This window comes from Nestor notabilis, unplaced genomic scaffold, assembly GCF_000696875.1.
Source record: "Nestor notabilis isolate BGI_N333 unplaced genomic scaffold, ASM69687v1 scaffold9849, whole genome shotgun sequence".
Classification (NCBI taxonomy): Eukaryota; Metazoa; Chordata; class Aves; order Psittaciformes; family Psittacidae; genus Nestor; species Nestor notabilis.
This window is the reverse complement of record NW_009945039.1, coordinates 302-58,732: the sequence shown is the minus strand read 5'-3', so window position 1 is coordinate 58,732 and position 58,431 is coordinate 302. Positions and strand designations below refer to the sequence as shown.

At 40.2% G+C, this 58,431-nt stretch overlaps 2 protein-coding genes across 2 annotated transcripts; one reads left to right on the top strand and one right to left on the bottom strand.

The window, feature by feature from the left end:
- Positions 1 to 32,271: 32,271 nt before the first annotated feature.
- ACSL5 (acyl-CoA synthetase long-chain family member 5) lies at positions 32,272 to 43,659 on the top strand. The gene is made up of 20 exons (XM_010022699.1): positions 32,272 to 32,456; positions 32,995 to 33,103; positions 33,768 to 33,832; positions 33,912 to 34,013; positions 34,343 to 34,442; positions 35,650 to 35,828; positions 36,515 to 36,547; positions 36,790 to 36,841; positions 37,405 to 37,478; positions 37,930 to 38,007; positions 38,176 to 38,310; positions 38,792 to 38,926; positions 39,003 to 39,098; positions 39,448 to 39,520; positions 40,435 to 40,523; positions 40,604 to 40,720; positions 41,154 to 41,297; positions 42,297 to 42,398; positions 42,778 to 42,849; positions 43,244 to 43,659. The coding sequence occupies exons 1-20, from the start codon at positions 32,301 to 32,303 to the stop codon at positions 43,382 to 43,384; spliced, it is 2,052 nt and encodes a 683-aa protein (XP_010021001.1). The 5' UTR covers positions 32,272 to 32,300; the 3' UTR covers positions 43,385 to 43,659.
- A 4,300-nt stretch (positions 43,660 to 47,959) lies between these two features.
- On the bottom strand, positions 47,960 to 56,806 carry ZDHHC6 (zinc finger, DHHC-type containing 6; the record flags this gene model as incomplete). The annotated part of the gene is made up of 9 exons (XM_010022701.1): positions 47,960 to 48,548; positions 50,061 to 50,104; positions 50,193 to 50,338; positions 50,724 to 50,765; positions 51,085 to 51,252; positions 52,706 to 52,759; positions 53,343 to 53,504; positions 54,494 to 54,653; positions 56,715 to 56,806. Coding segments are annotated over 9 exons (972 nt in total), but the record flags the coding sequence as incomplete, so codon positions are not given.
- Between the last annotated feature and the right edge of the window lie 1,625 nt (positions 56,807 to 58,431).

Genomic DNA, 58,431 nt, shown 5'->3' with positions numbered 1-58,431 from the left:
AGGGAAAGAAAGGTTAGTTACAGGGGATGCAGATAGTCTCTTTAGAACCCACCATTTGTTTTCCCACAGATTACGGTTTGGTTTTGTCCCAGTTCTTCCTCCTGTTTGGATGACCTCTAATGAGGCATGAGTTTTTTACTTGCTTTCCTTCTCGCAGTTTGGCATTGCAATGCTGAAGCACAAGGCCACTGAGTTCTTGGCAAGAAGTAGGACAGAAATGAACCCACAGAGGCGTCAAGATGATAACAACACAGGTTGCGGCACAACATTGCTAGTAGAGTGACACACATTTACACAATATTTTATTCATTAAATACAGGTCACTTCTCACTTGCAGGTGGTAAACACCATTAACCTGGGTGGCCTTTGTTTGACAGTCACGGCAGATGCCAATAAGGATTAAGAAGGTCCAACAAAAATTGCCAATGAAAGAGAGTGAGTCAGATCCAACACAAAATCTCAGAAGTACCACCCAGCGAGCAAGCTGTTACTTTCCATCCTTGACACTCTATATGTAGTGTCCCCAAACAAGTAGTGCCGTTGCACTGTGATTCCTTTCACTCCTGACCTGGTCACCCCAGGTCAGTAGTGAAAAAGAAGGAGCATATTCTGGGACCGTCAAGTCAGAATTAATTACAGTCAAGCATTATACCTCATACCTTGTGCTGGGATTCCACAGTTTCAAACTTAAACTTCAGAATGAATCCTCAGTAGCTGGTTAACTACAGGACATGCAACTGATTCAGCTGCAGACATGCAAGACTAGGTCTGACCTGATATGCCCAACTCATGCATCTCCTGGTAGCTCAGCCCTGAAAGGAGTAAAGCCACACCATGGGTGCAAGCCTTTCTGCAGGGGGATCTCGACTCAGTAGCACAAGCAGGTAAACGTTGTATATGCTGCCAGAATTGGCAATGTGTTACACAATGTAAACACAGGCAACATCTCAGAGAGAGATAGCATGTATAGAAACTCATCATCTTAATCCTAATTTAAATACCAACTTCATCTCTTTATTCTGCAAATCCATGACATTTAGATTAAATGTCCCAGTCAGGGACAAGGAAAAACTCTACTTATCTCAGAATAGTATCATAAGAGCAGTGACTCGTTACATACAAAACACATCCTAGAAGTACACAGCCTGCATTAGGAGTGAACCTCCTCACCCCCTTCTGAATATCAAATCTTTCCAAGTTACCTCCATCCAAAGGACACCTGTCGCTCACATGTGCAGAAGACAAAATAGCTATTGATTGATTAGATCCCATAGCCCTTTCAAGTAGCATATCACTGTGGCCCAGCAAAGGTCAAGTCCAGTGGCTTCAGAGAAATAAATGATAATTCTTGTAGCCAGACAGCCAGGCACTCAAGGGGGAGACTAGTGTCCAGAGCTCTGCCAGAAGCTGCATTGCACCCTGAAGCAAAGAGATCAGCCTGTTTTCCAATACACTCTTCTTCACTTTGTTGTTACAAAGCAAATGTGGTATCCACCTAATGTTTCAGCCTGCTCTTTAAATGCAATCACATTGGACATCTTCCAGTTCTAAATTCTAAGAGAAATGCTGTTAAATTCCCGTATACAAAGCCCACCTGCAATGCAAACAGCTGCTCTGTGCTGCAACCCATCAGCCTTCGAGACTGCTTCCCACATTGAGCAGCCTGTGCCTCCTTTCATGCTAAATTTTCTTTGCATGTTGTTTCATCCACATTAACACCCTCTTCCCACAGACTGTCTCTCTCTGAACACTTAGGCACTGTGACAGAAAGCATCACTGGAAGGGATCCCATCCTGTTGCAAGACAGTCTGCTTGTCTGCTTACACTCACTTGCTCTAACTGGAAAATAACATCAACGTTTTTCTTCTGGGAACAAATGCAGCAACATACACCAATATGTCTAAGACACAGACATTCATGATGTATATCATACTGACCCTATTTTAAAAAGACAATTAAGCCACAATAGGTAGCACAGACTTGTCAGTAACATGGCCCTGAAATAATGTTTTGAGACAATCTTGCATGTTTCAACTGCATTCAGCTTTTCCATAAGCAGAATCAGCAGAGTCCTAATGATGCAGTACTGTATGATGGGAAATGAGGCATGTAGTTCCTATTCCTCAGTGGGCACTAAAGCAGAGATCTGTCACTAAAGCAGCGGTCTTATCACCATGAAATGTTTGCACAGCACTATAAATTTACATGATGATTAATAAGCCCTGATAAGAGCATGCTGAGCACTTCTCATGCAAGAAAACTTGCATTTATTTTATCTGTGTTGGAAAGAGAAATTCCATATGCACAGAAAATCAAGACAACAAATTTACCTGTTCTGATACACTATTTATTATGTACCTGATGACCCACAATAGCAAATCATAAGCACCCCCAGCAACAGTTAAAACTCAAAGGTTAATCATCTGGAGACATGTGTGCCACCATGCCTCAGTGGGCAGCAACCCTTACCCTCTGGTGTACCCAGACCTCCACCCCAGCTCACGACCCACCAGAGTCAGGCTGTTTACCTGGGTGAAGGCCAATAAATGCAGTTTCAGCCTCTCTCTGGCTATATGGCCTATCTCAAAAGTAATCACAGCACTCAGGAATTTCACAGACATAACAGTGAGTTCTTCAGTGTGGTTGATACCACTGTGGACGGGTAGGATGCTAGCCACCACAGAAGCATCACCAGTGGTTTCTATCTTTAGCAACCATAAAGAGTGCAACTGTTTTACTGCATATCCTAGATGTGGGATGTAGAGTGCAAATAAACCTGAACTTTCAATCTCACAGTGACTGTTTTCCAAAAGGTAAAGTGGGGGGAATAAACCCAAAAATATTGTGCAGTTACTGTATCAATAGTCCTTCACCAGACTAAACTGAAATTTTATTCAGGATTTTATCCTAAGAGAGATCTTAAGCCACTTCACAACTTTCTTTTTGGCAGTTGGGGAAACAAGTTTCCTCCCCATACCCATTAACAGATATGAAAATGCTTTTGCTACTAACTTGCCTACTGAGTTATTCTAGCAGAGGTTCCCCTCCAAAGCCAGCAGAGGAGTTACATCAAAAACGCTTGCAAATCCATGACTGTTTGCTCTATAGGTTCCTGACTGGCTTTTGTTTCTTAATTTCCAGCATGTCAGAGGGACACTTTGGTTTTATACAGTGTCAGTCAAAAAACCCAGCCAACACTGATGACAAAAGTTCATCTATCTTCCTTTTCTCTGCCACCAACTGCACCAGTCTCTCCAAACAATCAACATATTTTTCCAGTTTGCTCACCATGTTGTCCAAGATCCAAATGTGCCTACTGGGGCATATACAACCAGGTCACGTTTATCATCTGGTGCAAAGCGACACAGCATATAGTGAATAGTTTCAGATTCCATCAGTTTTCTCCCAGTGGCTGGATTTCACGGCAAGGGAGGGAATGACTTGTCTGTTCCATATTCCAGGTGTTTCCACGCAGTGCTATAGTCTGATCTTCCCTGGATTCTCCTGCCTCCTCTCTGAAGAATCTACATGCACTGCTAATTACTTAATCATTTCTCATACTTAGTTTAAAGGGGTGTTTTGCTGAGGGAAGAAATGATTTTGAAATAATACTCATTTTGAACGAAAACAATTTTCCCACCTGTCCTAATTTAACACTGGCCTCACTGGAGCAGAATAAAGATTCATCTCATTCAAAGGCTTCCTTCTGCCAGTAACCACCACCAGCAGCTGCTTACAGTGCAAGAGCAACAGAACAGGTACACTGTGAATCTCAGGGTGCTCTGTAGGTCCTCTATTGTAACCTACAGCTGTCTTGCAAGACACTAAGCTGTAGGCTTGCACTGTGGCCAAATCCTATCATAGATTATTACATAACAAAATACTGAGATATTGAAAGGAAAACAGTGCAATTACCTAAGAGAAGAAGCTGCAGATAAGGGATACCAGGGGTATGTACTGCTTAGTTAGCACAATTCAAAGGATAATGCACTTACATATATTTTACCTTTTTTGCTTTTTTTGAGGCTTTTTAGATATAACAAGATTAATGCGACCAATTTTGCTTCAAGAAGAGATTAGACAAACATTTGAAATGAGTATGGAGAATACTGACCACAGATACAGAAAATAAGCTGGAAGCACTCCAACATCCATGACACCTGAAGCAACCACAGTCTGCAGTAAAAATAAAGGGCACTAGCTTACTAATTATTTAATTTTTTACTATTTTTGTAATTACCATGACATCTGGTTTCAACTGGATATTAATCATGTTCATTTCCTGCTCTAAACCACCAAACCTTGTCGTTGTGGGCTGTTTAGCAGCTGCTATTTCGCTTCTCTACACCAGCTCCATTTGAGCAATGAACAAACAACTGCACATTTCACACAGTCAGAAAGAGTGGTCATGGTTGATGAAATAGAGAAGAAACTACTAAGGAATTTTGCTGAGATGCTTGAAAATTTGTGCATGGTGGGAGTTGTGGGGGACCTTGGAGGGGTGCATGTGGCTAGGTTTTTTGGTAATAGGGTTTACAATCAGTGACAGGATCTCCATCTAGCATTAGAAATCAAACAAAGGAATTACTAGTAAGCTTAAGCAAATTCTGTAATCTTGTAGAATATTTATCAAATACGCACTTCCAAAAAAGCCACAGGCTTATCTCAGTGTTGATGCCTAAATCCAGCCAAGTGATACTTAAGAACAGACCCAGCTCACAGAATCAGACCTGATTTGGCTGTACAAAGCCAGTACAGAGAACAAGTAGGAAACTCAAATGCTAGGAAGGATATAACAATGCTAAAAGGCTGCTGTAAAAGTTTGTCTGAGGAATAGGAATTTAAATTAAATGTCCTTTAGCCTAAGACAGATCAAGAAAAGACAGGAGGAAGAAAAATGGAAGAGTTGTGAGGAAAGGCTCTAGAAAAAGTGAACTTTACACCCTGATAACTAGAACTGACCACGAACAAAGAGCAAACTGGTTCAGGTAACCACAGGGTTAATCTAATCAGATTGGGCATTATGCCTGTTCGACAACAGGATGACAATTCTCTTGCTATAGTTCTGCTGTTGCAGGTCTCTTATTTATACACAGACATTAAAAGCAACACTATGCCTCAGGGCATTGTAACTCAGACACTGAGCATAAAATATCCATGCCCAGGTCTCCATCCCAAGAGTGAAATAAGATCTTAATTCCTTTGTAATTGTCACCTGAAGGCTGGGCATAATTTTCCAAGAGGTTGCCCAAGAGTTACTGGCTTTTCTTAACAATGTCAGGATTAAGAGTTTCTTCTATCAATCATTTCTAGGTACAAGGAAATGGAACAACACAACACAAATAGTGCAGCAGCACACTCTCAGCAAAAGAGCAGCCATGAAACTACTTTGATGAGTGCTCGGGCAGCCTGCGAGGTGTGGTGTTACCTGGGATCTGCTGCCGCTGCCATCCTCACCCTGGCTTTCACAGAGAGGTTTTCAGTGGAGGGGCTTAAAACCTCTGAAAATCAGCCTGAAGGATTGCCTGGCGATGATTGTGAAGCTGGAATCGAGGACATCTTTGACAAGATTGACTAATTTTAATCTTGATCACAAACCTACATGCCCTGAATTTCAGGGCTCATTATTAACTGAGCAGAGTTCAACTTTATTTTGGTGACCAACTCTGGAAGACACTAACTTTAACTAAAGGCTTAATCCTTCTAAGCCGTAGATCCCACCTCCCGCACACACTCCTTTCTTGCACCCACCTTTTTAATGTGACTGTGCACACATTAAACTGCAATTTTAAAGGTAAAAGAACCAAAGTCTGACAATATTCATCTCAAAGTCCACAAAGTTGTCTGCCTTTAGGAGGAAAGCCATCAAGCCAGGTGACAGAAGCAACGTATTTTGTTGGGCTGCAGGCAGATGTAGACAGCTATTTAAGTATCCATTTCTACTATGCTTTTTCTTTCATTTTTACTTTATAGATTGCAGGGGTGACATGCCAAACTGCTCTGTCCTCTAAAGCTCACTGCAAATTGTTGAAAATTGAATGTTTTCTTCCCCACAGAAATTTCAGAAGTGGAAGACAATCTACAAATAAAAGGATTTTTTTTCTTTTTTGTTTTTTTTTTGGGGGGGGGGGAGGTGGAAGAATATCAGAAACTGTTAAAATATAGTTTCTTCATGGAAAATCATCTTTATTTGAGTGAATAATACTGATATGGAAATTTTCACCTATGAAGTACATTTTTCTGAAGCATGCTCCTCTCTCCCAGTTAATCAATGTACACTAACCCAGGAGAATCCCTAGGAAAAGCAGGTATTTAACACATTATAGTAGTGGACAAGAGTCAGTCAGTCTCAGCTGCTTTCCACTTTTGCTGCATGTTGAGCTGGATGTTCCCCCATTAGTTTCTCCCATTTTCCTTCCAGAAATTAATCAAATCTTCAGAGCAAGAGGATTCCAAACTGCACATTTTACCCTCCTCAGATTGTTCAGGTTCAATAAGGGTAACCTGTTAACTACAGACCCCCAAAGGACTGATATTTTACTGGAAGAGGGGTTTTATATATAAATATATGATGGTAACAGCAGGATTCCAAGGCTGTCTGGGAAAGAATTGCTGCTGAATGAGTTCAGGCTCCAGTTATACCAAAGCTCTTCCACAGGCTATTTCATAGACCACAGAGCTACTTTCCTGACTGTGTATCTCAAACATGGCACTTTCCAGGCTGGTGAAGAAACGGCCACACTTCTTTTTCCATCAACTGCCACCCTCTTGTGAGAAAGGCCTTGTGGTATTTACCGGGGGTGATATGGCTGAAGCACTTGTGCTCCCTGAAGACACTTCAGCTCCCAGCAAAGCCCAGAGAAGGCATTAAAGCAGCTTTCAGGACAATACTTGCTTTCCTGACCCATATATTGGCTTTTTTCTTAGTCCTTAGGAACAAAAAAGGATTTTAGTGGGACTTGGGACAGATGGTGGAATAATCACTTTTCAAAGGTGCATTGTGCTTGTGCATGTCCAAAAGAAACAAAGCATATCCCAAGGGAGGCAAGCACCAAAAGCAGACTGCTTAGGATGTACAGCTCCTGTTCTCATGCCATATCTCCTCTCTGCTCAGCAGCCTAAGTGGGGTTTTTTTTCTTTCTCTAGAGCAACTGGGATAATGAGCTTGGTCAAGACTTGACATGCATGCTCCTATCCCCAGTGTGGGACTAAATCAGGGCACTCTTCACTGACTACTGTAGATCTGCTGAGTCTTCAAGCAAGCTTTGTAATTCAACTGAAAAGACCCAGGACAGATAGATTCCTGTTGAATTTCCTCTGCTTATCAGTGGAGGGAAGGACAACAGACATTCAAAACTTGTTTTCCTAGCCTGCCAGGTAGGGGACAGCCCGGATGTTGGCTGATGAACTGTCTGAACCACACAGGACTGGCACCAAGCCAGTAATCAGTGATGCTGCTGCAGCTGGTCAGATTGTAAGATCATTGTGCCTTACTCAGCTTCCGCTGCCTGCCTAACCCAGCAACCTCACAATGACCTGGAGTTGAAAGGCAAAACAAAAGGTTATTCTGAGAAGTGTTTAAGGTAACCGGGCCATTTTGTGAGAACTGCCTGGATCTGATTTGGAGGTACTGATCTCACCCTCTTTTAGGGACAGTTGAAAACAGGACATTTTGCTACCACCTCAAAATACAGCTATAGCTGGTGTGTGCTCACAGGTCCTGCAACCATGCCTCCAGCTGCAATCTGTGATGAGAAGCAGCCTGTTGGTTCATTCCAAATGTATGCAACCAGGAAAATCACCTCACTGCAAAAATACAACAGGATTTCATTGCAGCTTCAGATTCACAGTAAATGCTCTTTGACCTCAGACATCCTTCTCACCATGGAGATTGGAATTCCTTAGTCCCTGGGGACTGAAAACCACACACAGGTGCCTCAGATGCACTTTGGTTGGAGACAAACTTATTCAGGTATACAGATAAGGGGAAATCACAAACTGGGAAAAGGAAGAGGTTGAAAGAATATCATATTAGGCAAGTGCTGTAAGCACGGAGCATAGTATCAAACCTCTTCCTCTGAAGAAAGGGAGCTGTGAAAGGGCTGTCCATTCAAGTCTTTCCTAGCCTTCTTCCAAAAAATCTAAATACTTAGTAGATTCCCCAGGAAAGCCGAGGATGACCAGGAACACATATTCACACATGGCTTGAAGAACACTGCTGCTCTCAATGCATCTTCCAGGAACATGCCCTGAAAACAAGAAACAATGCTCCTCCTCTGGCATGCAATTCGTAACTCCAGCACTTATCCAATCAATCCCCTGGAAAAGGCTAGAAATTAAGGTCAGCTCACTGCTGGGTTGTGAGAACTTTAATTCACTATTTATTTGCTGATTGTCTCCTATTGACCAACAAGAATGTAACACAAAAACTTACATTAGACTTACTGCGTTGCTGCTGACCTTAAACTGCTAGACAACAAAGACAAGTTTCCCTTTCAGCAGATCTGTTTAACTTCTAGCATAACTGCTGACATCTGAAGAGCTGCAGATTAAAACAGTGACTGCAAGGGCAAAGGGGAAGTAAAGGTGCACATACAGTCATTTCCCTTTGTCACAGAATAAACAGAGCTACTGATCAGTACTAATATTCCATGAACTGAATTTGTCACCACACAGCAAACACCTATGTACAGAATTTAACAGGAGATGTGTTCCTGGAAATCCCTCTGTAATTGAGTAGTTAAAAATGTATTGCTTGCTGAATATCAGTTAGCTAATGGTTGGTTAAAGATCTTGTGGTGATGGAAAATCAAGTGCTTTGCAGCAGCTGGAAACTGCCACCAATATTTTACCCATTAATAGTCCTGAAATTAAACTGCCTGGAGGCAATACAAGAAAAGACTGCCTTTTAGGCAAGAGGATCGCCAGCCACAAGCTTCTCTTTGCTGTACAGAAGCAATGAAATTCATCCAGAATATCAAACCAAATCTACCAAGTGATAGAAAAATCCCTGTGAAAAGCATTTCCTTGAGCAATGGTGGGTAGCAATCTAAACCAGCACAGCAGCATCTGCAAACAAGATGTCAGCGACAACTAAAGATAAGAAACAACTTCATTCTCTCATCTTCCAAAAATAAATATTTTACCACAAACTTGTAAATATTTATTAAAACAGATTTGTTTGTTTGTTTTCTGGCAATGTTGTGTTAAAAGCCCAGAACTTCATCAATGTCTTGGAACGTGGCAGCTTCCAGTTATGCAAGACCACATTTTCCCATTTCTTAAAAGTGAAAGATGGTGTTTCTCTCTCTTTCAGAACTGTGGGACTTCCCAAGAAAACAAAAACTCACTTCCCCGTTTTTTTCTAAATTTCTGAAATAGTTAGAAATTTCCAGTGAGGAAAAGCAACATTAACAAGTACAAAGTTCCCCTCCCCACCACTGCTCCCAGTTTTTATGCCCAGATTTAGTGTAAATACCTAGCAAAGTCCAGCACCTGAGAGTCTAGGAGCAGGTGCTGCCTCTAGAGCTTTCCCAAGGAAGAGACATATTTTTCTATCGCTTTGGTGTCTGGAGAGTGCAGGGAGACCACCTCACTGCAGTGGGCATTAACTAATGATGGTAAGCAAGGATGGTTTGAGCCCTACACAGAGGCGAGTCACAGTTGGCAGCAGAACGGTGTGTCCTGGAAAAGCCCAGGATCAGAGCAGACTCTGTTCCGTAGGTGAACACTTTTCCCTTCCCCCCAGGGAAGAGCAAAATGCTTAATCTACAGTGAGTAGAGCAAAGTCCTCCTTCTGCACAGCCAGGATGCACCAGCAAGGGGGATATCAGCATGTGTTATCAGCATGGTCCTGGGGCCAAGTACAATGCCAGCAAGAAGTCTGTCAAAAGATTACTTATTTGTGTGTAATTTACCTAGCTAGACTCAGTGGTCTGTGCTCGGGCTGTCTATTGCTGCAATATGCCTTTCTAAGGTAACATGACAGAATATAATATATATGTATTTTTAAAACGATATAACAATGAGTTTGGAAGCTACATAAGAGGCAGACCTTCAGTGATCACAGCTTCCATAAATCATGCACTTGCAAGGTGCACATAGCAGATTCCTAAAGAGCTTAGGTACAGACTGAAGTGGTCTGAGTACAGACATCCTAATTCCAGCAACTGGATCAGAAATCCATTTAGACCCAGAGTTTTGCTCTGTGTGGATGAATCACATTTTTAAGCTACTGGTCTCTGTGTCAGCATTAGACACACAGTAATGCTTGCTGAGTGTTTTGACTTGTGCTGTGCTAGTGAAGTGTGTAACATAATAAAGCCCATAAAATAAATTGCAAAGAGGATAGTTGCAGTTTTAGTCACAATAGCAGTTTTCAATATGTTTCAATATTCAAATTCAATATTCAATTTCAACACTAGCAGCACAGTACCTGAGCTGCATTCTAGCATGGAGAGTAATATTCCTTATTTATAAAGCCTCACACACTTTTTGCAAGAGCTACAAAGAAATATAAACTATCCTTTAAACAGCTAACTGTAAAGATGGAATCCATGCAGTTTTGGATATGCTGTAGTCATTGGTAACCACATATATCCTCAAAAACTGACGGCCTTTGACCAAGTGTTTATTACACAATTGAATATTAACCATAACAAACTAGGAAGCATTTATTTACTGTTAAAACCCAAATTTGAACTAAGGAAATAATCTCCACTTGCAACACTATCCCATTTCTATATCCCATAGTGTAAGAGACAAGTGCTGTGCAGTACATTCCGTTCTTATCTCAGCACAGCACTTCCTTACCGTCATAGGCAAGAAAAGCCAACAGTAAAATTCTGATAAAGCCAAGCTGATTTGTACTTAATTTTGCTCCCTTAATGCACTCCTAACATGTTCACTGATACAACTACTTTCTCATTTTGAAATCAAGAACAAATAGATGCTTTCCTTACCATGATGGTTTCAGGTGTTTTTTCACACCGTACCTGTAAAGCTCTAGAAAAAGCTATAGTTATGCTGTTTTCCCAGATCTTTAACCTACATATACTTGTCTAACTTCCTCTATCAACACATTGCTGTTCTTTATATTACTGGAATGCCTAGATCAAAGACCAAATTTCAACATTTTTGGCCTTATATTCACAGTGGAAGAGACTGTATTGAAACTGAAGAGCTTGCAGGATAGAGGATGCAGCAATTGACAATGATTAAAAACAGGACAAACAGAAGTAACTATATGGGATCATGGGTTACATAAGTAATTCTTATGCAATCAGCATCAATTTTTTTTCTTATGATGTTTCTCTGTATCAAGAGTTAAATCCCGTAATTCAAAGGGAATTAACAAGTTTTGCACCTAGGTAGTCTTTGATTAAAAATAATAATAATAAAAAGAAAATCATTTGGCTTGAGAGAAGAATGTCAGTAAGACATAATAAAAAGCAAGCAAGATGAAAGCTAACCACTCTTCCACAGAAACATGTCAATGCTGTTTGCACAAACCCTGTGACAACACAGAGAACTGCATATTATTGCCTACAACCTCAGCAGGAGCCCAGCAACATAGACATGAACAGGAATAGCTGCATTGGCTGCTCCTGGGCATTCTCTACCTGGGCTTATTAGACAGGCTCATTAAAAGACTGAAGCAAGATCCCTTGGAGCATAGACCCACAGCCCACAGTTTGTTAAAGAATTGCAATCTCTGCAGCATCAGGCAACTGCTCAACCTTCAGGCCATGAAAACTGGGGAGGAATTGAGATGGACTTCCCCCAGCCTCCAGCAGAAATCCACGTAACTGGCAGTCACCGTCTTAAGGCGACTGGAACTGACAATCACAAGGGATGAAAAACTTATTTACTTCTTCAATATTAAACTCTATTTTAACTCTGGGCAAGGAAAGTCTATCAGGAAAGTTTCAATGTCTGAAAACCACATGGAAACTCTACTGTAAAAGTGGCTTTGTTGAGAAAATCCTTTTCCAAATCATTGCAATTTAATGGGAAAAACCCATCTCAGACTGAAATTCTTCTTCACCATATAGATCTATAGCAAATCTATACCATTCGCTATAGATCTTGGAAGCCACTAACAGACTAGAAAACCAGTTGGTAGGCAGTGTCCCATTCAAACAGTGTTTTCAGGTTTGTAAGCTTGTGAGTAGGCTGGCTAAATCACTGAGGTGAATGCACTGTATAAAAACAAGTTATTATGTGAGGGTGTAGCTGTCACAGTATAAAAGATGGTTGAGTAAGCAGATGGAATGGTAAAGAGCAAGAAGTTGACAACAGTGCTAAGGAGATCACACAAGCAACAACTGATATTCTACTGAAAGAGGTGAGTCACTTAAGAAAAAACCCTAAATTAAACAAATGTTGCTTGCTTTGTCCACTTCCTGGGCAAAGGTGCTTCGCTGGTGTTAGCAACTCCCTGTTGCCAGAGAGTTAAGACTTCAGTGATACTGCTGATCTCTTCTCTCCCTTGTGACATGATGCGTGTTTTGGTCTTTCACAGTAAGCTCATTAAAAGATGTTAGGAGAGTTTTACATACGAGGAGCATCTTCTTTAGAATATCTAGTTCCATGTACCAGTCTTTAACAGCTACTATATATTCACTTGTTCTATGCATCTGTACTTTGGGCTGGAGATGGGAAAAAGAAGAAATTTAAGTTCTTTTATGACAACTATTTTATACATGGAAGCCTGTGAGATAATAAATCGTTGTATACTGGTATGTATTTTTGAAGAGCATGTGGACTTACTGCAAGACTGGAAGTAAATAAGACTGAAACCCACAAATTATAAAGGAACAGCAACAGCATGGATGCTAATGTTTTCTGAATAATGAAGTACTGAGGAATATAAACTACACTAATGACTACATAGACCTAAGTGAAGCTTTGATACACCTTCCCCGACAAACATCACAGGTTTGGAGTTTGTTTTTATTTTTTCTGCTTTTTTGTTATTGTTTTGGGGTTTGTTTTTAAAAAAGTCAAACTTGGATTGAAAAATTTGGAGATAAAGAGAATGCAAATGAGATGGAGCCCAGCTGGGTGTTACAGAAGTGTTTCCTAATATAGCTTCTTACAAAAACTTAATCCAAAAGATATGATTTTAAAGCATCACTTTAGAATGAAACAGAAGAGAAGGAAAACAAAGGAAGACTCATTGTTTCCAGCACTTGGAATCTCCAGAGCCCCTGAGTTCTCCTCCAGCTTTGTTAAGAGGCTGAAGTCTTTGAATATGGGACCATCTCCTTACATTTGGTCAACAAGCTGGATCTGGATATATTACTCCAATAGCAAATAGTTAATGATATTACTTGCACCAAAGATATTACAACAATACGTGGGTGTGTAAAATGAAGAATGGTACATGACTGTGTATCAGGAGGAAGTCTCGCAATGACCTGCACTCCACATCATGGGTTGAAACATGAGTAAGCTTCAGGTCTCAGCATCCAGAAGAGAACAACAAAGGGTGTTACCATAGAACAAGTCTTTTCTGTGGAGTATGCACAGCATATGGAGTAGATACCGCTTACTATGTTCGAGCAGCTTTTAGTCTTTACAAAGTAACTGCACAGATTAATACCGTCCACATGTTCTTCTGTTACTCAGAATTGTCTGCCAAATATTCATATAATTAATGACCCGTTTCTCACTGATTATGCTGATTTGACATTTATAGAATTGATAGCATTCATTGCATGCTCCTGCACTAGGAGAGACAGATTACATTATACGATACAGACATGGGCCCTGCCTGGATGCTGTAATTGCCTCAAGGAGAGTTTTGAGTTGGCACTTGCCAGTTACAAACAGAGATGTGATGTGGTAGTATTTTCTAGCATTTGCCTTCCTATTGCATACTTCTACCAGGAAGCATCTTCTTTGGATTGCTACAGAGTGAGTCAAAATTCTGTGATTGCAGTCATAGAGAATTCACTTAAAGCCTCTCAGAGAAGCTCAAAGCAGAGTGCTGGGGCAAACCATACTATGGCAGGTGTTCTGTCTGAAAGGTTAAGAAAGGAAGAGGCTGTGTGCCAAAGAGGCAACACTCAGGAGCTCCAAGTGGCCTCAAAGGCATTATCGTCCCATGGTAAAGAGATAAATCTTGGCAGTGCACACATAGCTGCCTCAGGCTTACAAGGCAGCATGAGCTAGTGCCTGAAGTGCCATCCCAGGATGTACAAGACTGGGGCTGAAGACACAATTTGCTTCTGACTAGTTAAAGTATTTCTCGGGTTGGTATCATCTGTGGCAAATCGTATTGCAAAACACCCAAGCTAAGCTGGGAAGTGCCAAGACATTGTGCTTCAGCATTTCAGAAAAAAATAATGCAATTCTGTTCAGCTTAAACTGGCCTCTTGCTTTTTAAGGTTTGATAGATCCTCAAAGCAAAACTCAGTCAGCTTTCTGAAACTGCTAGAGAAGGAAACCCAAACAACCCTTCCCAACCAGCTCTAACACTGGTATCTTCTAGAAAGTAATTTGTAGGACATAGCCTGAACCCAAATCAGCTCCTTGTAAGAGAAAATGATAGAGCTGACTGCAAAAAGCCTTTGACATCAACCACAGAGGGCTCAAGAGCTCAGTATAGCTGAAGAGCACTACTTGCCTGGGTTTGCCATTAGGTGCTTTCCCTTCTGCCATTTGTTCTAATTAATAGACAAACGAGCTCCTTTCCCTCCCACTTCCTAACAGAAGATACCAACTTCATAGCACAAGCAATATGCTTCAAGATCTGGCACAGGCACAAAGCAACCCACATCAAAGGCAGGTCTCACCACAAGCAGGTAAGTTAGAGGAGCACCGTGTTAACACTGTGTTAACTAACACAGAAAGCTTACACGGATGCAGCGACCTTCAACTTCCTCCCTACCCCAAATTTCCCATCTTCCTGTCACAAAGTTTCATGAAATGTCAGTAACTACCAACAGGAGCGTGGGTGCATCACCAGAATTTCAGTGTTTTTTACTGAGGGAGAGAGTATTTGAGTATCATGCTCCAAGATGCATGAACTGCAACAACCTCTGAGCTCAGAGGCAGAAGAAACATTTCAGAGGGGATAGAGCTCTCTGAGAAAATCCTCCTGGCTCCTCACAGCAATAGTTTTCCCCTAATGCATTCTTGCAGAAAAGCCTGGAGAAAGAGCACAGTATTTTTGCATCTACTGGAAAGCTGCAGCCAAACTGGGTCTTACCGAGGATGACAGAGGCAAGTCTGAGCCAAATACTAAACAAAACCTTCCCCCATGCCAGCAGTCCCCACTGAAATTGGAAAGACATTAGTCCAAGCATTATTCTCAAACAAAAGAACCCCAGAATCACAGGATTGGGGCGGGGGGGAAGAAAAAGAAAAGCCACCACAGAAACACATAATCCACCTCAGCTGCTTTTGAACAATCTGGTCCTCTGAACCTGACAAGTAAAGGCATTAAGAGACTTCTTGGCACCACAAACACAATCAGCATAAAGAAAAGCCAGGATAAAGTTACCTAAGGATGACTGGTCTGAAATGACAGCTGACTCAATCTGGATAGTGGAGCCCAGCTGCTGGCTGCCATGTGGGTAGGAAGTGTTCCAAGGTGCTTGAAATGCCACAGCAAGCCTGAAGGTGTCTAGTACATTAACCAAAGCATTGGCAAGGCTCAGCCAGAGCAAGAGCTGTTGCAGCACTTGTAACAGACAGGAGTCTTCCTTGGTACTGAAGGGCACACTCAGACCATGCTGTCACCAAGTGGCAGTATCTGAACCTCATACACTACAGTTCCCTCTTATTTCTCTTTTTATTCAGCTGGCTCCAACTTCTCTGCCTGTCACCAGATTTTAAGTAAATAATCCTAATTAATCAGATCATCTTTAATTGTTCCAGTGGAATCCTGAGTTTGGATTCAATATGTATTGCAACTCAGGGCAGGTCAGATTTTACAGCTTGTCATGTATTGTTTATCACATTTCAATTGGAAAGAAACAAATGGGTATATGGGATGCAGTATAACAGTAATTGAGAGATGAAGCAAGTACCACTAGCAGCAAAGTGTGAGCTTGCCTCAGTGTTACTGTTGTTCATCTCTCTCCATCTAAGCCAGAAGTTGGATCATTTACAATACAGGCAGGGTGGAAGTTCTTTTCCTGGACAGAAAAGCCTGGCAGGTGATGGGGAAGAAGGCAAGCAGGACTAGGTTTGGTTTATTTGCTTGGGGTGCTTTTGTTTGTTTGCTTTTCAAATATTTCCCTTGTTTCTCCAGTGAGAACTGAATGAACACATGCAGCCTTGTGAAACAATAAACCTGCTCCTCTGCTCAGTGCACCATCAGACACAATATGCATTTAATGCAGGATAGGTGGTTTAATTTGCTTTGAAACTGAGTAGAACCACAATAGCTGAAGAAGTTCCAAATTCTCCAGCAACCTAGGTGAAGAAATACCAGCAAAAGATCAGAAGAAGTCGCGGATGGCACTTGGTACCCTCCATGTTGCTCAGGGTACCAGCAGTGCCCTGCAGAAAGGGGCTATCACTGGTTGCACCAAACATCTACTAGCATTTTTTTCTGCCCAAATCATTTTGTTTGACCTTCAAACTTTTACACAATCAAGACCTCACAGGTAGTCCAATACAACTGGTGACAAAGGTCATGAAACTACAAAGGCAGAGTAGGCTGCTTGACAGTTTACAACCAGCATGAATGTTTTCTGTTCTCTTGCATTCTGTTTATTCTCTAAATTTTTAACACTTTCTGTAATTTTTCTTCTTTTTAACAAAGTTTTCAGCACGCATAGTCTTCATTGGCTATTGGGAACAGACCCAGAATGGTTTACTGCTACAGTGCCTGAGTCCCATTGTATCTTGTTCACGTGAAACACCCCACATGCTCTGAAACAGATGTAACCTGAATAATCTATGTTTGAGCTTGCCCTGAATAGGCAGCTGACAGGACATGGTCATCTGCCCCAGCCATGGCCTGAAATCTTCTAAGAAAAGTTTACAACACAATTAGTAGGTCCTTTCCAAATCATCAGGGGATGGGACACAGGTCTTGATGTAACTCAGCAGTATATCTTAGCGGATTGCTGCATAAGATCTAGTATCAATCAAAGGAATAGGTGATAGCAATTCAAAGCACAAGGTCATAAAAGGTGTAGAATTTGATGTGATGCATTTTGTCTGGAATTCATTCTCCATTAAAATTACTGCAAGGTGAGCTGCAAGTTCAGGTCTTCTAATCCACCCTATACCCAAAACAGAATCAATTACACCTTACATCAGCTCTGCTTACATCCTCTTACATCAGCTTACATCCTCTGCTCCCAACCTAACTCAAGAAAAATCCTTGATCTTGTAATATATTTATTGCAGACTCCTCTCTATCTGTAGCAAATTAAATCTGGGAAACATGCTAGCTTAAAACACAGGAGAAACCCCACTGAACACAATGGAAAACCAAGTGAAATGTCTGTGCTTAAGTACTCACCCTGTCAAGTCTGTTTAGTGATTTTTCAGGTCTTCCCACAGGCTAAAGTACCTTTAGAGAATTCTACTTGATGTAGCTAAACAAAAAAGCAACAAATAAATCCCTTTTGCAAATGTACTGCAGTGACTGCAGCGTAAATGCCATTAGATATGCCTGTTACACGCCCGTATATCATACACTGATTAATTTGGTACACAAAGTCATCTATTCACCTCATTCCAAACCCTTACTACACATGGTGCAGGAGTTATAACTTAGCTACCGGAAGTACTGATTGCCTAAATCTGAATATCACTATCTTTTTTCCTCAATGTATTTCCCTGAACTGCAACAAACACCTACTTATTATTAGTCAAGCAAATGGCATTTTTCCAAGGTCAGTAGCTTCAGCTGGCACAAAATTGGAATTGACAATCCTTTACCTGCACATGGGGTATTGAAACAACCTCAATCGCAGTCCCTAAATTTCTGAACCTACTTATAGATGCCAAACCACAAGTGCCTTTATCAGTAATAAGCAACTTCAACAAGAGAGACTTAATTACAATCTAAATTCACAGTTTAAAGCAATGTCTCTCTTTGTGATCTTGAACTACGGTGATGCCTAAAGCCTTCTAAGACTTAGCTCCAGTGGTCTTTTCCAATTGATTTCTAAAGAAATATGTACAATTACTTTGGAAATTAAAGACTGTGCCAGTACTCACCAGACAGCATCGTTCTTTGGCATTTTAAATCTATGCATCTAATGAAGTCCATGGAATTAAATCACAAAAGCATCAGACACTTTACCTCACAACAAGCCACAGCCTGATTCTTTAGTTGAGACAAAACTGACTCAGCCAAGGCGTGAGCTGAAGAAAAGACTTCAGAACATTATAGGCATTCTGCATTGCTCCTGTAACAATGTATAAGCAAAAGATCTACTGTGTTTTAAAGACTTGTTGTTAAAAGCAAGCTCTGTGTGGCATTATCTCTAGTCTGAAAGGAAAAAAAGATCCCCTATATTATAATGTTTCTATACTAGAGATGGACCCTAACAACACAAGAAGGACTATAACAGACAAATTAGCAAACCAATGTATTTATTACTCTAGCATCAAAAGCATGGTGTTTTAAAATTAAAAAAAAATATCATTGCTGTCTCTTTTGTTCAACAAAATTACTCAGGATTGACACTGAGAAATCAAAACCTCATGGCTATCTATACTGTAAATAGAATTTGGTTGTTTCAACAAAAGTGTAACCACCTAAACAAATTACAGTACTGTGACAACACCTAGAAGTGGTCTTTAAACTTTCTTCATCTAAATATTACACGTCAGATATTGCTTACTTTGAACATTAGCTTTCTTCTCTTTTATTAGTCCGTAGATCCAAAGTCTAAAGTCACCAAGACAGATTTGCTCCATTTTTACTTCCAGTTTGAATGGTCAATAGTCAAAGTCTGTTCATAAATTGCCGTGTCTGCTTCTCTTGGCCACATTTTATCCTGGCAGCAGAGGAGGTTAAGTACAGCAAAATGTTCAGGTAAATGTGTAGGCAGAAAACCAGAGCCCAACTATGAAAACTACTGAATGAATGAATTGAAAGATTCAGTTTTTAGTCATGTTTCAGGATTGGATTTGAAAGTCTGGATTTGATGCAGAAGCCAAGCTCTGCATGTCAAAAAAACAACAAAATTGTGTTGAGCTTCAAAATGTCAGCAGACCCTCAACTTTGGTAAGCAGTTCTCATTTTCATCAGGAGTTAAAAATCATGAGCTTCTGTAAGCTGAATCAGTGATCGTGTGTATCCATCGTGTCTGCCCACTTCATGTTTGAGCAGCCCCCATTGTCATTAACCTTTAGAGATGGAAAAGGCCTGATAATTTAATCTGTTCACAAACTTTCCACAGAGCCTTGCTGTCAAATCCATGCAGCCAGGCAGCATGTGTGCTGGATGGCCTCCAGAGCTGACATTCAGTGTATGTCATTCCGTGCTTTTGAGATAGGAATGGGTCTACTTTGAGATTACACAGAGACAGCTTCATTAACTTTTCATCTATGATTCTTATCAGATGGAACAGAATTTATCAATGCCACATATTTTTTTGTATAACAGTTCAGAACAACAAATCTTTTGGGGACAAATTCTGATCCCAAATACACCAAGGTGAATCCATAGGATCACATATTTTTCAGTCAAAATCAGTAGAAATAGCTGTCAGTTGTTATGCTCAGTCAGCAAGTCAAGATATCAATCAGACACTTTTAGTTCCTTCAAAGTAACTGGTGACAATTCATACTTGTGTCTATGTAATATCTACAGTTATTTTAAAAGTCTGTTTTGTCTGGTTTTAAAACAATAGACCCTGGGACACATCACTTGAGCTCTGCTTGAAGAGAGAATGCAAGATCATCAATGGTAACATGGAAGCAGCAAGTTCAGTCAGATACTTCAGTTTTGTGCAATAGCTGTACCATTCAACAAATTAAGTGTACAGCTGCTCTTGAGCACCACAAATCACCTGCAAATATTCAAACATGTGCAGTGTCATTATTTGATCAACAGTTTTACACACATCCATCCTTTTTACATAAATGCTTTAACATAGTAAGAATGACTTATAATATCCTGGCACCAAACTTAACTACTGTTAGGGCAGTTATTGAGGCTGAAGGGTTAGTTCTTTTCATGTTTATCACCCAACAGCCTATTGCATTTCAGTAGATTTCACAAGACCAATAAAAAAAGGCTTCTTATATGTTCCCAAGAAGTGATTAAACTCCAGCTTTATGTGGTAATGACCTTTAGCTCCACTCTTTACAGCTCACACTGGTTGCACCACCTCAGCAAGAATCACTTTTAATCAGCATTCAGGGATACCCCGCAGCTGTATGTTCACTGGCAGGTATCTAAAACATGCCTGTGAATCCTGCTGTCAGTAATGGAGATGGAAGAAAAATGGAAAAACACTCCTTTCAAATTTTTTCTCCCTTTTGGTGCATATCCTTCATCTTTTGAGTGTCGAGTGAATTGAACACAAGGCAAATGATTAAACTGCTAGCACGATATTTGAAAATGTTCATGTGACTAGTGATGCTTTAGGTAAGAACAAAAAATGGATCTAAACAGGGAAGGCAAACTACTGAGCTTTCTATCACCTATGAAAACTAGCAAGAGAAAATTTGAATTATCACATGCTTAAAAACCACATGCATGCAGACATTTCACAATACTTTGACTATATTTTGAGCCATAACCTGTTCAGAGATTTCAAAAATTACTATCTTGATACAATCCATACAGAGAGCTCTGTGTCATTTGTCATCTCTTTTCTTCATAATTTGGTCTTGAGGGGAAAAAAAATACTATCATTTTCATTAACTGAAAGCTTTTTTTCCAATCTTACGATTGACTCACAACTTACGTGAGTAGGTCTGCCTTGAGTTCCTCTTTTTCAGAACTGGGACATAGGTCACGTCCACAGCTGATCTAGGCTATCGTGTCATTGCTCATGTGGTTTTGTCACTGAGATCACAAACTACAGCATCAATCATTCAGGAACAATAAAGAACACAGGTAATACACACAGACAAGCCTGCAGTGTAGACCATAATCCCACATGTCTTCTAGGGCTTATGAACATGTTTTCTCACACCTGCTTTCAAAACAAGCTGAAAAAGGTCACCCACCATTAACACAACTTTTGATCAAGAGCCCAACCTACCAGACTCAGAGATGACACACTCACTGCTCAGAGTTGTTTAGGATTCCCAGAATGGTTTTTAATGGTGAACTATCAGTAGTCTTCATTCATCAGGAAACAACTATATAGTTGAAAGGTGACAAACCACCACTTGGATAAACTTGCTGTTTAAAGGAGGTAAAAAACCATGTACTTTATGTACCAGGGAGAAAGGGTGGAGAAGGAGTAGCAGTTATAGCTTTACGTGTACAGTTATCTCAAGTAATTGGCTTTGTTTCCACCTCCAGTGACTGCTGTCCTTTCCCCCCCATATTGGTATACAAGGTGCATCTAGGAGCCTAAACTATAGTCACTGTGTTAGTCACTCTAACTCTTTTAAGGTGGTGAAGCAATGTCCACTTACTAATAATTAGTAGTTTATCAGGTCCCTGTTCCACGTATGTATTGCGTACCTTGTAACAGCATTGACTGCTTTGTTTCCCATATGCAAGATGCACCACAGACTGGAGCCAAGAGACTTGCACACCAGTATCATCTCTTTACTCCAAGTTTGGATCTGTCACACTTTTTCTTTCATCCTCCTCAAACTGGTATTTACTAAAAACTTAGATAAGATGGCAATCAGAAGGTCTAGGAAGATAATGAGTGTTGCCACAGGTGCTTCCACTTTTATTCATGTCTGCTGATACAGGCAGGTTCCCTCACCCCAATCAAGAATACTTAAGATCATAAGTGAAAAGTGTTAATATTGGTTTACTCTTCAAATATCATACAGGAGTCAAATTCCAGCATCAGTCAAACCAGGCCTGGATCAACAAAAGCTTCATGATCTTGACCTGTCCTGACAGTATTAAGTGAGTACTGAAAGGACTTTGGTATTGAGCCTTATCTCTTGGATCATGAGGAGCAAACTTCTTCCAAAGATCACATCCACAGCCTTTGGAAGTGGAGCCAAGAACCTCTATCTGCCAGCCCAGCCTACATATCTCACCTCACAGCTGAGTCGTTCTCAAGCAGCCTTAGACACAGCAGCCCTGTTTCATTTCATAGATGAAGACAAAAAAGTAACCAACCCTCACTTAAATCAACACAAGAAATCCCTGATGAAGCAGGCTTAGCCTACTTGCCAGTCCAGCAAGTGCACCAACACCCTTTTCACACCTTCAGGAGGAAAAGTACATCCCAACTGCACTGAGAGCCCCTACCATAAAGGAGCAGGCTACTTCACAACCACTTGAGCTGCAAAGGAAACCCAAGACACAGTGGCTGGATGTGATTGAGGAGAGCCCCCTACACAAAGCAGTAGAGAAAAATATCAGAACACATTTGCTTGCTCAAAGTGTAAACTAAGAGGCACCTTTTCTCGATGGAACAAGACTTACTCAGTGCCTCATGCATAGTCTGAGTAAATGAGAGTCCTATTAAAAGCTCAAGTGTGCAGCTTTTGCAGGGCTGGGGTTAGCTTTCAAAATGCACTGCTCTCTTCTAAAGCTATTGCGCAAGAGTCGTGTGTTTAAACACACATTTCTAACCTGCCAAAATTGCTCTTTATATTTGATCAGGAATAATTTAATTTTTTTTTTTTTTAACCTTTGAACCTGTTGCAATGCAGGTTCAAAGGTTACCTGGGTGCAGTGTTGCCTGTTTATTAAAGCCACACACTGATGATTTGGGGCTTAGTCCTGCCACAGGAGCTGGGGAAGCACCAACCCTTGAACACCCACTTGGAGTTGTAAAGCAGTGAAGGAAGTGAGCTGTACCAGCCCCTCCACCACCCTCCTCCAGCGCTGAAGGAAGGTAAGCAAATCTTTCCTGATCAGAGCCCGTGTTTCCCAAGTACTAGACTTCCTGCTCTGGCAAAGAAGTACTGCAAGTGGGATAATAGCCTTAATCTGCTGCAATGCCTGGAACCAATGCACTCTCCTAGTCAGACTGCGTGCTGCTAAAGGCAACAACTGTGTAACTGGCTGCATGTTACTAAAGAAGCAAGTCTGGACTCAGGGGTGGCCTACAGAGAAATCACAGCCTAAATCAGAGCAGCCACCTGAACGCTGCCTGTTGCTACTGAATGGCTGGGACTAGAAACTTGACTATGTCCAGGCTGAAGCTGTTTTCTTATCAGTTTGTTAGTTATGTCTGTTTGAAGATACAGTGCCCACAGTGCCAGTGCCAGGCTCCCATTCAGACTCATACCTAAAAAAAGGTCCAGAAACAGTAGAATCATTTGGTTCCACAGCATTGTGGGTAGGCTTTGAAATCTTGTCAGTAAGAATTTGTTATATGCTAGATCACTTACAGAAGCTTACTGGTAACATTTACTGCTTCCAATAGGACCTTAATCCCTACCTGTGAACACAGAAGCTGGCTATAATGCCTTTCTTAATATTGTAAAAGCACAGATCTTAGAGTATGGCACACCAGATTGCTGCCATCGCCTTGGTGCAACTGCTTGGTGCAGCTATAGAGATGGAGCCTCCTCCAAGCTCTTGCTTGTGTACAGAGCTACAGCTGTAACAAGAGAGAGGAGACAAACATTAACCAGAAGTCAAGCTGCAAGTAAGAGAACTGGCACAAAGCAGACTGCTCTTCCAAATCCTGAGCCCATTGTCCTGTCGATACTACCTTCTCTGAGAAGATTATTTATATCCCTGTGTAGTTACTCTGCTTTACAAAAGCCAGAAGTCTGCCCTTGAAAAGTGTAGCAGAGCATAAAGAATAATTATTTTCATAGCATTAAGAAAACAAACTGGAATTAAAAAATCCTTCAAATAAAGTGAGCCAGCACTTCCCACGCTCACAAAATTTAGATCCAAGTCTTGAAGTGGCAACAGAAAAAGCTGTTCACTGAGCTAATGCTTTCCATTTATTTACATCCGCTGCTATTTGCTATAGGTGGATGAGCTCTTTTGGCATCTTTCGATAGCAAAAGCTCATGCTGTGCCATAACCTTAATATTTATTATAAAAGCTCATCTATTCTCTATGAAATCTACTGTAACAGTGACAACAGAAAGGAAACAAGTTGAACTCTGTATACATAATCTACCTACTGCTCATCTTAATTTGCTAATGGGCAGGAAGATGCAGGTATACCTTCTCTATATGTGTACAGAAAGAAGCAAAGGTTGAGTTATTCATAACTCTGCTTTAATTTTTGGCAGAGAATTACTAACAACAAATGGATTCGTGCCTCTCAAAAACCTGGAGTTCATTCAGATCAGTTAAGGCAGTATCAAAAATGAAAAGTCTAAAAATTTGCATGTCACTTCTTACGCATATCAGGCAAAGAGCATCAGCTGTATTGTAATTTATGAGCATTAAACAGAACCCATTGTTAAGAAGAAGCTATCCTCCCAAAGGCTTTTTATTTTGCACTTTTTAATCCCATTTATGTTGGAGCTGTGAGACCCATAGAGTCCAGCCTATGCAATGTAACTTTACCAGCTCAGGGACCTCTGCTTTACATGCTGGGCTTCTGGCAGGCCAGGTAGGATAGTGCTACAGACATGTTCTCTCACAGCCAAGTTCAATGCATGAGGTATACAGCATTGCTATTTAACAGCTAATCAGAGACAGGGCAAATTCACTGCCTCCTGGAAAAATAACAGCCTGAGGCCAGATATCTGAAGGAGGAAAATTATCAGAGAGACACTCAAAGAAGGTGACAATGGAGCTGGCTGGGCTCAGAGCCTGGCTTTCTTATCCCTCTCTGTAAGGAGTATTGCCTTTCTCTAAGCAGTAGTGCACTCTGGCTGGCACTATTAAAGCTGAATCTCACAACTTCACTTAAATGCCACAGGAACAGGTCTAGGTAGGCAAAGCCAAAGGCAGAGGAGTTTCATGCAGAGCAAGCTATTTCTTTTTCACCTTCATGTAAAGCTTACAGCAAAAATCAGTGAATTTAGTCTCAGCTTTCCAAAAAGTGTATCTGCATTGCTAAATAATTACAATGTAAGTTAACTTTACATGAATAGCATAAAATTTACAGCAGTAATAAAAACGTTGTGATTAGTAGATGTTATGTGTTTTAGCAAGCCAAGGTCCAGGACAGGTTGTATTCTGGATGCAAGTACATGCCGTGTTATTCCATCACAGATATAATTAGTCTAGCTAAGCAGATTATACTGAAATCATGCAGCATAGAAACACTTTCATATAGGCAAATTGTTAAGTGGGAAAACAATTCCAAGACCTGAGGTCAAGGTACTAAAGAAAAGAGATAGAAGAAGCTGTTGCTTTTTCACCCCTGCAAACTTGCTGCAAAATTCCAGTTATATTAGACAAGCATCAGAGATGAAAATGCAACTGCAGCCCCTGTAAACTGTTAAAGTTTTAAGTGTAGAAATGTAACTGTAAACCACAAAGAAAAACCTTGTCATAGCAGGAAACAAAACTGAAGTCTGAAATGTGATTCACTGTTACGTTGCACAAATAATTACACACAGGTAAGTCTATACCACAGCAGAAAGAACTAGGTAGCTTTGGGGACAAAAAAAAAACAAACCAAAAAACCAAAACAACCAAACACCAAAACAAGAAAAGCACCAAAACCCAATAAACCAAAACCAGCAGCAGAAACAGGGATCCAGCCCACCAGCAAACACATTACAGCAGTATATGAGAAATACTGTACTCAAAGCATTTTTATGGTATCCCAGGTTACAGAGCTCTGTTCAGCTTAATGCACCTGCAGCTATAGGAAGAAAATTGTTGTTATTGAGAGTACACTTTTATGCACACAGAAAATAGCAAAAAATAGATTATAAGCAATAAATAATAAATATTATTTCAAAAGGGCTTGTTCTACTTTTCACCTGGCTCTTCAGAAACATGCAAACCTCAAGCTCCTTTCATCAACAAAGAAAAACCTCAATAACTTCCTCCATATTTTTTTTATTCTTACCACTCCAGTTCCCACATACAAGTTCCTCCCATTTATAAGCTCCCTTCCCAGCATGCTTTTCTGCTTGCTGATTTATTTAAACCAGGGAGAGGGAACTAGATGTAGTTTTTAATGAGTGTTACCTAATTGGCGTCAGCTGTCTACTGTGCTGGTAAGGCTCCCTTTTACTTAAGGAAAATAGGTTGGCTTCCCACCCTATCTGTAAAATGGTAGGTATTCTTGATCACTGGTTCTCTGTATTTGCTCTGAAATGTTTTATGTGTAAGTAATGAAGTTCTACTTTTAATTGTTTTATTGCTGGTGGGATTACTTGTCATTACCTACATGGGCTTTACTATAACTTATGCACAGGTGTGGTGATTAGCAGTTCGGTCCAAGATAATGAGCTCTTTCAGGAGCCTGCTAGGAAATCTCTGGTAATGTGCTATCAGGAACAAATGTGAACCTTAGGTTAAGTTCAGATACATCATGAAGAGCAAAGAGCAACTATGTAAATGCTGTAATAATATGTAGTGATAAAATGCATTAGTACCTGAGAATTTTTAGTGCTACCTTTTCTCTGTATGGCTGTGTACGGTGCTTAATGCTGATGTTCTAGCTTTCTTAAGAGTTCTATGTGAGTTTTCAAGTTCTACTTCTTTAAGGTGTGCTTGCTGAACATCTAGAGATAATTTCCTATTACTATAATGTTGATGCATGCATGTTTTGCAGGAAAGTGATCCTCTGTTATCTAATAGATAATCAGTAACAAAACCTCTTATTGACTATTTTTTCTTTTTAATTTTTCAAAGCCTCGAAGGGCTAGTTGGATGTGTTCTGTTCCTGAGTAGGTCACTTTCAAGGAGAAAATCTGATAGAGAAAAATATATGAAAGCTTGACTTTTCAGTTTATCTGACAAAACTACTTCTGGTACTAAGCAGTGTCATGGTGTCATTGCTCTCCTGATAGAGGGATAATAATACCAAACACAGTAAAATTATATCTAAAAAATAACCTTTCTATTTAGGCAAAATGAAATTCTGAGGTCAGTAGGTTTCATGAGTGAGGCCCAGAAACAGTCTGTAACATACAGTCTGAAACCACAGAGCACTCTGCTTCCTGAAAGTAAGTTATTGAGGCCTCATTCTTTTCCTCTCCCTTGCAGAGAGTCCTTCTCAGTCAAGATCAAAGGGTACTTGAACTGTTTAGCTCTGACTTTCACAAGAGATACTCTGAAAGCAAAGCCTAACTAGAGCATATCTTAGACTTATTGCAAGTTACTATGGATTTTGCTTTGTGGCTTTTACATATTTCTGTTCACCAGTCACTGCTGAGTTTTTGCACTTTAGCTTCTTTCAGGATGCTAAAAGTTAGGTGCTCCTAAACCCTACAGGACACAAGGCTTGTCCTTGCTGTTGCTAGAGGAAGGTGGGATATAATGATTCCAAGGAGCAAGAACTGGCACAGTGGCTCACATCTGCAGGACACCAAGCAAAAGCTGAACTGTGTAAGCAAATGTAAAAAGTAGGCTACTCGTGGCTAACCAATTAGTGACCCCAGTGTAGTCAGCTGTGCTCTTCTCTTGCTTGGAAAGAGCCAATACTCTTACTTGTTACCTTACTAATGCAAATCAACAAGTTTTCATGATCACCTCAAAAGCATATGCAAACTCTTTCTTAAGCAAAATTCAAGAAAGCATTTTCCTAGGCAGTGCATGACCATTGCTTCTGAAATTGTGCAAGTACTGGCCATTGCTTTGCTGTCTGTAAAGAACTACTGTGATTGAGATTTGTTTCTTCATACTTATGTGTTTGGAGGCACAAAGCTCAGTCACTTTGCAGTGGAGAGAATCTCCTGACTTGGAGGGAATAGTGAATAACTCTTTCTTCCTTTCAGTTAGTGAAGGAATTGCTGTAGAGACCAAGGAGCTGGGGAGTACAGTAGAAATGAGAACATGTACTCCTGAACCCAAGGGTGTAAATGGTGTCGTTGTAATCTCTCTTGATAAAAACTAAGCCTTTGCACTCTGGATCCTAGTGTGTCTTATCCCTGACCATTGATCAGGGCAGACAACCTAAGTGTACTTTAACTGTGTAGCATTGTATTGCACAAGAGGCCTACAGGAGTTTGAGACACCCTGTGCATTTTAAATCTTTCTGGTCACTGGGAGATGAGCCCTTTAGAACTTGGGGGTTTCAAGCACTTCATCCCTGCATGCTTAAGAAAGCAGCTGGTCCTCAAACCACCAAGCTGGTGTCTGTCAAAAATGCCCTAGCTTTGTCTCATGCTGCACTGAGTTGAGTTTTCAGCCAGCTGATATAGATCAGGTATTATGCATGCATAAGACATTTGGATTTGTGTGTTAAGCTCTGGTTGTAGTTGCTCCATAGGACAGATCTAGGGTAGAGCTGTTCTCTTCCCATGGATAGACACTCTTATCTTCTGTGCTGGCTCTTGTGCTTTGAGTAGCTTTTGGAGGACACCAGAGATGATTAATTAGCAGTGACTTGGATTTGACAAGTTGCAGTAGAAGCGCTTGGCGTAGGAAACAACTGTCCTAATACTGGGAATTGAGACAAATTTGCTGGCCAGTCTCTTGTCACATCTTGAATAACACACCCTGTGTACTTTGATAGGAATGACTAAAGCCCATCTGAGGAAATATGGTTGGAAAGTAAAAGCAAAACATTATTAATAAAGTGGAGGAATTGAAAATAGCCTACTACTGGGAATTGAGACAAATTTGCTGGCCAGTCTCCTGTCACATCTTGAATAACACACCCCATGTACTTTGATAGGAATGACTAAAGCCCATCTGAGGAAATATGGTTGGAAAGTAAAAGCAAAACATTATTAATAAAGTGGAGGAATTGAAAATAGCCTACCAGACATAAAAAGCTTTTTTGTGTGTGTATTGCAAACAAGATCTAGGCATTTGTGCTTCTCTTCTGACACAACACTGACTTCTGTAGCTTTAAAGGATGTTGGGTTTTGACTCTCCTATATAGTCTGTAAGCAGGCTAATGAAGACAGTTATCAAAACAATCCAAAGCAAACAAAAAGAAACCCCTAGAAACAAATGAGCATATGATATTTCTGAGGCTTTAGAGGTAAAATCATCAACAGGTCTTTCTTTAAATTAAAAATCTGTTTGGCTTATAACAGAAACCCATCCTTGATGAGCTATAGGGATGCTGGTTAGATTACACTGGCATTAGGCTACTCTTTCACATGGAGAGAAAGAGAAAACATTGACTTGTGGAATCAGTTTAGAACCTGAAGGCAAAAGCTTTGCTGCATTTAATTGTCTTCAGGCTATTCACAACTTGATCAGGTGTTCTCTCTGGACTGAGTTCTCTGCTCCAAGCACCATTTCCTTTCAGAGCCTGAAGCTCTGTCTTCCTAGTTGTCTTGGTACAAACCGCCTTGCATGTGAGTCAGTAAGGAGATGAAAATACCCTAATGCAAAGATTTTCAGTGACTTATCTACTGCTGCATGGAGCATTTGGGATTAGTGGGTTCTCTGATCCTTACCCCAAAAAGGTCAGACAAGTGACCTCTGTTAATTTTGTCAAATAAGGCCATGTAACATACAGTAGCTATTTCAGACAACTGTGCTGATTAGTCTGATTAGGCAGTGTTAATAAGTTATAGGAGAGGAGTTGGTGCTATAGACATGATCCTCAGTTCTGTTTATTCCTCCAGTGTGATACTCTAAAGCCAACCAATCCTTCCTGGTTTCTAGGAAATGATCTTAAAATCACTATTAAAATGAGCACATGAGAGCACACTTCAGCCATTAAAAGAGGTGAATGTGTACAGGCATGTGGTCTCTTCTGTTGCCTCCATATAGCTCTATTCTCTTACTACTGTTTGAAAAATGTCATGCCTAGGGAGAGTCGAGTGCAAACTCCTTTTGGCCTATGTGGGGAAAGAAAAACACTGGAAAACAGCCTAAGCTTTGGGCAACCTGGTCCAGCAGAAGGTGTTCCTGCCCCTGGCAGAGGGGTTGGAAATGGATGAGCTCTAAGGTCTCTTCCAACTTGAACCATTCTATGACAATTCAGGCAAGTTGAACATGAGTACTCTGGTATCCCTCTGAAAAGGTGTGAGAATAGATGTGCCAAGTTCTAGTTTTGACAGTTTTTAACAAGCTAAGTTTCCAACATACAGATGGTGCAAATGTGATTTGCTCAGTCATTTGGATCTAGTACTGGCCTCTGAGTTAAACAAAGTTTAGATATCCAACTTCTGTTCATGCTGGAGAGTGAAGATGCCTCTGCTAAGCTGCCTCAGTCCTCATGCTATAAAAAAAAGTGACTTGTTCCTGTTAACCAAAGAAGAAGTGGCTGACTCGCACCATAAACCCAACACCGTTTAAGCATCTACAGAAAGCTGTTTGCTAACTGCTTCAAGTAACAGGTTACAAGGCCAAATGAGTAAGCCACAAGGAACAGCTGATTGCCAAATTACTTCATTAGTAATCTTCAGTCTTCCAAACAAAGCAGTGCTATAGCTTATACTGTTAAGTGCCTTTGCCCTGAATATAAACTTAATCAGCAGACCTGGTTTTAGTGGATTTTTTAATCTAGGCTTAGTTGATTAAGGCCCAAAGGAAGGGTGTGGAGATGGGCAATTTCTGTGCTGTAGAAAGAGCAGGTTTGTGCTTCCTAGGTTTGATATGCCTGGTGATTGGAACTGCCAGGCAATGCAGAATGCTGGGGCCTTTCCTGCCTTTATTGCTGTAGCAGGATTTTGTGACTTTCGATATGTGAAACCCAGGTCAGGAGTTTGGAGTGCACATTGTAACTAAGGCTTAGAGTAGAAAAGTTCCAGCTCTAGGGAGTTGGTGCTTTTCAGATATGTAGGTGGCATGGTTTTGGCAGCTTGGACTTGATGACAAATCTGAGATACCCTTTCTTATACAGATGCTGAGCAGGCAAAGCATGCCTTCTCTCAGCAGAGAACAAGTGAGGACTGCTGATTTAATACAACCACTGGAAACTGCAAACCATAAATCAGATATGGGTGATCTAATGCTGGTCAGTCTGGGCTCAGAGACCCAAATTCTGACTTAGGGACCTGGCTGAATTTGTTAATTTTGGAAAATTCCTTCAACTTCCTTGGAATTATAGCTAAAGGGTAACTGGAGCCCATTGCTCCAGAATGCCTGATTTTCTTGGACAGGGATTTAGTTAGTTGCTAGCTGACATACTATGTACTGACTGGGTTCCCTTGACTCTGTGTGAAGGAATTAGGAAGGGTGTGGTTATTCATTTTCCAAAATGTGATGTGTCATGTCCTGCATACAGCTATTCAGATACTAGTGAAGAGAAGCTGGTGAAACCTGAGTTGATTCAGACAAAAAGCTGTCACTTATGTTAGATTTTCTTGGCTGTTCAGTCTTAAACATAACAGAACACTTTAGATATTGCAGTACTTGTTTCTAAGGGAGGACTGAGGTAGATGTCTCTGTCTCTTCTAAGAAATCCTGCATTCTTGGGTTTTGCTTCCCCGTCCTTGAAGGAAGATACTCTGGAGGATGCAAGCAGCAGAACTGGTTCTGTTTCCCAGCTAGTTTTCCATTGTGCACATTGACTTCTAGGTCACAACTTCCTAGTAACCTTAACAGTTTTGACTTTTGCTGTATCTCATGCTGAATGTATTTTCACTATCTGAAATACTTGTCCAGCATAAATCCTGCTTTCCGGGAAGAGCAGCTGATCACAGAGGTACTTCTTGTCTTGCAGATTTGTATGTGTAACAAACACTTAACTCGGCAATTTCCGATATTTTAGCAATACTCCCTCCCATTGGAGAACATTTTCTTACTTCTGCTGCTTGCATCACTGAACTGTAGGCATTTTTTGGTCATAATTAATTTGGGAAATTATATACTGCTTTTTTCCCCAGATAGCTTTTTCCTCTTGAATACAATGAATGACATCTGTTCCTTGTCTGACTTCATCAGACTTCAGCTTTTTGTGAAGGTGGATGCAGCATGGATTAAGATTAATGGGGACAGGTGACTTGTGATCTCATTAAGAGGCTTAAAGTATTGCATAAGCATGCTTCATTATTGTACCAGGACTCTTTAGGAGCAAACTGCTGAAATAATTTGTAGTATTGTTTAACAAACTGCTGAAGTAACCATAGCTCATGGGTAGTGAGTGCCCCTAGCTCACGTCTACTAAACTTCCTGTTTGTTTCAGGTTCAACTCTGGCTCCTCTGATCCAGCACAATGATCTGGATACTTCAAGTCTTGTTCTCACCGCTCCCAACACCAGCATTGATTAGTCTTATTGTATTTGGAGCCGGCGTCTTCCTGTGGGTGATAAGCAGGCCAAAACCTGTTTTGCCTCCTGTTGACTTGAACAAGCAGTCAATAGGAATTGAGGTAATACTCTACTTGTGGGTATACATTATTTTGAGCTTAATCTAAATACTGATCCGTTTGGACTCTGGGTATCAGTGGAAATCGGTATACACAGCCTTCTCTCCCAGGTACACAACTCAAGAGTATGGTGGGGAGAAGGGAAGTCTTAAGACACTAAGAGTGGGAAGCAGCTGCTCTTGCCAATAGGATTAGGTGGGCTTTTTACTAGATGGCCTTGGCTGTCACTGACTTTCTTCTGTATTTTAAATCCTTTGCATTGGCTTTGAGGCTAGTGCTAGGCTTCATGTAACGAGGCAAGTAGTAGCACTCAATCTTAGTCAAGGTCTCTCTATGAACTTGCAGTGGAAGTTTAATCTAGGCCATTTAGAAAATTCCTTTGCATATGACTGAGCAGATCAAAATCAGGAAGGAAAATGAGACTTCCTTAAACAAAACAAAGCTATTGAAATGCTTCAAAGGGAATTGCTGGGAGAATGGCTAAGGAACAAATGGTACTGCACCTGTTCTGCACTGTTTCATAACTATGCTCTTTTAATAGGGAGGAGCCAGAAGAGGTGCACTCTTGACAGACAATAACCTCCTTTCTTATTACTATGAAGATAGTAAAACCTTGTATGAAGTTTTCCAGAGAGGACTGCATGCTTCTGGTAAGCTTTGCATCTGCTAGTTAGTATTTGCCTATCACAGGTAAATAAAATTATTCCAAGTTCTTTTGCCTTGTTTCTTGTCTGTAGTAATAATTAAGGACAGCAAAAGCTTTCCTAGCCTTTAGTGGAGTAGAGTGACAAGTGATCATATTCCCCACACATGCACGCTGAGTTAGAATCAGTCTTAGTTGACAGACTGGGCAGGAATAAACATCATAAGCTTAAGACGGTAGAGTCCAGTGAAGAGGCAGAAGATGCTAAGCATCAGAGGCAGCTGCAGGGAGACACCTCTGCTTTGTCTCATGATGTGGTTTTTTAGTGTTAAATTACTGCCTGTTTACAACAGGTATGAATTTGTGCACATGTGACTTCAGGGGTCCCATGCATTGAAATAACTTGCAAGCTATCACTTATTTCCATCTCATGTGCATTGTGAAATGGGAAAATACCACCAAATCTTGGAACCATTGCCTTTAAGGATAGGCCAAGCAGTCCTATGATGTTGGCTTGGGCAGAACGGTTAACTATGGACACTGTGCATTTCCACGGTCTGTGTAGTTAGCTGGATGTCTGACTGAAAATATTTCCCACTTCGTGTTGCATTGAAGTGCTGTACAACTTCAGTACTGAGCTTTACAATTGCTTTTCTGAACTCCTCCATTAGGAAATGGCAACTGTTTAGGCTACAGAAAACCCAAGCAACCTTATCAGTGGCTGACATACAAACAGGTGAGTATTGTACACAACAGATGACTTCACATGGGATCCTGTGTTGTACCACTAAAGTGTGGGAAAACTTATCTTACAGGTTTTGGACAGAGCTCAACACCTGGGATCAGGGCTTCTGCAGAAAGGATGCAAACCACAACCAAACCAGTTTATTGGCATTTTTGCTCAGAATAGGCCAGAGGTAAGAGACAAACTGAATATTCTTTCCTAGAATATTCTAACAGCTTGAGGAGAGGGGAGGGTCTGTATTTAAATAGTTTGAGGCCACATGAGGAACAACTACAGCTGACTTTTCTTTCCCAGTTACTTTATTATTGACTAAGCATATACCGTGCCAGACACATAATACAATCATCTTGAACCCTCACTACTCTTAATCTCACGTACACATGCTTCTTACACAACCCCCACTACTAACATGTGCATGGGCTAGTCAAGCTGTAGGAAATCTGCAGATAATCCTGTCTTGAGCTGCTAGTTTTCCTCAGCTGTACTGTTTTCTCTCTTCAGTGGATCATTTCAGAGTATGCCTGCTACACTTACTCAATGGTTGCTGTTCCACTCTATGACACTCTGGGGCCAGAGGCCATTGTATATATTGTTAAGAAAGGTAAATATTGACTCCCACTATTTCATAACAACTCCTCTAAGAATCTTTGTTTTGAGAAGGCTGAAGTTCAAGGGAATTAGATGCAAAAGTCAGAGTAGCTTTAACCTTACTGCACATACTTTTATAGATTTCTCTAAATGAAGCTGCTTTGCAGGGGGCATGGTCAATGCCTAGAAGAAGTCAGTTGGTTTTGTATGTCTCATAACGTACTGACTACAAGTTCACTGAAGACCTGCTAGATCCTGTGGTTCATCCTGCAATCAGAGTGCTCAACTATTTGCTATTTGAGGTTTTGCAATCCTGAACTCCCACGCTGCCAATCAGACAATGCAGACAGGCTTGCATGCAAATTGACTAGATGTGTGTCTCTGATTTAAAGTTGTAGGGTGTAAAGAGTGGAGGAGGGAAAGGTAAAGATATGCCTAAATCTTTTTAATCTATCTGGTTAAGGGCCTGTTGTTCTATAGAAGCAACAACTAGCATGCCCTCATGGAAGAAACTGGTGAGGAAGCTTGAATAAATCTTCAAAATTTCTTCTTCCAGTTAGGGCAGATTGGGGAAGGGAGGGAAGAGGGGAAACATCCACTGCTGTCACAATGATCTGGGATCTAACCCATAAGCAGGATTTCCAAGAAAAATTGATTCAACAGTTGTGCTGGTGAACCTTGTAAACAGGTCTTGCCTTGAGACTACAGAGCTGTTATTTACTAGGCTAACGGGGAACTGACATGTTCAGGCAAACCCACTTCCTCAGCTGACTTTATGGGAAATGCTTTCATAGTCGCATGAAACTCTTCTACAGGTAGGGAAGGTGAGGCATAAACTCAAGAATTTTAGCTACTTCTTTCAAGCAGGTCTGAATTTATTTAGATTTAAAGATGTCTAAACCTGAACAATCACTGAGGTCAATTTTGAACCTTTATGACAATATCAGGAGTTTAAATCCTTCTCTTGACTGTGACTGGAGATATTTGTCTTCAGTTCCTCAGCATCTGTCCTTGCTTTGTATAACCAAAATCTCAAGTTTGACCAATCAAGTGTCCATGGTAGGAGGAATGTTCTTACCACTGCAAGCCAGCCACAGAATCCATATGAACAAATGCAAATGGCTTTAGAAACAATGCTATGTTCTAAATCTACATTCCACTGAGCTGTCATGCCTTATGTCTTCTAAACAGACTTCTGAAATGTGATTTCTTTTCTGTAGCTGACATAAGCATAGTGATCTGTGACAAGCCTGAGAAGGCACAGGTCTTGCTTGAGAACTGTGAGCAAGAAAAGACTCCATGTCTGAAGACTGTTATTCTCATGGATCTCTTTGATAAAGAGCTCAAGGACAGAGGAGCTAAAGTGGGAGTTGAAATTCTAGCACTGCAGGAGGTCGAGGTAGGTGACTAAAGGCTTCTGCTTGATCTTACAGAGGAATACCTTGCCAGCTAGACATCTGGACCTTCTCTGGCAACTTTGATGTAAGCATTATCCAGTTGTCACACACGTACCTGAGATCTTGATGAGCAGTCATCTTGGAACTTCATATATTTAGCCAAATGAACTTGGAAAGTTCAAACCATTGGCTGAAGTTGTGTCCATGTGTTGTGGGCAGTCAGTATGCATGAAACTGAAGACTCTGTTAGCTTAATTCATGGTGTAGTTGTAACAGGATTTATCAGGTTTTTAAGCTGACAGTTGAGTCTAACTGAACTCTAAGTGCAAATTACTGTCTGCTTTGACATCTCAATACTAGGCTTAATCTTCCAGATGTGATGCACAAATGCAAAGAGTAAGATGTGGCCTCCATTAAATAAAATGAAATCTCTCCACCGAGGACTTCCTTAATTCTTTAATGGCTGCTTTCTACCATTCAAGTTCATGCTTTCCACAACCCCAAGAGAGAGCTTTCCCAAGTTGTGTGTGTTTAAATTCAGGAAGACCAACAGCTTTCTCTGAGACATAGTATCAGGAGGCAAAGTAAAAACAAGTGTTGCATGTGAAATGCAATTACCTATTCACTGATTGCTGTTGCACACCTCTTTCTGCTGCAATTGTTAAACTGTGTTTTCTCTCTAACACAGGAGCTCGGAAGAAACAACATCAGAGAACCAGTGGTAAGTATCTCTGTGGAACAGTTACGAACTGGCAAACGTAGTCGCTGAAAAGACCTTTTGCCTTGCTCCTAGTAGAGGAGACTGTCAGGATTTACTTTGTTTTGTATCTGTCTTGCTGTTTATAAGTGGGATTCCTGGTTCATCCCACTTTAGGAAGTGCATGTAAATGTGATAATTTAAATATGATACACAAATAATAAATATAATCCTTACTCTAACTTTCTGTGTTTTTTTCCCTCTAGCCTCCTAAGCCTGAAGATCTTTGCGTTGTGTGTTTTACCAGTGGAACCACAGGTAGGAGAGTATAAATATATATAGTGATGCTTCCCCACCACAACAATCTCCCTGTGAGGAAGAAAATAGTTTTTCAGCACACACACACACACAAAAGGAAATGATAACAACATAGAAGGAAAGACAGTAAACGAGAACAGTGTCAAGCAACTACTTCAGTTTTACCTGGGACATTGCTGCCACAAGCCAAGTATACTAAGACAGCTTCTTAGAGCTGGGGAAAATAACCAAATGTATGTTGTCTTACCCTATGAAAAATACAGTCTTTATGTTAGAGATTGACTGTTTAACTGTGTATGTATTCTGACCCACCGGGGCTAGAGAAATATCTTGTTGCAGCATTCTTTATGCTACTCCTAATTACTCTGCTGGTTCAGTGGATCTTTCCTTTATATAATATCCCTAGCTGGAAGTGCTCAAGATGGGGCATATTCGTGGTCTCTTAAGGCATCCTATGACTGAACCTAATGCTAACACAGCTCAAACTGAGCCAAACAAGGTGTGGGAAACTGACAGCATAAGCAGTCAGAGCCACAGCTGACCTTTGCTTGATCTCTCCAAAGGTAACCCTAAAGGAGCCATGCTGACACATGAAAATGTTGTTTCAAATGCTGCTGCCTTCCTTAGATGCACAGAGGTAAGCTATTGCTAATGGTGACCTTTAGGCTGTGTCACTTAGTCATGAAACTAGCTTTAATCTGGGCATTTCTGCAAACTACTCACTCAAAGCAAACTCATGTTTTCCTGAATGTCCATGTATCAGTGGGACAATAGTATAGCAAGAAACTTGGTTTAACCTTGAACAAGAACTTCCATACAGAGGTTACTCTAGAATGAGTCAGTCCTATATGCCAAGAGTATTAAACTACTCTATTACAAGTCTTGCCAAAACAAAACTATGTTCATCTAGTACGGCGGAGTTACAGCTGCAAATGTTGAAGAGGGTGATGGATGATCTGAGTTGCTTCAGGTATTGAAGTGTCTATTTGAAAGTACTCAAATTGATCCAAACTTTACTGGCTTCTACTTAACAGTAACTCAAGCAGGCACAGGAAGTGCTAAACTACTTCTCTTTCTTTCCCCTCTAGAACACAGTTGAGTGTACAAGTTCAGATATTGCCATATCCTACCTTCCCTTGGCTCACATGTTTGAGAGAGTTGTACAGGTATGTAAAGATGTATAGTAAAAGGTACAGTAGCCTGTATTTCCTCAAAACCTGTTTACACCAGAACTTTCCTCCCACTGGGCACTGAAAATCATGCTACTTCCCATAGACAATAATTATGGCTCATGAAGCTAGGAGTTACCCTTGACTAGTTTTGTTACTTTTCAGACTGTGGTCTACAGCTGTGGAGCAAAAGTGGGCTTCTTCCAAGGGGACATCAAGTTCCTGACAGATGACATGAAAACCTTGAAGCCAACACTATTTCCAGTTGTACCAAGACTGCTCAATAGAATATATGACAAAGTAAGTGAGCAATTTTAGCTAAATTATCTTCATGTTCATATACAAAGCAAGCATACCAGTTTAAATGAATATTGAATGCATCATAATGTCACCATTAGTCAATTACTCCTTAGCAGGATGAATTCTTTAAAAGCCTTTCTGAGGAGATGGTGAGAGTCCTGTGATCTGGAGTATAAGAACAGCGTACCCAGACATGACTAGACTAAACATGTTGCTGTTCAAGGATGAGAAGTCCATTTACTTTTGGAATGCAAATGAAGTGAGTTCAAACCTAGAAGGATCTCTGTCTCTCAAAGCTATGAGCTGAATATGTCATCAGTAACACAAATTAGTACTGTCCCTGTGTTTGTATCCCAGACCATGGCAGTAGTGAAGACAGACCCAAGAATATCAAAGTAAGATACAGTGCCTCCTAATAAAACAAGAACTGGAGGTACAGATGTGAGTTAAACCCAAGAGTCACCAACACTTTTCCTTCCAGATACAAAGTGGAGCAAAGAGCCCAGTGAAACGCTGCCTGTTAAACTTTGCTGTGACTATGAAGATGGCTGAAATTAAACAGGGCATAGTTCGAAATGACAGCATATGGGATAAGCTAATCTTCAAAAACGTTCAGGTAAGGTATTCCAGGTGTTATTACCAGGTGAGCCATATAGAACTGGAGGATCTGATGGCTTCTATTTCACTTGTAGGAAACCATGGGTGGAAGAGTACGTATAATGGTAACAGGCGCAGCTCCTATATCTCCCTCTGTCCTGACATTTCTTAGAGCAGTATTAGGCTGTCAGGTAAGATGAGTTTTTGATTATGTTTGATTATGCCCAAATATGTGATCAACAATACAGCTGTGGTCCCGCCCAGCTTGTTCTGAGGAGATTGTTGTCAGTCTTCAGTATTTACAGGCTGCTTGATGAGCTCAATGAGCTCCTAATATAGTACATTTGAGAACACAGTTGTCCTGTTCAGAGAATTAGGTGACCAAAGCAAGGTTTGGATAGGTAAACTTGGAGAACGTCTGGTTAGACCAATAAGTCTTGGCTTCCTTCCTAAGAAGACTTGAACACAGGCATAGTTGAAACTGAGCTCTTTTGCACCAATGGCTTGAGGTTCAAAGAATATTCTTCCTTTCTCACACAGATTTTTGAAGCTTATGGCCAGACTGAATGCTCAGCTGGATGCACTTTCACAATGCCTGGAGACTGGACAGCAGGTATGGTAGCTGAGACTTGGAAACTCTCCTACAGCTGTCAACAGGAAGTGGGTGCTCTATTGCCTTTTATTCAATGAAAGTTAAATCCTGGGTACCTAACCTCAGAGTGAGTCTTGGTAACAACAGTCACTTGTGTGCTTAATAATTCTTGACTCAAGTAGGTGAGTCCTTTAGTGAGGACTCAAGTAGATGAGGATCTCTCATGCCATACTATGCCTAAGTGACATAGGTCAGCTTAGACCCTGTCTCATTGTACAGGAAAAGATTGTCTGTACAGAGCTGGGCAAACTGGACAAGGACTTCCCAAATGGCTTTAAGCTTTAGCCCCCAAATAACTTGTTTTACTAAAAGAATTATGACTAAAATGTTAGACATGATACTTGACTATTTTCCTGAAGGAACACCTGATCTTGAAGATTTAGCTTTCTTCTTAGCAAGGATGTTTTTAATATTGGGTATTCTAAATTTAAGCTCTAGTCACTATCTTCGGGAACACAATAACTGCATACAGAGTATAATGAGGATGAAATGCAAGTGAATACCAGGGTCCGTGAGGGAATTTGGTAGAGTGAAGAGTGCTGCGTGGTTGGTGTGGTTGATTACACCAATAAATGGTTCTAAGCATTGAGACTTAGCTGCTATTTATCCTGCATTACCTGTCTGAAAATGGCATTATAATAACTTTCTTGGGCATTTGGTGTCAGACTCCTTTAAACAGTACTGGTTCTTGCTAAAGCAGTGAACAAGGTGTCATTAAGTAGCTATCATTAACTGAGGCCTTTCATATGTAGGGGGCACTTGAGTTCTCCCATACTACTTAAATACCTAGCCTTTGTAGCTTTAGATCAAATAGGGCCAACTGCTAGCAGAATCCCCAAAACATAACTGTCTTTTTGTTTGGGTCTTTTTCTTAGGCCATGTTGGAGCCCCTCTGGTTTGTAATATTGTAAAACTTGATGATGTGGAAGAAATGAACTACTTTTCTTCTAACAATGAAGGCGAGGTAGGTGCCATCTCCTGTACGTGTCAGGAAATACTAGAATGTAAGACCTGTTGACTAACAATGTTCTGTGCTTGCTGTAGGTCTGCATTAAAGGACCTAATGTGTTCAAAGGCTATCTGCAAGACCCTGAGAAGACAGCAGAAGCAATTGATAAAGATGGATGGCTCCACACTGGTGACATAGGGAAATGGTTGCCAGTGAGTAATCATTTAATACAAGCCATCCCTTGGATGTGAATTCCTGACTAGTTTACAGTAATGTGAAAAACTGGAGAAATGAATTCTAAGATAAAAGCCTTACACAATATTTTATTATCATTCACAAAGTAACTCCAGGCAAAGCTCCAAAGACCAATTAGATTACAAGATCTCAACACCTGCTAGGCCGGTAACTAAGACTATGTCACTTCCACAGTGAAGAACAACAAGGTGCCTTGGTTTCTGTCAGAGAAGAATGAAGTTGTCTAATCATGTCCTGAGCTAACTGGAGAAATTAGACAAAGTACCCTTTCTCTCTGTAGAGAGAAAGACGAGTTCCAGACTAGCATGTGCCTTTCATGCAACAAACCCAAACCTATTATCTTACAAAAGCAAGACAGACTTGAGACTAATGGTCTCCTTTAACTTCTAGAATGGGACACTGAAGATCATAGATAGGAAGAAGAATATATTTAAACTCGCACAAGGAGAATACATTGCTCCAGAGAAGATTGAAAATGTCTATGTCAGAAGTGCTGCTGTAGCCCAGGTCTTTGTACATGGGGAAAGCCTGAGGGTAAGTGACGTTAGGAGTGAGGAACCTGTGAGATTCTTCCCTCGAAATCTAGAAGATCGGGGCACAAATGTATGCACACACAAGAGTCCTTGAACAAGATCTGTTTCCCAGAGTGCCACAGTTATAGGGCTGTCCTTCTAGACATATAGCCTTCCCAATTGACACCAAAGAAAACAAGAGCTTGGCATCAAGTTGCAAGCTGGGTAAAGGCTAATTACATACTTATAAATGCTTAGTATGTCAGGTCAGCTCTGGAGAGTTTAGAATCATAGAACGGTTTCAGTTAGAAGGGACCTTTAAAGGTCATCTAGTCCAAACCCCCTGCAATGGGCAGGAACACCTTCAATTAGACCAGACTGCTCAGAGCTCTGTCCAGCCTGACATTGAATGTTTCCAGGGATGGGGCATCCACTCTGGGGCACTTACTCTGGACAACCTGTTCCAGTGTTTCATCACCGTCACAGTAAAGAATTTCTTCCTTATATTTAGGCTAAATCTCCACTCTTTTAGTTGTATGGGTATATACAGATGTATGTACAAACCATTACCCCTTGCCCTGTTGCAACAGGCCCTGTGAAAGAGTTTGTCCCCATCTTTCTTATAAGCCCCCTTCAAATACTGAAAGACTGCAATAAGGTCTCCCTGCAGCCTTCTCTTCTCCAGGCCGAACAACTCCAACCCTCTCAGCCCTTCTTCACAGGAGGAGTGTTTCTCCACTCCTTTGCCACAGACATGTCACCTATGCTAGAGAGGCCATTCTTCAACCTGTAAACCAGCCAAAAGTAATTGTTGAAGTATTCAGCACACATAACAAACTACATTAGTACATTTACTGCTGTCTGATAAGTGACTTGAAAGTCTGTGTAGCTACCTTCCAAACTCTTGAAATGGATGAGGATGTAGATGTGGTTTGTCATAGAGACACTGTCCACAAACAAGTACACATGATTTCAGATGCCTTTTCCTGGTCTCGACATGACTGCTTCCACCTGTTTTCAGTCTTTTCTAATAGGTATAGTGGTTCCTGATCCTGAGACGCTTCCAGAATTTGCAGCAAAACTGGGAATAAAAGGTTCCTATGAAGATCTCTGCAAAAATCCAGTGAGTAGCTGAAAGTTTCTAATGGCTTATAGATAGAATTTAATTCTGAAGTTCACTCTTGCATTGCTTTGACTTCATTCTACCCTCCTTTTTGTAAATTAAACTGGCTCCATACTGGGTGAGTCATGCAAGCAGACTTGCACTAAAAACTGGAATCAAGTATAGGTGTCTCTTGATATTTCAAGGGCTATCACTGCTGCTTTTCTAATGAGAAGATGTGAACTCACAGTGGCCTTAACATGATAAATCTTGAATGTTGAAACACGTATATATATTCTTGCCAACCTCAGTTTTCACTGACTGGGCAATCAGTATGGTCTTGAATTGCAGTTACAGAATGGCAGCTTTACCCACTCTGCTCCTGCTCCATTTCTTCTAGGCAGTGAAGAAAGCTATCTTAGAAGATATGGTCAGACTGGGGAAAGAGGCTGGCCTTAAATCCTTTGAACAAGTGAGTACTCCCACATCCTGCTTGTCACAAGCACTTGTATTGCTAATACAATGGCTGGGAAGTCTTCATTCCTGTTACTGACTGTGTCAGGATGATACCTACGACAGCTGCCCCAGACAACTGATTAAAGTAGGCAGTGGAACACTGACTGGCTGCCTGACTTCTGGTCAAGAGGCAGATGATTATAGAGGGCAACAGTAGTAATTGCTGGGAGATGGAGTGGAGATTAGCCAAAGGCTGCAGGAGCTGTACTGTAGTTCCAGCCTACCCAGTTTAGTTACTGAAACTCCTGAGGCTGAGTTGTTGCACTGAGTTCAAGGAAGGTGAGAAGAACTGTTGTTTATCCTCTAAGTAATTGTGCAAGTGAAGTTGCTAAAATATTTTCTTTTAATAGGTTAAGGACCTGTACATCCACACAGAGATGTTCTCTGTAGAAAACGGACTCTTGACACCAACACTGAAGGCAAAGCGAGCAGAACTTGTTAAACTCTTCCAGAAGCAGATTGAGGCCCTTTATACAAGTGCAGAGGAGTAAGTGGCTGGTTTAAATTAAACTGCATGGAGTATCAGCACAAATCTGTGACACTACATGACCTATGAAGGACACAGGCATGAGTGGAGGGGAGCAAGGAGAACTTCAATATATTTTTTTTTTCTGGTATCCTGGGAAAAATGACTTTCAGATGAAGATGGCTGTAGTATAACTGACAACTGGCAGTGTTCACATGTTGCAGGACTGAGCATCAGCTGTCTAGGCAAAGCCAGAACTTTGATCTTCCTTTGACTGTGACTGAAATGCAGAAACACTCAAGACCCTCAGCCTTTAAAAGGCAGCTGTAACACACTTCTCACTGTCAAAAGCAAATCTTTGTTTTCCTGCTCCAGCTATGAACTCCACGGTGAGCTTTTTGTGGATTGATCTGCAATCAGACTGAAGTCTTTCATGAAGTTACATTTTGGGTGGGGGGAGATGGTTCAAAAACCAAGTTCGGGAAAATAACACTTCAGTTTTTACTTGGAATGCTAGTCTATTTGGGATACCTATCTCAACTCAAGCTGTCACAATTTTAATTGGAACTTAACATCTGTTCTGCAAACACAGAAGTGAATTTCCTGTTCCTAGCCCTGGACCACACAGTACAGGTTATTTTTTAATGAAAATGAGTAGTTGGGCATCAACTGGTTTACAAAGTACATGTGTCTAAAGCAAACATAGTTTATACTGTAGTATGGGAGGCACTGGATCAGTTTTTGCACATTCTCAAATGCGATGGCAGTTATAAAGCCTCTACACTTATGAATTTGAGCCTGGTAAGTGGAAAATTTAGCTGTCATTCTTAAGGATATAGGATGCAATAAATTGTAACTACACAATTAAACCAAAGCCTGTGCGAGTGACTTGTTTCTCTGCTGTAACCAGACTGTCAGCTTCAATGTTTACTGCTGCTTTGAATGCAACTACTGCAGAAAGCTAACTTTTCTATGCTGTCACTGCTCAGCCACAGCTCAAGCCATGAGGCAATAAGATAGTGCCAGACCAGATGTTGCTCTTCTACTCAACTTTCCTTTTCTTGTAGTAAGGCATTATGTACCAGAGTCTTTGATACAGCTTAGCATATCACATGAAATAAGGCATAAGATACCACTTTCTAGGGCTAAAGCTGCTGCTTTAGAAACCTATTTAGGCAAGATGAGTACTGCCTCTATCTATAGAAACAAGCCTTCAGTCAGTGTATGCTGTCTCTGCTGTCCCTGCAGTAGTCTGCCCCTGTAGTAGTCTGCTCTATCAGTCTGAAAGGCAATGCAGTGCTAACAAAGATGTTACATGGGGAGGGAGTACATGCAGCTTTCCTATGCCAGTTCTGTTCTGTACTAGATTCCTACAGCTAGCGGCTGTTCCTCCGTGTACTTAAGTGCTCTTGGTCAGATATCCCAAAATGAAAATGACCAGTAGATTTGTTGGTAGGGAAAGCTCTGGGGCATCTCTAGCTCTGATTAGTAAAAACAACTGACCTAATTCTGTTTCTAGTCTGGCCTCAAAGTCTTTGGCTTTTTCAAGTAACTGCTCTGTCGCTTATTGTGTTTGTCATACCCCGAGGCAGTAAAAGGCTTCTAAGACTCTGGGAATGCATGAAACTATGCTGGTCATCCTTCCCATGATTCCTGAACACAACGTTACTGCTGGCTTGATATTTTCCCCCAATATGAGACTGGTGAGTAAAGAAGGAAGCAGAAGGAAGAAACTTACGCTGAAACTGGGTTTTGGTTCTGATAAGCAATTCAGCTGGGGACAGTAAATGTAATGCAACGAAGAGCTGTATAAACTCGAGGCTGAATCCTATGGTGCCACCTGCTGCACTGCCAGGAAACTACTTTTAGTGTATCAACAAGTGAAACTTTCCCTAAAGCCGCCTGTTCAGATGTTGAAACCCAGCACTCTGTGGTGGGCCCTTCAACCAGCAACGTTCAGACATCGAGCACAGTGCTTCATTCAGCTTAAAGGGATCTCATTTGTGAACTGAGAATGCCTCCTTCTTCATGTTTTACACAGTAGTAACTTTGTACAGGTCACTTCCTAATACAGCAGCGATGCCCTCTTTCAGAAAAGGAAACCTCTCAATCTGTGAACTTGGTTTGCTCTTAATGGCAATTAAGTCTCTTCTCATGATGCTTTAGATTTTTCATGTCTCTGGCTGTTACAGTGACAGATTTGAATGGGTAATGGAACTGTCTGAACAATAAACCATACATAGCAATTCAAGTGTAAATTGGTCTGAAACCAGTCTCTTGGGTGCCACTTCGGCCACATCAACTACTTACACCATATAGATCTGAAGTGAAAACAGGAGCAGTTTAGGTGTGCTTGCACTGAAAGGTACAACAATTACTTCAGGCTATTGTGGGAGCACTAGAGAATGCTACAGCAGGCTTGAAGCACTATTATAAAAACACTTGAGGTAAGGATGGCTACAGGTACAATAAAGTTTAATTCTCTGCAACTTTTTTTTTTCCCATTACACAGACTGGTGCTAAAAAATAACATCTAGTCTTCTCTATTTGCTTTAAAAAGCTCTTGTCTAGCAACTGTCCATTATGAACTGACCCATTTGGTCTGCTGTATAGGTGTGTATACATGCCAAATAACTAGATACCATGACTGATAAATATATGAGTCACATAAGGCATAATATGAATGCTGGTAATATAGCTTTCTTTTACTTAAATTGGAAACAACCTGTATGTACTGCATCAGGAATTAGACTGCCTGATTTCAGCTCTCCAAGTAGTGTAAGAATTGTATACTGAAAGACAATTTGTTAAGTGTATTTTATTTCCATCTCTGTGAAACAACCCCTGTGCTTGCAACTTAATAACTACTGGTTAGTCTCTTCTGTTCCTGATCCACAGAGATATTAAGTGGGAAATACTGACTCGTAATTCATAATTTAGTTTTGATGAGGCTCTTACTTCAATCAACAATCTCGAAACAGTTCTAGAATAATTTTTGAATGGCACAACTAGGCAACTCAATTGTAAAAACTAAATAACCTGCATCTTACTGGCTTCCTAGCATGGGAAGTTCTCTTTTCTCCTCCTGGTCACCACTTTTAGCATTTCGAAAACTAACTATATGGGAGATGTGTAAACTCCAGCACTAGCTTGTATTTGCCCAACTCCTAAGAGATCTGGATTAAAATCAGAAGCTTCTCAGAGAAGAGAACTTTTTCATCATTAATTTCTTGTACTGTTGGTAATCACCTCGTTGCCAAGCGTGAGAATACCAAGGTTTGTCTTTTGCACAGCATGTTGTATATGGTAACCAGCCTCTTCCTCATGAAGAGCTGAGACAGCTGGCACAAGCAGTTATGGCTACAACAGGATGAAACCATGCTCTTCAACTACTAAAAGACATCTACTCCCTTATAAACAGACCACAGCTTAAATTCCCCTCCTAATAGCTAAATATCAACTATTGTCATTAGTTCTGTTACTCTCTTCCTATTACGCTGCTAATTGCTGCCTGATAAAACAGACAGCAGCTACTTGATCATTTCAAAGTCAAGGATAAAAGGTCTTTCAGCTGGAAGACAAGCTTATTTTTGTAATCTTTCTTTGGTTCTAGACTCCAGACACGGAACAGAAACTACTGCAGTTGAGACTAGCATTCCATGCAGTTTGGAAGATCTCACATTTCTGCTCATATTCCAAAATAGCTCCATCCTGCTGAGTTACAGCCTTTCAGCTCTTGCTAGCAGGGAAACTAGGAGTATGATACACTCTTATACATGTAACAAAGTCTGCTTCTAAAAATGAAATGCTTCGATTTCAAGAGGGGCAAAGTACCTGCTTGCAAGCTACTGCAACTGATCACTAACTCCCCATTGCCGCAGCTCAGAAATGACCTAGGATTACGGCTCACCATTGGCATTAACGCACAGCAGGCCTGGCCTAACAAAAACCCTCTCTTGGTGATGGAGATGAAAAGGCTGAGAGTAGAATCACACAGGAGTAATGCTGGCTTGTCCGGATGTAGTTATTTCTCTGTACGCTTAATACTGTTTAAAAAATGCTCATCTGAGAAAACTCATGGAGGTGGATGTAAAGCAGGTATTAGTTTAGAACACCAACTTGCAAATACTCCCAACATGTGACATGCAACTGCACTAACTCTGAGAGAAAGAAAACCACTTGTTGCAGTTAGGATACATTCAGAAAGCCTTCAGTTGGTACAGGTTACTGCATCTTAAGGTCCTCTTTCTAATAATTCATACCAGATGCTAAATAAAAATGCTTTAGGAAAGGCGTCAATCACTCAGTAGCAAATAGGCTTACAAAATTTTTTATTCTTGGCTCTACTGCTTCCTTTCACCCCAAGATGGATCAAGAACTCTAGTCCCCTGGGTACACACTCATATTTCAGAGGGAGTAGGTACAGCTAGCTATATTTTTTTGACCATTAAAAGCACAGAATGTTCTTACAGCAAAAGCTACAGCCATTCTAACCTTGAAAAACAACTTACAACTCTGAAACCTTTACAACCCAGTCATTTCATGTTCCCATGCGTATAAACAAGTTCTTGTAGCTCTAAGAACAATTAAATCCACAAGTGAGTATGAATGTATCATTTATTTGAGGTGGACAATTCACACCATTAAAAGTCACAGGTAACAAATTTTATCTTGAATTTGAATCAGACATTTATTTTATAGCTTTCAGGGGCAGCTTCAGAGAAAGTAAAATACAAAAGATACGTAGCACGCACCACAATCTGATGCGGTTGAGGAAAACACCTAAATCATAAACCCTCAGAATGCAATTGAAACAGCAAAAGGAAAAAAAAAACCCTGACACAGGATGAAAAAGATGCATCTTGAAGGCAATCCACCAAATGGCTTCTTCAATTATTTATTGTTAAAAAAGTATGCAAACCATGGCACAGGCATATCCAACCCTTTCAGCTGCGAGGAAAGGAAAACCTTGTCCTAACAAACATATTCATTGCATAAATCTGAAGTCATACGCAGAAAATTTCAAGTAAAGGATTGTGGTCTGAAGTAAAAATTCCATTTCTTATTTAAAAAAAAAAAAAAAGGCTATCTGTTTTTCTTCTCTCCATCCACTGGTTGATCCGTTTCTGAGTCATACTGGCATTTTTCCACACATTTTCTAGGGAACCAGCCTCGTTCTCTTATTGCACCTTAAGACATGAAAAGTTGCATTAACTTGGAACAAAACATTACCCACTATAGATGAAAAACACAGGATTGGAAGAGGTATCAAGAGGTTACACCCAGGTTACTATATTCTCCAAGGACATCTAATCATTCCCAACATTACTGTCTGAGGATGCATCAATTCTCTCCCACTGCCTAAAACGTTTTCAGAGATCTCCAAAGTTTTCCAGTGCTCTACCTTCCTTAACAAAAATCTTTCCTAATACCCTGTATCTGAATCTTTCTGACTACAATTCAAGTTCACAACTCCTCTTTCTACACACCACAGACACAGGAAGCAGCTAACAACCTTCTCCACAACAGTTTCATGCAGCTGACGACTATTTGTACATACCCTGGGCTTTCCTCTATCTCCTTTTTCTCCCCAGGCAAGCCACCCAAATTCTTCCAGCCTTCCCTTATAGGTCACATTTTCTATTACTCCGATTATTATCATTGTTTTCCTCTCAACCCTTTACAGCTGATCTTCCTTTTTCTTGAGATGCTTTTAGTTGTGGCAGTATTTCACCTGAGTCTCTGCCAGTGTTGAGTAGGATGGAAAGATTACTTCATGCATCTCAGAAGCTATATGCTTTTTTCTTTCTTGGAAGTGTTGACTCATCTTAAGATTATGATTAACTGTTTTACTCACAAGAACTGCTACTTAATAATCAATTTTTCCATCTTGCTATAGTGCAGCTTGTTACTCTGGCATTATCATAGCATTTTGCTATGCAGTCCTAACAAATATTATCCTATTTTTGAAGCCTAGTTCTCCAAAAAGCCGATGTTATTTTGAACTCGGCTCAGGGGGAACCTTACTCCTCTCTCTATAACTAACTGAAAGGAGGTTGTAGTGAGATGGGTATCTATCTGTCCCTTCTCCCAAGTAACAAGTGATAGGACCAGAGGAAATGGCCTCAAGCTGCACCAGGGGTGGTTTAGATTGAATATTAGGAACTATTTCTTTGGTGAGAGGGTAATCAGGTATTGGAACAGGCTTCCCAGGGAAGTGGCAGAATCACTATCCCCAAAAGTGTTCAAAAATCGTGCAGATGAGGCCCTCAGTGACATTGTTTAGTGGTGGTCTTGGCAGTCCTGGGGTAATGGTTGGACTTGATGATCTTAAAGGTTTTTTCCAACCTAGTTGATTCTATAAGGTGTTTAGATAGGAATTCTCAAGGTGTTTAAGAAAGTCTGCTATTTAAATATCAAAACAAGAAATAATCGTTAACCTCATTAAGAGTTTAGAAGTCTAACTTTTTCTTCAATATGAAGAAGTGTCCCACTTCCCACTCAACCTTCAATAAACTTCAAGACTGGCAAGTCTACTAGATACAAAAACTGTGGATGTGGTCTTAGAAACGAGTGCCAGTAAGATCAGTCGTTACACCTTTTAAGAACTGAACATGTAATATTGTCCACATTTCTAGACAACTATAACAGTGATTTGTAATTTTCAACAGAAAAAAATGAAAATAACTGCTTCATAATACCATCAGCAGCTGAGTCGAGAATCTTCTCACCATACATCCAGTGGCTGGGGAAGAAAGCGTAATAGGTAATTAGATGCCAGAACTCATCTCAGTATTTCTTTTAACCAAACATAAAGGTGTGGAGCCACTAACTTTAAGCCTCTTGTGGCTAAAATCAGATCCCCTTTACTCAGTGCAATTCTAGGTTCTTCAGAACACGGTGTTGTGAATAATGTTTTAACACCTTTAGTCACAGGGCAGCAGACACCACTGTAATCTTCTATTGCTCGATACCGCACCTACAAATTCGAACACAACATGACAGTCTATTATTATAAGGAGTTATGGCCTTGCTGACAGTTTCATACCAAGAAAGCCAAGTCAAGCATACCTTCTGATTTGAGCATAATGACAATGCCTGTCAAAGGGTCTCTAAATTTTTAATTAACTGCTTAATAATGAAGCATCTTTATTATCATGTTTATTACCACCTAAGGAGCAAATGCAAAGAAAGCTAAATGCTAACGTTAGTTAAGCAGAGGCTGCAGCATATTTTTTGTGTAGAAACACAAAGCCTTTATCTAATTGCTAAGTTTAAAATAAATAAATTGTTTCAGCAATTACTTACATTTACTTATACTGATATTTCAAAGTCATTTCAGACCAAACTTCACAAATACTTACGCTTCTTACTCGCTTGTCTGCTTTCTGTTTCAGTTGCTCTATCTATAAATGATTACAAATAGAAATTCAGGCAGTGTTTATTTTAAGAGGACTTGTGTATTCAACACAACATTAAGTCAGGTATTGAAACTATTCAACAAACACAGGAAGTATCATTAGCATTTAAAAGCACTCACAAAAGCGTAACTTTTTTAGTCTACCAAAAATAGGCGAACATATGACAGAACTCTTGTTTCATAAATACATATATTACTAGTCAGCCTATTTTGGTGATTTACAACACTGGTATATTACTGTAAAGGAATGCAGGCAATTGGATACTGGGGAGGATTAACTTGAGATATCATTGAATCTCAATTACCGTCAAACTATACTGATGACAGCCATCTCTTACTGGCCAATCCAGGCCATCTCCCTCAGGAATCCCAGACCATGTAAACACTTGCTTGAAGTTCTTCCATTTACTTCCCATGTCATAGGGAAAAATAAAGGTCTCACCCGTTTGGTAGTACTGGATTCTGTCTTTGGCCTGGAAAGTAATTAAGAAATACAGTACATAAAAACATGCCCTACAAACTGCAATCGAGCAGTAGATATTAAGAAGGCTGGGTCATAAGTCCTGTTTGGGTCCATGAGACCTGAAGGAAAACATTTTGAAGGAAGAGCAGGAAATTCCTGCTATACTAACCCAGGCTTTTAAAGCTACTTACAACAATCAGCATTTTGAAGTATGCCTTGCCATGCCCCCCATTTACTTGTTAACAAAAGAATCAACTGGCTTTTTTTAAGAACTGTGCCTGATGCCTGACCATTTCTCAGTTACATACAGAGACTTTCACAGCTCATGATTCTATGATTAACCATTGTGAGAATAATTCAGCATTGGTAGTGTCTATTTCACCTCTAAGAATTGCGTATACAGGAATGCTTTGAATCTCCCACAACCTGCAGCCATGAACCTTTCATTCTCTCAGTAACAATGACATCTAGTGGAGCAGGCACAGAAGAGTTTGTCCTCTGTTGCAATAATGTAATTTTTATTAAACACTTATGTATTACAGTCTGTGTTCAGTTTTCAGAAGAGATATATTAGCAGTCTGTATTTCACAATAAAAATATTAGGATATGATTCCAAATTCTACTATGTAGTTGTAACAGGGTTTTCTTTCATTTATATTCCATTGTCCTATTATTCAAAGGTCTAATAGGACTAGGATCCTGCTAAGCTAGATTCTGCGCAAAGAGAAAGCATGACAATACTTATGGACTTACATACAGTCAAGATCCTAATGCTAATTTTGACACAGAATAAAAGAAAGATAAGGTAATAATGAAATGTTTGTGATCTTATACAAAATAACCTGGTAGCACTGAACTAGTTTCTAAACACTGAGTCGGTTTTGCTTCATCTGAAGTTAGTTTCTGCTTGGCTACATTTCTTCTGAAAAATCTTGAGAAAATCTCTATAAAGATACGGAAATCAAAGAAAAATTTAGACGAGAAAAGACTAGGTATCATTATCTTCCACTACTTCTTTGAAATCAAGGAAAATAATTCCAAGTTTAATCAGAGAAGTAGGAAAAAAGAAAAATCGTGAGGCCAAGCACGCCACCTAGAATGGGGAGGTGGACAATTTAAAGACATAGACAGGCACAGTTAGAAGCAAAGACAACTCAAGTTTCAGCTGAAAACACCCACATATTCAAAGTACATAAGCAAAGTCTCTTAAAAGTAAATATTTTATTATGTTCAGACCAATTCCGCCAAACAAAAAAGAGAAATCTATGGAGTTAAATGATTTCTCATCTATTTCAATGAATTTCAGAGGCAGTAAAAGAAAAGCTGGTTGTACATGTTAAGTCAGCAGTGAATTGAAATGACACCTTTGGTTTAAATCCAGAGGTGGTGAAACAAGAAATCAGTAACTATGGAGAGTAAACTTTGTAACAATGCAGTAGAATAATACTGTAATAAAAACTTACCTTTTCTTCAATCCAAGACTCGATTGAAGTTTTATTTGTCAAAATGACTTTCATCTAAAATAAAAGTGTTAGGTGAAATTAGTGTTGACTTTCTGCAGAAATACATCAGCTAGGCAAAAACCCCCTTCATTTAACAAACTGAATTTGCCTTGAAGAACAAACCAACTTTTAAAGGCTTAAAAATGTTCAGAATTAAGATTCAGCAGATACATGCTAATGCTGTCCTCTAAAACTATACACTTAGTATCACACAGTATTTCAGTTTATGCTTAAAATGCATACTTTTATTTCCTTCCAAAGATCTCAAACTTTTGAAGTAATACATCAGGCATGTTTATACCTATCCTCAGACATAGGAGCGTGTACTCCTGAAATACCAAGTATTTTGCCTTTTAGAGGGAGTTTATAAAGCCCATTTTATGTTTCCTTAGTGCATTAGATTTTCACCTCTAAGTTCTCCCACAAAAAATAACTGCGGTACAACACAGGAACTGGGACAAAGCAACACAAACCTCTGGACACAGCAACATAAGCTCTAAGCAGCTGCTCCCATCTCAATTCCAAATTCTTTTTCTGCTCCACAAGCAGGCAAAACTTACAGCTTTTAACTTCTTTGTAACAGAAGCCATAAACTTACCTGGATAATAAACAGCATACCAACAGCAATAGTTGTTCCTAATGCCAGTCCTAAGGCAAATAAAGATGCAGCAAATGCAGACAGTCCAAAGGGAATAATGGGTCGAGGGTCTCTTTTGGCTGCACTCATGTCAATCTTTACAGAACTCCACCCAAAAGATATCTGCAAAGGGAAAGTATCATTCAGGTTTAGGACATTTTGACTGCAGAAACACAACAAGTTGCCAATAAAAAAACCTGGCTCTGAAGTTAAGCATCCAACTTCAGACATTTTATAATGCAAATGGAGTTATTAAAAAAAATTATCCAGAAGACTTCTCTTCTTCAGAAATACATTCTTTGCTAGATGTGGAACTTCTCTAGATGGAAAATGAACGAACATCACCATCTTGCAAGCTCCACAAGTTAGGCACAAAATCAACAAAAAAAATCTGGACTTTGGCACATTAACAAAAACACATTCACCAGTTTCAGATAGAATATGTTCATATAACACAGTACCCATTTTCAACACTACAGGTTTTCCTCTAAAAGCTTTTGAAGATAACAGTTCCCCAGCATTACTGCTCTGCAAATACAGCACACAGCCTTCACCCGTTACACTCAATAGATATTTTCAAGCTCTTTGTTGCAACCACAAAGGCTGAAATCAAAGCTCATAATCTTAACCATGGATCTGAGATAAGGGATGTATTCCAGAACAAGCTTTGCTCATTGTTGCTGTGGTTAAATTTTTCCATTTAAAAACAAATCCAACATAATTTATTTTTAGTTCCATAACTAATGTACTTTTCTCTTCCCCGTTGAAGAATTGAATACAATTCTAAAAAAGTGGCAAGCAAAAGGAAATAAATAGCATCTAACTTGTCTGCTGGAAATAAATAGCAGCTAGTTTCCGTGCCAGCCAAAACACAGCCTGTCTCTCTCCATATAAAGTGCTACTCAGAAACTGTCTTCAGTTTCTACAAAAGTCCCAGTGATGAAGACAAGCAACTTCTCACAGGCAGAGAGCAGAACTTAGAATATATATTGAAAGATTAACAAGGAATTCCACGTGCTGCTTCTCAGGAAAGCAAATTGTCTCACACTTTCAGAAATAAATTACCCATCTGACTTAAATAATATTTTAAACATTTAATTATGTTTTCTTACTCTGTTGTAAAGCTGAGTGTACATAGTCATAACAAATATGAAAGAAGCATGAATGCATCCAAGTGGAGCTAAGAGGAGAAACAGAGTGAAAGATGCGTGATTCTGGTACCCACAACAGTTGTTGATCCAAGGACAGTGGTGATCCATCTTCATGACACATCTGTGAATAATAAATATTGATTAACATAAAAGACATTTATGATGTTTTTCAAAAAGCTCATAGAAAAAGACAGCTAACTTTCTATTACTCAACCTTCATTCGTTCATTTAAACCCACCAATTTCTGACAGATTAACATAGTTACTTCTTTTTTTGTTACTATTCAGAATGGTATTTCATGTTGTAGAGTGTAAGCAAGCAAAACAAGAAGTGCCCCCCAGGTCCTACCATCCCTTAATGATCCCCCCTCCTCTTTACTCAAATTTGGTAGTTGATAATAAACCCCATATTACAGAGTCAGGAGACAGAGGCCTAGAATGTCAACAAAATAATTAGGCACTACTGTTATTGCCATTTTTTTTAAATAAGTACACCAGGAAAATAAATGAAATACCAGATCCCCTGTGAACTACTTGCAGAAAGAACATAAAAAGATTGACAAAATTAAGTGAATTTCTTTTCAGTAGACCCTCTGAAAGCTTTATCAATTGCTATGTATTGACCTGACACTACTGTAAGACCTTTTCAGATACCTTTTAACAAGCATAAATACCTTACAGACCCTCTTGTATTCAACATAAGGCTGGTTATTTTTCTGTAGCTTACAGGCGCAAAAAACTCCACCTGATAATCCACATCCCAAATGGCACTGATTTAACTTAACAGGTTTAAAAGTCACCAATTATAATGTTGCAATTCATGTGCACCAAATCTAACTGATAAACAAACGATTGAATTGCACAAATATCCAGCTCCTCTGAAAATAAAAGTTAATTGTTTTAGAACTACTGACCTCATTATCTTTTATGCTATTCCATTCCCAATAGGAAGTTCAGTTTCTCCCTTTTAAGAATTAATTACTCTTTGTTAATGCATGCTCAACTGTCACTGTACAATTTCTCAAACATGCAATCATAACTACAAGCACAAGCATTTCTGAAGAAGCTCCCAGGTCTCAGCTAGAAACCTTACCCCATTCAGGTGGGCCACAAGAAGTAACTCCATTCGTACACTGAAACTTGCCATAGCACAGAATACTTTCAGCAATGGTTTAAGTTACCTACTTAATTGCAACAGGCTGGAAATATGTGTGGAATTAGTTACTTTGGCCACAGTTGAGGGGGGCAGAAAATTCTTAAAGTGCATTGTCAAAATGATTTGGAGAATGTGCTGCAGTGTCTTCTGTTTTATTTGACAAGAGAAATTATTTAAGAACCTGCTTTTGCAAAGACAATCATCAGGATCTGCTGCCATTTTCTACACAGTCCTCAGTGTAAATACTGTCACTCTAGGAAAAGAGTCTAATTTTAAATCTTGGGATGACACAGCCAAATTACAGCACTGCTCTACAGTTTCAGTCTCTGCTTCCCAGAAGCATACTAACTGCACATCCTTGTGTTTTTAGAAATAACAAATCAACACACATGTTCTAATATCCTCTTACCATGTTCTCTAATAGTCCTTCACAGGAGGACCTGCTCAGTAAATCCAGAATAAATGCAACTACAGCTTGGACTGTAGACAGCTGAAGTGGCTTGTTTTTTTCCAGCTGCATTAAATTCCAGTGCAGCTATTTATAATAAAAGCATTCTTTACCAAAACAACACTTTAGCAAACAATAAAGAGCAGTCCAAAATTTCCACTCAAATCAATGTTTAACTCCCATTGGGAAAGATGATAGAATAGGCTTTTCTACTCCCTGAGCAGGTAAATGTTTAGACTCGTAACTTACAAAGGACTTTTTAAGTAGCTGTTTACACAGGGTCACTTTCCTGAAACAGTACTGCGATGTTTTGTTAATACTGTCAAGAAGTTCTTAAAAGGAAATTATTTCAACCTAAAAACAAAATGTTAAAGACAGATTTATGTATTAAACTAAAACACAGTAAAACCATACAGAGACCATACAACTACAAAGTGGAAATATTTGAAACAGAAGTAGTGTTCATACAGTAAAGGTGCACAAGACAAGACTTGGAAGAACAAATTATATTAATAGCTCATCATCAGATTTGAAGCTGCTTTAAGATGGACTTAAAACAATTTTAAAGAAAGACAGTACCTGTTACACTTTCGACAGTGGTGTGAACGTGGTGCCTTATAAGACTGACACACTTTACAGTATTGGAGATACATGCAATCCTGAGATTTTTCCTTTAAACAGAAGAATAGACACGTTAGATGTATACATAATTCTACCAGCAATACGTATCTTGACACTTTCCTAACCTAGGCATTTTTGCTTTCTTCTGGCAGGGTGTGTTTCATAACCCAACCCTCTTTAATGGTAGGTGATGAAGAAAGAAAAAGCCAAAATGAAATAATCTCTTGGCTATCAACACAGCCATCTCCCACTGTTGAAAGTGCTGACTGCTAAAAGAAATAAACAGTTATTTCATCAGGAAGAGTGTACAAGCAGGGTTTTAGAGTGAAGTTCTGGGAGTAAAGAAAAAAAAGCATGAGGCCTTCATAATTGTTAAAAACAGCTTCTGCATCTTGTCACTCCATTTTATGCCATAAGCCAATCTGGGCTTACTACCAAGACGCAGTACCAGTAAGCACTGATGTTCAGCTATGGCTGATGAGAAGCCAAGCAGGGCCTGGCAATGTGCACTGGCAGCCCAGAAAGCCAACTGTATGCTGGGCTGTATCAAAAGGAGCATGACCAGCAGGTTGAGAGAAATGATTCTGCGCCTCTACTCCACTCTCATGAGACCTCACCTGAAGTACTGCATTCAGCTCTGGGGCCCCAAGATACAAAGGATGTGGACCTGTTGGAATGAGTCCAGAGCAGGTCACAAAGATGATCAGAGGGCTGAAGCACCTCTCCTAGGAAGACAGGCTAAGCTTTTTCAGCCTGGAGAAGAGAAGGCTCTGGGAATACCTTATAACAGTCCCCCCACAACTAAAGGGGGCCTACAAGAAACTTGGGAGAGGGACCTTTTACCAGGGCACATAGGAATAGGACAAGGGGAAATGGCTTTATATTGAAAAAGAGTAGATTTAAATCAGACATTAGGAAGAAGTTCTTCCCTGTGAGGGTGGTGAGACACTGGCACAGGGTGCCCAGAGAAGCTGTGGCTGCTCCATCCCTGGCAGTGTTCAAGGTCAGGCTGGACAGGTTGGAGCAACCTGCTCTAGTGGAAGGTGTCCTTGCCCATGGCAGGGGGTTGGAACTAGATGACCTTTAAGGCCACTTCCAACCCAAACCATTCTATGATTCTAACTAGTTCTTATTTGCCACCCATTTCTCTTACACACACCCATAAACCAAGTACAGCAAAACGACAGACTGGGAGACTTGTACACAGCAAGTAGTAATACTGGCCAAAATCTTCTGCTTACAAAGTGGAATGCTCAGTTTTTCTGCCAGATGAGATCAGGATCCTCCTCTCACTAGACTAGACTGTCCTGAGAAATATTCCACAAATAGAAATGTGATTATTACTAATCTTCATATCATGCCACTGGACCACAAACTCTGGCCAGCTCTCTTGAGATACTGAACCTTTATTGGTAGGTCCTTCACTACTACTCATCCAAGAGATTACTAAGGCAAAGGAAATGGAATTTCTACCTTAACTTACAAAACTGTGTTGAACGTAAGATAAATATATAATATTCTGGACCACATAAAAAAAAAAATGTTCAGTAATGGTCTTTTAATCCTTGTTACTAGTAGCAAAGTCTTCAGTGTCAGCAGGAGCGTGCAGATAACCTTGAGGCTCTCATTGCTGGGTCGCAGCACTTGTTTCCTGTTGTGGTTTCAGAAGCAGCCA

Bases quoted from the DNA above. Each gene is read 5' to 3' on its own strand.
- ACSL5 (XM_010022699.1), top strand. From the start codon at position 32,301: ATGATCTGGATACTTCAAGTCTTGTTCTCACCGCTCCCAACACCAGCA. The intron at 34,443-35,649 runs GTAAATATTGAC...TCTTTTCTGTAG, and splicing joins TGTATATATTGTTAAGAAAG to CTGACATAAGCATAGTGATC. The intron at 37,479-37,929 runs GTAAGCTATTGC...TTTCCCCTCTAG, and splicing joins CCTTCCTTAGATGCACAGAG to AACACAGTTGAGTGTACAAG.